Consider the following 64,340-nt stretch of genomic DNA (forward strand, 5'->3'; position numbering starts at 1 on the left):
CCCGTCGATCTCATGATCCACTCTTACCCCACTTGTGAACAGGACTCCTAGGTACTTGAACTCCTCCACTTGGGGCAGGGTCTCCTCCCCAACCCGGAGATGGCACTCCACCCTTTTCCGGGCGAGAACCATGGACTCGGACTTGGAGGTGCTGATTTTAATTCCGGTCGCTTCCCACTCGACTGCGAACCGATCCAGTGAGGGCTGAAGATCCCGGCCAGATGAAGCCATCAGGACCAAATCACCTCCCGAAAGCAGAGACCTAATCCCGCGGCCACCAAACCGGAACCCCTCAACTCCTTGACTGCGCCTACAAATTCTGTCCATAAATGTTATGAACAGAATCGGTGACAAAGGGCAGCCTGGGCGGGGTCCAACCCTCACTGGAAACGTGTCCGACTTACTGCCGCCAATGTGGACCAAGCTCTGGCACTGATCATACAGGGAGCGGACTGCCACAATAAGACAGTCCGATACTCCATACTCTCTGAGCACTCCACACAGGACTTCCAGAGGTACACGGATGAATGCCTTCTCCAAGTCCACAAAACACATGTAGACTGGTTGGGCAAACTCCCATGTACCCTCAAGAACCCTGACGAGACTATAGAGATGGTCCGTAGTTCCACGACCAGGACGAAAACCATACTGTTCCTCCTGAATCCGAGGTTCGACAATCCGGCGTAGCCTCCTCTCCAGTACACCTGAATAAACCTGAATGTGATCCCACGATAGTTGGAACACACCCTCCGGTCCCCTTTCTTAAAGAGAGGAACCACCACCGCGGTCTGCCATTCCAGAGGTACCACCCCTGATGTCCACGCGATGCTGCAGAGTCTTGTTGACCAAGACAGCCCCACAGCATCCAGATCCTTAAGGAACTCCGGGCGGGTCTCTTCCACCCCCGGGACCTTGCCACCGAGCAGCTTTTTAACTACCTCAGCAACTTCAGCCCCAGAAATAAGAGAGCCCACCACAGATTCCCCAGGCACCGCTTCCTCACAGGAAGACGTGTTGGTGGGATTGAGGATGTCTTCGAAGTATTCCTTGAACCTATCCACAACATCCGCAGTTGAGGTCAGTAGAACACCATCCTCAACATACACGGTGTTGACAGTGTACTGCTTCCCCTTCCTGAGGCGGCGGATGGTGGCCTAGAATAGCTTTGAAGCCGTCCGGAAGTCGTTTTCCATGGCTTCCCCGAACTCCCCTCATGTCCGAGTTTTTGCCTCCGCGACCGCTGAAGCTGCACACCGCTTGGCCTGTCGGTACCCGTCCACTGCCTCCGGAGCCCTATGAGCCAAAAGAACCCGATAGGACTCCTTCTTCAGCTTGACGGCATCCCTCACCGCTGGTGTCCACCAACGGGTTCTAAGATTACTGCCACCGACAGGCACCAACTACCTTGCGGCCACAGCTGCAATCAGCCGTCTTGACAATAGAGGTGCGGAACATGATCCACTCGGACTCAATGTCCAGCAAATTTCTCGTGACATGTTCAAAGTTCTTCCGGAGGTGGGAATTGAAACTTTCTCTGACAGGAGACTCTGCCAGACGTTCTCAGCAAACCCTCACAATGCGTTTGGGCCTGCCAGGTCCGTCCAGCATCCTCCCCCACCCTCGCAACCAACTCACCACCAGGTGGTGATCGGTAAAAAGCTCCGCCCCTCTCTTCCCCCTGAGTGTCCAAAACATGAGGCCGCAAATCTGATGACACAACTACAAAGTCGATCATGGAACTGCGGCCTAGGGTGTCCTGGTGCCAAGTGCACATATGGACACCCTTATGTTTGAACATGGTGTTTGTTATGGACAAACTGTGACAAGCACAAAAAGTCCAATAACAAAACATCACTTTGGTTCAGATCCGGGTGGCCATTCTTCCCAATCACGCCTCTCCAGGTTTCACTGTCGTTGCCAACATGAGTGTTAAAGTGCCCCAGCAGAAAAAGGGAATCCCCGGAGGAAGCACTCTCTATCCAGTACTCCCTCGACTGTACCCAAAAAGGGTGGGTACTCAGAACTGTTATTTGGTGCGTAAGCACAAACAACAGTCAGGACCTGTCCCCCCACCCGAAGGCGGAGGGAGGCTACCCTTTCGTCCACTGGGTTGAACTCCAACGTGCAGGCTTTTAGCCGGGGGGCAGCAAAAATTGCTACCCCAGCCCGTTGCTTCTCACCGCCGGCAACGCCAGAGTGGAAGAGAGTCCAGCCCCTTTTGAGAGAAGTGGTTCCAGGTGGAATTGTTCTACTTCGCGCACTAGCTCAGGGTCCTTACCCCCCAGTGTTGGTGACGTTCCACGTTCCAAGAGCTAGCATCTGTAGCCGTGGATCGGACCGCCAAGTGCCCTGTCTTTGGCTGACGCCCAGCTCACATCGACCCGACCTCTATGGCCCCTGCTATGGGTGGTGAGCCCATTGGAGGGGGGACCCACGTTTCCCAATGGGAACAGGCCCGGCCACCAGGCGCTCGCCATCGTGCCCCACCTCCGGGCCTGGCTCTAGAAGGGGGCCCCGGTGAACCGTGTCCGGGCGAAGGAAATCTGGATCTTCATTGGTTTTCTTCATAGAAGTCTTCCAGCCGCTCTTTGTCTGATCCCTCACCTAGGACCTGTTTGCCTTGGGAGACCCTACCGGTACAACATAGCTCCTAGGATCATTGAGACACGCAAACTCCTCTACCACAATAAGGTGGCAGCTCAGAGAGGAGTGATATAGAAACATTATGTACAATTACGTACCATGAACAATACTATTCAAATAGTAAGTCTTAAGACAATAACAAAAACAACCATCACAGCGATGGAACGAAAAATAACCCTGTTCATGATGAAAAAAAGGTTTCAAATTAAACTCTTCAATGAAACTTTAATCAACTGATCAATCAATCAATCAATCAATGTTTATTTATATAGCCCCAAATCACAAATGTCTCAAAGGACTGCACAAATCATTACGACTACAACATCCTCGGAAGAACCCACAAAGATCAAAGATCTAAGTTGATCTGATCAATTGTTTACATGTTTACCGACAAATATTACAAATGCAAACTAATTTTAAATGCCCCAAAATTCACAATTCCATATGTCAACCACACAATTGTTGTCAATTATAGTCATATTCATATTATATGGCACTTATTGGTAATGCTGATAATATGTATATATATATATATATATATATATATATATATATATATATATATATATATATATATATATATATATATATATATCTTAATTGGATTAACCAGAGAATAGTGCTCGATACCGTGGTAAAGCGCAATATGTATGTGTGGGAAAAATCATAAGACTACTTCATCCCGACAGAACTGTTTCATGAGGGGTTCCATCAATCTCCTGACGATTGAGAGAACCCCTCATGAAACAGTTCTGTAGAGATGAAGTAGATTTTTCCCACACACATATATATATATATATATATATATGTATATATATATATATATTAACGCTTTAGCCAGGTCTTTACCCCGCCAATAAATCTGCTAATCCACGCTTTTGGGTCAGAATGACGAGGCAGGACACAACTTTAATTTAGGGACTGAAAAATAATAGTAAATAAGACACACTGTAACACAGTGGTCCCCAACCTTTTTGTATCCGCGGACCGGTCAACGCTTAATAATTTGTGCCGCGGCCCGGGGAGGGGGGAATCCTTTTTTTTTTTTTCTTCTTCTTTTTTTTTTCTTTGTCATGAAAAAGGGAGGTTTTTGTGGTTGGTGCACTAATTGTAAGTGTATATTGTGTTTTTTATGTTGATTTTATAAAAATAAAAATAAAAATATTTTTTATTTTTTTAAATACAAATGAATAAAAAATTCTTCTGCGGGCCGGTACCAATTGGGCCACGGCCCGGTGGTTGGGGACAACTGCTGTAACACACATAAGACATAAATAATACTGAATGTAGTATTTAACTGAGGCCACAAATATATATTTTACACTTAACAAACTTTAAAAAAAAATCTGCAACAGAGTTAAGCGAGATGTGAGGAGGGACGACTGTACTGACATTTCAAAAACTGGTGTGTTTTGCACCAGTGTTAAACATAATATAAACAGTGCCAAGTTCAAGTGTGGAAATCCACCTTATTCTTGTCGTGTGTCCCAGCTTTTCACTCCCCCAACCCCCGCCAGCATGTCAGACCGTCTCCTCGGGCTACGCTATCATTAAGCAGATGAAAAGCCCTTTGCTCCATGTTACTCCCGCTCCCGATGCACATGTGGTCGGCAAGGGAATGAAATGCACAAAGTCACAAATAAGCAAAGTGACCTATGGGAACCATGTGTGAGTTTGTGTTCTTTCTGGGGCCCGCTTTTTGGATGCAGGGTCAGAGGAGGCTGTGGCTTTAATAAAGGAGCATGTCTGGTACAGCCTGGGATGCAAGTCTGACTGCCTGGGGACATACGACCTGATGGGGTCCAGATGACAGCCACCAGACTGGACCGCTTGCTCCAAAGCCTGCAGATGCTGTACTGCCTTCTCTCAGGGTTTAGCCCCAGATTTGAGGCATAAGCTGCCATATTAAACTTACATTCCCCTTTCATTTAAATGTGTTTTTTTTTTTTTACAAGCACAGGAGAACGTGTTAGCTCAATTTCAGAGGGGATACCATGCACAAACATTCAACCCAAAAAGGTATTTTCTTCGCTTTCTGTCATTAAATAAAGTTAAAGTTAAAGTACCAATGATTGTCACACACACACTAGGTGTGGTGAAATGTGTCCTCTGCATTTGACCCATTCCTTTGTTCACCCCCTGGGAAGTGAGGGGAGCAGTGGGCAGCAGCAGTGCCGCGCCCCGGGAATCATTTATGGTGACTTAACCCCCAATTCCAACCCTTGATGCTGAGTGCCAAGCAGGGAGGCAATGGGTCTGATTTTTTTCATAGTCTTTGGTATGACTCGACCGGGGTTTGAACTCACAACCTACCAATCTCAGGGCGGACACTCGTAAAGGGGAACATTATCACAATTTCAGAAGGGTTAAAACCAATAAAAATCAGTTCCCGGTGGCTTATTTTATTTTTCAAATTTTTTTTCAAAATGTTACCCGTCATGGAATATCCCGAAAAAAAGCTTTAAAGTGCCTGATTTTCGCTATCTGTAAATCCACCCGTCCATTTTCCTGTGACGTCACATAGTGATGCCAATACAAACACTATGGCGGATAGAACAGCAAAATATAGCGACATTAGCTCTGATTCAGACTCGGATTTCAGCGGCTTAAGCGATTCAACAGATTACGCATGTATTGAAACGGATGGTTGGAGTGTGGAGGCAGATAGCGAAAACGAAATTGAAGAAGAAACTGAAGCTATTGAGCAAATAGCTATTGAAGCTATTCGGCGATCGCCTTCTAACCAACGATTGCATATTTTGACCACTGGAGCAACTTAAATCTGTCAATTGGTAAGTGTTTGTTTGGCATTAAATGTGGGTGGAGGGAAAGGCTGGATGCAAATATAGCTACAAATATACATAAAACTAGCCTAAATAACATGTTAGCATCGATTATCTGGCAGTCATACCGTGACCAAATATGTCTGATTAGCACAGAAGTCAATAACATCAACAAAACTCATCTTTGTGATTTCGTTGACTTTATCGTTGGAAATGCATCTGCTTTGAGTGTCGCAGGCTATCCACACATTCTTGCCATTTCTGCCATGTTAACATCAATTAGCATGCCGTGCTAATCGATGCACACTCCTCGTAAGACAACTTGAATCCGTTCCTGATCGTGTTGTTACACCCTCCGACAACACACCGACGAGGCATGATGTCTCCATGGTACGGAAAATAAGAGAGCTGATTTGACTTGTGTGTGTAATGTGGTGGAGAAAATGGCGGATTGCTTCCAATTGTAACATCACGGGTGAAAGGTCATCGCTCCGACAGCGAACAATCGAAAGGCGTTTCAATCGCCAAATTCACCCTTTTAGAGTTCGGAAATCGGTTAAAAAAACATATGGTCTTTTTCCTGCAACATCAAGGTATATATTGACGCTTACATAGGTCTGGTGATAATGTTCCCCTTTAACCACTAGGCCACTGTGTAGGTCAAAATGTAAATATTTAATGTTTGTGTTGTGCGTTGGAGTGTCTGGTAATATGAGGTTGCTGTTTCCTGCCTTACGATGATAAATAGTTGTTTGTCACGTTATCAGCACCGTGTCCTGGACAGGCTTACGTCAGGGTGCTCTGCTAAGTGTCAGCTTCCACAGGCCAGAAGAATTTACTTACAGGTCACCAAGTAGATCAACTCATCTGTGCTGGACCATAGACCCATGGACCTGGACTTAGTATGTTTATTTACAGTGGGGCCAAAAAGTATTTAGTCAGCCACCGATTGTGCAAGTTCTCCCACTTAAAATGATGACAGAGGTCTGTAATTTTCATCATAGGTACACTTCAACTGTGAGAGACAGAATGTGAAAAAAAAATCCAGAAATTCACGTTGTAGGAATTTTAAAGAATTTATTTATAAATTATGGTGGAAAATACCATTCAACCATTCAAAGTTCTCACTGATGGAAGGAGGTTTTGGCTCAAAATCTCACGATACATGGCCTCATTTATTCTTTCCTTAACACGGATTAACACGGATTAATCGTCCTGTCCCCTTAGCAGAAAAACAGCCCCAAAGCATGATGTTTCCACCCCCATGCTTCACAGTAGGTGTGGTGTTCTTGGGATGCAACTCAGTATTCTTCTTCCTCCAAACACAACGAATTGAGTTTATACCAAAAAGTTATATTTTGGTTTCATTTGACCATATAACATTCTCCCAATCCTCTGCTGTATCATCCATGTATCAATTTTGGTATATACTCAACTCATCTTAGGCTTCATATTGCGCCAAACATTTTCAATGGGAGACAGGTCTGGATTACAGGTTGGCCTGTCTAGTACCCGCACTCTTTTACTATGAAGCCACGCTATTGTAACACATGGCTTGGCATTGTCTTGCTGAAATAAGCAGGGAGGCTATGATAACGTTGCTTGGATGGCAACATATGTTGCTCTAAAACCTGTATGTACCTTTCAGCATTAATGTACCTTTCAGTATTACAGATGTGTAAGTTACACCCCCATACCATCACAGATGCTAGCTTTTGAACTTTGCGCCTTTAACAATCTGGATGGTTCTTTTCCTCTTTGGTCCAGAGGACACAACGACCACAGTTTCCCAAAAACAATTCAAAATGTGAACTCGTCAGACCACATAACACTTTTCCTATTTGCATTTCTGGGTGTTGTTGATAAATGGCTTTCGCTTTGCATTGTAGAGTTTTAACTTGCACTTACAGATGTAGCGTCCAACTGTAGCTACAGTGGTTTTCTGAAGTATTCCAGAGCCCATGTGATGATATCCTTTACACACTGATGTCAGTTTTTTTATGTAGTACTGCCTGAGGGATCCAAAGTCACGGCCTTGTCGCTTACGTGCAGTGATTCCTCCAGATTCTCTGAACCTTTTGATATTACGGACCGTAGATGGTGAAATCCTTAATTTCCTTGCAGTAGCCCGTGGAGAAATGTTGTTCTTAAACTGTTGGACGATTTGCTCACGTATTTGTTCACAAAGTGGTGACCCTCGCCCCATCCTTGTTTGTGAATGACTGAGCATTTTATGGAAGCTGCTTTTATACCCAATCATGGCACCCACCTGTTCCCAGTTAGCTTGTTCCCCTGTGAGATGTTCCAAATAAGCGTTTGATGAGCATTCCTCAACTTTCTCAGTCATTTGCCACTTGTGCCAGCTTTTTTGAAACATTCTGCAGGCATCCAATTCCAAATGAGCTGATATTTGCAAAAAATTACGTTTTCCAGTTTGAACGTTAAGTATCTTATCTTTGCAGTCTATTCAATTGAATATAGGTTGAAAAGGATTTGCTAATCATTGTATTCTGTTTATATTTCCGATTTACACAACTTACCAACTTCACTGGTTTTGGGTTTTGTACATGTGACTAATGGGGTATTGTCTGCAGAATTTTGAGGACAAACATTAATTCATTTCATTTTGGAATAAGGCTGTAACATAAAAAAATGTGTGAAAAGTGAAGCACTGTGAAAACTTTCCCGATGCACTGTATATTACTATTGACAGAAGAATGCTACTGTAGAAAAAACAATTATTAATGGAATAGCATTGATCAGTTTATTTTACACAGACACAGATTATATTCACCAACAGTAAGGTACCTCTTTCTCATGTCCGGCATCTATTCTTAAATAGATTTGTTTAATTTAGCATTAGCCATTAGAGCTCATGTAACTCAACTGAATAAAAATGGTTTTAGGACACATGTTAGTGGTAATTTGAAACAAATCTTATATTGATTGTTCTCTAAATCAAGGATGTTTAAACATTTTGACCTCGGGGGCCAACTTTTTCACTATAGAAGGACATGTGGCCCCTCCAATTATTAACAATGAATTAGTATTCTTACTCTCATATTCAATCATTAAATCTAATCTATACAGCAAAAAGTCAGTGTTCAAAAACAAAAAACAAAAAAATACAAAAATGAGAGGTATTTTATTTAAATTAAGCAAAATTATCTGCCAATAGAACAAGAAAATTTGGCTTGTCAAGACTTTCCAAAAGAAATAAAATTAGCTAACCTTAATGAACCCAAAAATACCTTAAAATAAGTGTATTCTCACTAATAACAAGTGCATTATTATATGAGTACGTATTTTCTATTGTTTCATTAAAATAAAACAGCACATTCCATTTGGATGTCATCTGTTTTAATATTAGACACAATTGTGTCAAAGTCATGATTTTTTTTTATGCTTGAAATCAATCAATCAATGATTATTTATACAAGCCTAAATCCCTAGTGTCTCAAAGGGCTGCACAAACCACAACACAAACCACAACGACATCCTCGGTAGAGCCCACATAAGGGCAAGGAAAACTCACACCCAGTGGGACGTCGTTGACATTGATGACTATGAGAAACCTTGGCGAGGAACGCATATGTGGGCAACCCAAATAAGAAATTATTACTTTAAAAAAGTAGTTTTATACTTGTGAGTGTTGATGAAACAGCTTTACAACTGTTGATATTCTAGTTTCAAGCATTTTTTACTCAATATAGGTCATCAAATCTCAGCTACAAGCTGTAATATCTTACTGAGATCATTTGGGACCAAAACCATTAAAACAAGTAAAACACTCTAACATAAAATCTGCTTAGTGAGAATAATTATCTTATCAGACAGAAAATAAGCAAATATCACCCTTAATTAAGATATTTCATCTTACTTAGATTTCAGTTTTTGCAATGTACATACAGTTTATAACTGTGAAAAAAATAAAGTATGTGTTAATCACAAAGATTTGTATTCATTTACCAAATGAGGTTTAGGTCTGGCTTATTAGAAAAATAATTCTATATAACTAATTCTGTATAACTAATAAATAACTGATGAAAAATAAATGTGCATACAATTATGTAGAACTAAATAAACTAAGTAGATAATGCATATGTTTTTTTAACTAATTCAAGTAAAAATGTAAATAAATCTTCACCACTGCAGTTATGATTTGAGCACTTATAAAACCTTTCTACAACTACTGTAGTTTCAAACTTGTTCTGTTTGTTTGAGATTGTCATTACGTCTACAAGTGTTGGAAAAGTGTATTACGTACCGCTGCGGACCACAGCAGAAAAACAGATATTTTTGGTTGTCCTTTAGGAGGCGCTCGCGGCCCAACCATGGTTGAGAAAAATTGTTTTAAACTGTGCCGCCAGGTACTAGAAGCTGTTAGCCTACATGCATACTTGCCAACCCTCCCGGATTTTCCGGGAGACTCCTGAAATTCAGCGCCTCTCCCGAAAACCTCCAGGGAATAATTTTCTCCTGAAAATCTCCCGAAATTCAGGCGGAGCTGGAGGCTACGCCCCCTCCAGCTCCAGACCTGACTTAATGTTGTGACCCTCTTAAACAGGACAATACTGCCATCTACTGTACATAGAATAGAATGTAAATATATTCTACATTTAAGTGCAGTCAAGGAACATACATATGCATTAGGGAGTCTGATCTGAAGCCCACAGTAAAGAGACGTAACTTCATCACGTCGCCTGGTTATTGACTCCAACCCAATATATTACACCGTCGACGAGCAAAATAAAGAAATACGCATGTAAGTTCCATAACGATTGGAAACAAGAATTTCAGTTTATCCAGGAGAGTTCGAAGGGGAAGGGGTATGTTGCCTGTAAATTTTGTAGAACAGACTTCTCCATTGAACACGGTGGACGAACGGATATCTGCAGCCATGAACGGTCAGCGAAGCACAAAGCGTCCGCAGCGCAGCATCGTTCACAACCAAGTATTATGGCCCACCTCGCAAAATGGAGACCCGATGGTGTATCTTATGCTGAGAGAAGGATGGCTATGCTATAGCTGGAAGCAACATACCGTTCTCATTTGCGGATGTCTACAACAAATCCGTGAAGGATGCTCCCTGATTCAGAGATCGATCACCAATACGCAAATGGTAGAACAAAGGTTACTCAAATAGTGAAAGGTAAGTGTTGTGGTTGTTTTTTAGTAACCAGCAAGCACAGTACAGTTAGTAGAACAACTGTGTTTTTATTCCTGTGTATTTGACAGGTGCCGTCAGAAATTCAACTATTTATTTTATTTATATATATAATAAAATAAATATATATAGCTAGAATTCACTGAAAGTCAAGTATTTCATACATACATACATACACACACATATACGGCAGTCTTTGAGGGTCAAAACAGTGTTTAGTAATACAATTACAGTAGTGTAACTGCATTGAAACAGTTGAACTTGTATTAGAGTTAGCACTTTGTCACGTTAACATTGTTAGCATTTACTACTAAACACTACTGACTACTTGTGTTACATGAATACGTGTGTTAGCGTATAATAGTTGACAGGTACACTATAATGCAGGGGTCACCAATGCGGTGCCCGCGGGCACCAGGTAGCCCGTAAGGACCAGATGAGTCGCCCGATGGCCTGTTCTAAAAATAGCTCAAATAGCAGCACTTACCAGTGAGCTGCCTCTATTTTTTTAAATTGTATTTATTTACTGGCAAGCTGGTCTCGCTTTGCTCGACATTTTTTAATTCTAAGAGAGACAAAACTCAAATAGAATTTGAAAATCCAAGAAAATATTTTAAAGACTTGGTCTTCACTTGTTTAAATAAATTAATTTTTTTTTTTTTTACTTTGCTTCTCATAACTTTCAGAAAGACAATTTTAGAGAAAAAATACAACCTTAAAAATGATCTTAGGATTTTTAAACAAATATATATTTTTACCTTTTAAATTCCTTCCTCTTCTTTCCTGACAATTTAAATCAATGTTCAAGTTTTTTTTTTTTTTATTGTAAAGAATAATAAATACATTTTAATTTAATTCTTCATTTTAGCTTCTGTTTTTTCGAAGAAGAATATTTGTGAAATATTTCTTCAAATTTATTATGATTAAAATAAAATAAAAATATTCTGGCAAATCTAGAGAATCTTTCGAATCAAATTTAAATCTTATTTCAAAGTCTTTTGAATTTCTTTTAAAAATTTTATTCTGGAAAATCTAGAAGAAATAATGATTTGTCTTTGTTAGAAATATAGCGTGGTCCAATTTGTTAAATATTGTAAAAAAAAAAAAGTGCAGATTGGATTTTAACCTATTTAAAACATGTCATCAAAATTTTAAATTTAATCTTATTTAAGAAAAATTACTAATGATGTTCCATAAATTATTTTTTTAATTTTTTCAAAAAGATTCAAATTAGTTAGTTTGTCTCTTTTTTTTTTTTTTTTTCGGTTGAATTTTGAATTTTAAAGAGTCCAATTTGAAGATAAACTATGTTTCAAATTTTTTTTTTTTTTCCTGTTTTCTCCTCTTTAAACTGTTCAATTAAGTGTTTTTTTCATCATTTATTCTCTACAAAAACCCTTCTGTAAATGGAAAAAAAATGTACGACGGAATGACAGACAGAAATACACATTTTTTTAATATATATTTATAGATTTATTTATTAAAGGTAAATTGAGCAAATTGGCTATTCCTGGCAATTTATTTAAGTGTGTAACAAACTGGTTGGTAGCCCTTTGCATTAATCAGTACCCAAGAAGTAGCTCTTGGTTTCAAAAAGGTTGGTGACCCCTGCTATAATGGATTAGTTTAAGATTTAAGTACAGTAGTTTACTTATGCAAAGCATAACAATAATAGTGTGCTTGCTAAAAAAAACATCAGTCTTCAAGATAACATTTTTTTACATTCTTGAACTGATGCAAAAATGTGTTTTTTTTTTTTTTTAGTTTTCAATACACCTTTATCATGCTGTAATATGTTTCAATACTGAAATATATTTTTTCACCTTCTGCAATGAGATGGCGACTTGTCCAGGGTGTACACCACCTTCTGCCCGAGTACAGCTAAGATAGGGTCCAGCACCCCACGCGACCCGGAAAGGGACAAGCGGTAGGAAATGGATGGATGGAATTTGTCACCTTATGTTGAATTCTATAAAGACAGCTTTAGCAAACACTTTACCACTCAATTTTGAAATGTACTGTAATTAGTATTTGGTACACTGTATGAATGTGTGTAAGCTAACTCTTCTACGGCCCATTACTCAAACAGTCAGAGGAAGCAACACTCTGACATAACATGACAAGAGATGTGTTAAACAATGCAGCAGGATGGGTTCACCGTGACAACACGCAAACACACTCACTGATTGGAAGAGTTGATGCTCCACGTTGACCCGGTAATGTGTTACTACTTCCATTAGTGCTGACCAACTCTTGGTGTCTGACTTGAATAACAGCAAGTGCATGATGCTTGTTATAATCCGTCTCTGGTTATCTGGCACAGAGGAAACCTGGGGAAAATGTTGGCCGGATGAACTTGATCCCTGAACCTGAGCTTTGTTACACATCCTGCATCAGCATTGGGCATGGTGAGTTGTCCATGTCGGAATGACCCGTCAAGGATATTATGTCATAAATGGTAAGCACAAACATTGTATACATTTATTGATAGAGAATATATGTACAAGATCATACAAAAACAGCAGCCATCTGGTTTTGGGTGACCTGAGAGGGATGACCCGCAACGCCTCTTTTTCTTAATTGGTGACTTTCACACCTGGGGAGCATCACAGATTCAACTACAGAGTTCTGCAGTTCTCTTAAAGTGACTGTTTGCGATCCTCACATGGCTGCCTTACATAGCGCTGACTTTCGAAAGTGCTGTGGATTGTGAGCGTCATATTTCTCAGAACATAAACTACGGCCCACTAAACACACACGCATTAATTATGTTTGTTCTCATGATAGCGATTTGGCAAAGTCCAGCTACTCACACCAACCATCATTTAATGTACCATATTTTTCGGACGATCAGTCGCACTTAAAATCCTTAAATTTTCTCAAAAATCAAAAGTGTGCATTATATAACCTGGTGCCCCTAATGTACGGCATAATTCTGGTTGTGCTTACCGACTTCGAAGCAATTTTATTTGGTACATGGTGTAATGATAAGTGTTACCAGTAGATGGCAGTTTTACATAAGAGATACGTGTGGCGTCAGTAAGCAATACCAAAACTTAAAATTTTCCATTTATAATATCGAACCTTACACACGACTGTCAAAACTCTTTCAAAATGTTTTAGTGCGACTTCAGTATGTTATGAAGCCACACCGCTTGATGGATTGTCAACGCATTAACCACACGAGTATTATTATGGTGTGTGTAAAAGAACCGCAAAATGGCACCCATTAGCAGACATATTACCTGGCGTTTTGTTTCGCCATATTATACAAAACCTTCTGGTACCAGCTGATGTGTATTTGGGATCTGCATAAGTCCTGAAAATGTGCGCAATCTTCTTACAGTATGTGGCATTCATCTTTCGTTGTTGCCATTTCTAATATAAAGTAGCGTAAAGTTCTTACTTATGTCTGTCAGTAGACTGGCTATCAAAGCCCTAAAAACAGTACTGGTTTTACATATTTCACCCACGGAATTTTAGTGATTAAAAGGTTCCGGTTGGACACATTTCCGACGTTGATGTTGCATTATTGAGCCACGGATGAGAAGATCCATTTTGACGCTTCGTTATTGTTTTAAGTAAAGTCTGAACGTCATTTATACAGTTAGCTCCATCTTTTGACACTTCTTCGACTCGCCTACTTGCACGCTACACGGCTACAACAAAGATGGCACAAAGAAAACGCTGTCGAAGGTGAGCCACGTAGGTAAGACCGCCCAAAAAGCGGCACATCCTGAAGAGACGCTTAGAAAGCTACCACCAACACATGTTATGTCATACTTGCCAACCCTCCCGGATTTTCCGGGAGACTCCCGAAATTCAGCGCCCCTCCCGAAAACCACCCGGAAGAAATTTTCTCCTGAAAATCTCACGAAATTCAGCTGGAGCTGGAGGCCACGCCCCCTCCAGCTCAAACATGCACAGTTCGAAGCTTGAAAGGGAGGATGGCGGGCGGATCTGATGGCATTTAAAGTAATTTTTAAAAATGACTGCTAATCCTCCTCCTTTTTGACTGGACGACCGTGGAGAATTAAAGTAGGAACACTCCGGAGGCAGAAGTTCATTAAGAGGGGCGGACTCACCGGCTCTCAGCCATGTTTCCGTCACACAGAGGAAGTCAAGTCCGCGGGAAGTGAAGAAATCTTTCAGGATAAACGTTTTTTTTGTCAAAGATCTTGCGTTTACAAGACCAAACCTGGCGGGGGCCAGCACGTCCAAGGGCGCAGCTAATCTAGGTGGGGCCCAACACACAGCCCGCAGGTGGCGGGAGAGAGGAGCCACGAGGCGGGAAAGGAAGGCAGGAATCCGGCCAGGTGAAAAAGCTGACTGGGACGTCGAAAAACCAACGTTGAAGTTCATCATATCAGTGGGAAAGGGGCAAAGATCCAACAATGTTTGGCGGTCATACTCAAGCAGTGAGCTGACAGAGACGAAAATAGACGCAAACAACACAAAAACGAACAGAGCTGGCAGCGAGAGACGGCAGGGCAAGGCACATACTGGCGCCATCTTCTGGAAACACGGAAGTGACGTTACTCAAATAGTGAAAGGTAAGTGTTGTTGGGGTTTTTTTTGTAACCAGCAAGCACAGTACAGTTAGTAGAACAACTATGTTTTTATTACTGTGCATTTGACAGCTACCGTCTGAAGTTCAGTTATTTCTTTTATTTATATACATATAATAAAATAAATATATATAGCTAGAATTCACTGAAAGTTAAGTATTTCATACATATATACCTGTATATATATATATATATATATATATATACCTGTATATATATATATATATATATATATATACCTGTATATATATATATATATATATATATATATATATATGTATATATATATATATATATATATATATACATACATATATATATATATATATATATATATACATATATATATATATATATATATTATATATATGTATATATATATGAATTACTCGAGTTGGTGAATTCGCTGTAAATATACTCTCCTCTTAACAACGCCCCCCACCCCAACCACGCCCCCAAACCACGCCTCCGCTCCAACCCCCGACCACGCCCCCCACCTCCCGAAATCGGAGGTCTCAAGGTTGGCAAGTATGTATTATATAGACCACAAGATAGTGTTTTAGATTTAGAAAACAATCATAGTATGACCCATTAACCATCCATCCATCCATTCATCCATTTTATAGCGCTTGTCTCTTACGGGCTGTCATCAGAAAGGCCAACACAAATAGACCCCTTTAATGCGCCTTATATTCCGGTCCGCCTTTTGTATGAAAATAAACCTGAATAGACCCGCTCATTGGCAGTACGCCTTTTAATTCGTTGCGCCCTATGGTCCGAAAAATATGGTATAGCGTATCAAAATGACAACATGACTGCAAAATGTTAATTGCTTCAAAACTCCAGGTATAGCGGTAGCCAACACTCATTAACACCAGTCTTCTTCTAGGGCCGACAAACAACTTTTATTCCATATAATTGTGAAAAAAATATAGACTTTTTTAATGTTTTCTTTTAAACCATTAATGGTAACATAAGCTAGCCGTGGGGTTCTTGTTGTGTTTTGGGGTTTGAAAAAAGTAACTTCAAACAAATTGCAAACAGTCACTTCAAGAGTAGTTGTTGAAACTTTCCCTCTGATTGATGTAAACACACAGTCCCAGCGCAATATTTGAAAACACAATGAGAACAAAGACTACCACTCTAATGCTATAGTATAAAAAGACAGATACAAATATGACTTTTTTACATGCTCTGCTTTTGTCATTTTAAAATACACATTCAGCACCAGTACCAGTTAAGGCAATGCACCTTTGACGCACCAAAACATTTAAATGAATAAAATACGTGTACATCATCCAGTTTATGAGTAAGTAAAATTTGTGCTTGCGGTTTTGCTATGGCATTTTAAAGTGGTTACCACTGCACCCCTTGTAGTGTACAGTTTGCACCCTGCTGAGGAATCAGTCTAACATTAGTGCTAATATAATATAGTGTTCTCAGTGAAATACAGTAGAACCTCTAAAGTCAAATGGGTCTGCAGTTAATACATATGGGCAAGATTTTCAACAGTTGGCAAATATTTCAGAGTCAAAACTGTCAACATTGTTACGCTAGATACCAACTCAGAAACCACCTAAAGCCAGCCAGTTAAAACAAGTGACTTGGGATCCAACAATAGAAGATCAGACTGACCCGCAAGTAATTTCTGTTTACATTTGTAAAATGTTTCGGTTTTTTCTTTTTTGCAGAAGACCTTAAAGACCTACTGAAATGAGATGTTCTTATTTAAACAGGGATAGCAGGTCTATTCTATGTGTCATACTTGATCATTTCGCGATATTACCATATTTTTGCTGAAAGGATTTAGTAGAGAACATCGACGATAAAATTTGCAACTTTTGGTGCTGATAAAACAGCCTCGCCTTTACTGGAAGTCGCAGATGATGACGTCACAAGGATGGGGGTTCCTCACGTCCTCACATTGTTTTTAATGGGAGCCTCCAGCAAAAGAGCTATTTGGACCAAGAAAACTACAATTTCCCCATTAATTTGAGCGAGGATGAAAGATTCGTGGATGATGATATTGATAGCGAAGGACTAGAAAAAAGAAATAAAGAAAAAAAAAGAAAGTTGAAAAAAAAAAGGCGATTGCATTCAGATGTTTTTGGACACGGTTATCCGCCCGTCTTTCTATTGTGTTGCTAGTGTTTTAGTGAGAATAAATAGTACCTGATAGTCGGACGGGTTTGTCCACGGGTGTCTTGAGGCCAGTGTCTGAGGGAAGTCGACGGCAGATACAAGGACGACGCAAACTTCACCGATCTCCGGTAAGAGGCAACTTTTTAACACAATTTTCTCATCGAAACCTGCCAGTTGACAAGTGGTCGGGAACCATGTTCGCTTGACCGCTCTGATCCATAGTAAAGCTTCACCTCCGGGAATTTTAAACAAGAAATCACCGTGTGTTTGTGTGGCTAAAGGCTAAAGCTTCCCAACTCCATCTTTCTACTTTGACTTCTCCATTATTAACTGAACAAATTGCAAAAGATTCAGGAACACAGATGTCCAGAATACTGTTTAATTGCGCGATAAGCCGCAAATAGAGCTGCGCTAATATTTCCTGGTAGTCCGTGACGTCACGCGCACGCGTCTTCATTCCACGACGTATTTAACAAGAAACTCAGCTGGAAATTTAAAATTGCAATTCAGTGAACTAAACCGGCCGTATTGGCATGTGTTGCAATGTTAATATTTCATCATTGATATATAAACTATCAGACTGCGTGGTCGGTAGTAGTGGCAGTAGAGCAATGCATGTTTCTCGCAGTATAGACATTTATTTTATTTTACTCCTTTAGTAACTGTTCTACTTCTGACCAGGTGAATAAGTCCTGTGCATTTTTGTTGACATTAATGTGTCTTTAACGTGTCTCACTGTTACTAGTAAGAAATACGCTTGTTATATAGACAACCTTTGTTATTAGTTTTGCTCTGTTAAAAAGACAATGAGTTGGGAGGACAATCCAATACTTCTGGTCCTTTGCTTTAAAAAAATGTGGTCCCCTCAACCATTGTGTTGAACTCCCTTGACCAAACAGTTACTTTCATAACTGTGCTTTCTGTCACGTAAACAACAATGGCTGCGAAGAAAAAATTTAATGATGGCAAGGATTTGCCAAATGTTTACACTTTAAAACATTTTCTGTGCAAATACTGAAGGTAGCCTCCTCCGGCACAGATAAATTTCACGATATGAGAAAGATTGCAAATCCAAAAAATGGGAAGTCGACCAGCATCACCGACTTTAGAGGTTCTACTGTCGGTCAAATATTTCCTGTTCCGCGTTGACAAATAACAGTAGCTGGGAGGTGCAGTGAGAGGATAGACCCGTCTATGACCTACAGGTGACACAACACTGTCGTTGCACCGACCTGAAAGTGCAACGACCTAGCAGCTTCAGCTTGTCGCAGAAGCGAGAGGACATTGTGTTCTTTCTGCAAACTGGACCTGTTAAAGAGGGAATATAGCTAATTCAAGGCCAACTGAAAGCAAGATCTTTGTAACCAACCTGTGGTAGTGCGGCATTCCTGCATATTACACTTCCTGAACACTTCTGGTTTGGACATATTCTCACAGAGGCTGTCTGACACCACACTAGAATCCCCAGCCCTCACGCAGTTGACGTCACGCAGCTGCTGACCTCCTCCGCAGCTTACAGAGCACTGTGGAGTCATAACATACACTTTTGCAGCCTCCTTTTTATGATGGAAAACGCACATTATATACAGTATGATTGTCTGTCTCAGACCTGCTCCCATTCTTCTGTCATCCAAAGGGTACAGGACTTCAGGCTGCATGTTTCGGTGCTATTTGGCCTCAGTGTGGCGCCGCAACCATGAGGCACTGGACAGTACACCAGCCGTTCCCTCATACCCACACCACAGCTCCCGGTGCACTGAGTTGGAGAAGTAATTAATTAACTGTATTTGTGTACACATTTGCCATTACACAGGACATACTGGTGCCCAGGGTGACACGCTCCAGTCTACACAGGCCTTCAAGGGGCAGATCAAAGCACTGACAGGTTTGCTCGACACCGCCTGACAATGGAAGGGTCGAAGAGGACGGTGACTCTGGGAATCAACGCACTGGACATCCCGGTACCGCTTACCCACTACCGCACAATGATCAGGACACTGTGGACAACATTGATCATAAACTGTATATTGATAGATTGGTGTTTGTTAGTATTTTAAGGACTAGAGGATGTTACCTTGCTCCAGCTGCCACTTTGCCACGTGGCACATGGCTGTAGATGGCAGGTGCGGGCAGGCTCAGGTTTTTTTGTGATTTCACAATCCTTGTCTTTCTGGGAGCTACAAGTGACTGTCCTCCATATTGCACCAATCCCGCATGTTGTTGAACACTGGAGTGGGACAGACAAAAACAAAGGGTTTCATCCACCATTTATTATTTATCCATTTAGTTTTACCGTTTGTTCTGTGCATTGGAAAGCTTGAGCTCATCCTGCATAGTACAGTACATACGGCTTGACTCAACTCACAACTGCACAATGAGAAACTGTGAGAGCTAAACTATATTAAATGTATTATTCAGAATGAGATATATCATATGGAATTGGAAAATTCAATCCAAGTGGAGACTGAAGGCATCAGGATAAATCAGGGGTCTCAGACACGCGGCCCGTGAGATGTTATTTTGCGGCCCCCACCTTAATATGAAAGTTTAATGTTAGTGCGGCCCGCAAGTTTTTTATGAATGGCGCTCGACAGCGTTGTGTTATTTGGGTCCAAAATGGCTCTTTCAACATTCTGGGTTGCCTACCCCTGCATTAGTGGAAAAGCGGCAAATGAGTGAAAGTGAAAGATAAGTTGCCATGGAGACGAGGGTTTTTCTTACGTGCCTGGCTGCAGTCACACCTCAACACCTGTCTGTTAGTAATAACAGTCCCCGAGAACCTGGACCAATTCAAATCGTTCTGTTGTTTTTTTATAGTGTAATTTGCATTGCCTCACACGATGAACACTACATATATTTTTATATGACGCCGGATAACACTGCGGAAGCCGTCACTTTTTTGCGCTCGCTATTCCGGTACTTTCGGCTCTTATCCGCCAACCGCTGTGTTGCTGTAGGGAGGAAAAGCGGAACGACACACATTGAGGAATTAACATTATTCCCCGTGCGTCGGCTAAATACTAATATATTAATATATTTACGGCTTCACGGTGGCAGAGGGGTTAGTGCGTCTGCCTCACAATACGAAGGTCCTGCAGTCCTGGGTTCAAATCCAGGCTCGGGATCTTTCTGTGTGGAGTTTGCATGTTCTCCCCGTGAATGCGTGGGTTCCCTCCGGGTACTCCGGCTTCCTCCCACCTCCAAAGACATGCACCTGGGGATAGGTTGATTGGCAACACTAAATTGGCCCTAGTGTGTGAATGTGAGTGTGAATGTTGTCTGTCTATCTGTGTTGGCCCTGCGATGAGGTGGCGACTTGTCCAGGGTGTACCCTGCCTTCCGCCCGATTGTAGCTGAGATAGGCGCCAGCGCCCCCCGCGACCTCGAAAGGGAATAAGCGGTAGAAAATGGATGGATGGATGGATAATATATTTACTTATTTGCACAGAGAAAGTTGCGGTGCATAAGGGATACAATTTGAAACGTCATTATACAACTAGAATTTACTTTTTTTTTTTAAGAAATAATTTCTCGCGGCCCAGCCTCACCCAGACTCTGCATCTAGTGGCCCCCAGGTAAATTGAGTTTGAGACCCCTGGGATAAATGGTCCACTACAGCAAAGCAAAGACCGAGGAGTACAGTATAATATTGCAGCGTCCAGACTAGCTAAGTGAAGTGTGAAGTGAATTATATTTATATAGCGCTTTTTCTCTAGTGACTCAAAGCGCTTTACATAGTGAAACCCACTATCTAATTTTTACATTGGCATTGGGAGAAGGTGGGTAAAGTGTCTTGCTCAAGGACACAACGGCAGTGACTAGGATGACGGAAGCGGGGATCGAACCTGCAACTTTCAAGTTGCTGGCACGGCCGCTCTACCAACCGAGCTATACCGCCCCGCACAACAACTGGGTAAAATAATGCCAGCAAGTGTGGAACGCCGAAGAACCAGAAATAATAGTATTAAGAGTAATTTTCACATCTAATTGACATTATTGAATGTGTGAGGACAAATCATACACAATATCACAGCTAAACATACAATTTGAACAATTTGAATACAACAAGCATTTCCCTTTTGATCAAACATTAATAATAGAGTACCAATAAAGTACCACAACAAAATTTTACAGTTTTCCAGACCTTCACTATTAAAAGGGCTGTTTGCAAACTTTACACAAATGCATGAAGGGTGCTAAATTTCTAATGTATTGTAAGCACTGTGTGCCGTCCACTTACGGCTTTTAGGATGTAATAGTGTGCAGCATATACGTGCATACGTAACACGTGCACGCGCAGTAGCTTTGTGTGTTGTCAGCCAATGATAGTGACTTTGTTAGCTAATGTTACATATCCCATTTTGCAGTCATGTTGTTGTTATGGTACTGTATGATATACAAATTGTTTGTTGCTTCTATTGGACTACAGTGGGGCAAAAAATTATTGAGTCAGCCACCGATTGTGCAAGTTCTCCCACTTAAAATGATGACAGAGGTCTGTAATTTTCATCATAGGTACACTTCAACTGTGAAAGACAGAATGTGAAGAAAAAAATCCAGGAAATCACATTGTAGGAATTTTAAATAATTTATTTGTAAATTATGGTGGAAAATAAGTATTTGGTCAACCATTCAAAGCTGTCACTGATGGAAGGAGGTTGTGGCTCAAAATCTCACGATACATTGCCCCATTCATTCTTTCCTTTACACGGATCAATCGTCCTTTCCCCTTAGCAGAAAAACAGCCCCAAAGCATGATGTTTCCACCCCCATGCTTCACAGTAGGTCTGGTGTTCTTGGGATGCAACTCAGTATTCTTCTTCCTTCAAACACGACGAGTTGAGTTTATACCAAAATGGATACATGGATGATACAGCAGAGGATTGGGAGAATGTCATGTGGTCAGATGAAACCGAAATAGAACTTTTTGCTATAAACTCAACTCGGGCTGTTTTTCTGCTAAGGGGACAGGACGATTGATCCGTGTTAAGGAAAGAATGAATGGGGCCATGTATCGTGAGATTTTGAGCCAAAACCTCCTTCCATCAATGAGAGCTTTGAATGGTTGACCAAATACTTATTTTCCACCATAATTTACTAATAAATTCTTTAAAATTCCTACAATTTGAATTCCTGGATTTTTTTTTTCACATTCTGTCTCTCACAGTTGAAGTGTACCTATGATGAAAATTACAGACCTCTGTCATCATTTTAAGTGGGAGAACTTGCACAATCGTTGGCTGACTAAATAGTGTTTTGCCCCACTGTACATTTGTGTCCGTGCACATGCTCTTTGCACATACATATTGGCAAGACAGGATGAGTGAAACAGCCTGACCACCATTCAAATTCATCGGGCTGACATGTTTTTTTTATTCAATTGAATTAGCAATTGTGAAAAATCGATATATTTAGAAAATGATGTATGTTCTGGTCAACCACTAACGGTAATAAAAGTTTGCCGTTGGTGTTCTTGTTTTTTTTTTTGGTATGGAAAATTTAACTATGAGCAAGTTGCAAACAGCCCCTTTAACTATCTTCAATTATTATTATGCTTTCATGCAAACTACACTCAAGTAATTATGTGGGGATTTTATGAATTACCATTGTAGTAAGTTGAAGTTGTTGGTAGGATCCTCAAATTTGCTTAGCGTCTTGCTGCGTACTTTTGAGGAATTTAAATCTAAAAACCCTACCCATGTAATATGCTGACCTCAGCTTACTACAGTATGATAATTCATTATAATAATATCAATGGAGTGTGGTCAGCGTTAGAAAATAACAAAAAATGTTTTTAAATGCTTGGAAAAAACTGGCATTGCACTTTCTTGGTATAATATATGATGGCCCTAAATGTCTGCACCCACCTCACTCCAGTTTCCAACGACCCAGAACACTTCCATACTGACTAGCCGTCCCGGGTCCTGGGAGGGGCTGCTTCTGGGATTTGAATCTGTCTGATTCTGGCTGTCAGAGTGGTTGCCTTTGGAACGGGTTGGGGTTTGTTTGGCAGAGTTGCTTTTCTTGGTAGTCACTGTGGGCTTCTTCACTTTAATAACCTTAATGGTAATCTGGGGTAATGGTGCAGTATTGGAATTGAATGGAGCTTGTGTTGTGTTGAGACGGGTTTTGGGTGGAACCGAATGCAACTTCAACATGGGAGTAGTTAGAGGAACCTTGTGCATCTGGGGGCTGTATGTAGAGATGCGTGGGTTGCTGTCATGAGTGATCTTGGTAGTGACATGTGAGGTGAAGAGGGAGGATGTGGTGGCTTGTGTGGTTGTGTGCATGCAAGGACCACTTGTTTGTAAAGTGGGTGTGGTGTTTATATGCGACACTGGTGTGGTTGACTTAAGAGGACCTTTGACCCAAGTAGTACCAACGTCCAGATCGATAATTCCCTCCTCCTCCCGTGTCCTATCATCTGTGATGTAGTCATAACCAGGACTGTTCATCATCACGTTTGGTGTGCTTCCCTCCTCAACATCCACTCTTTCCTCTGTTTCTGTATAATCCATACTCTGATTTTTCTCAACAACATTAAAGTCATAATGATCGGTTGATGGGATCTTAGAGGTTGTGGCCGTAACTGCTATGGCTGAGGTCCTTGTGAGTGGGGGAGAACCCTCAGTAGGGTGGCTCTTGGGGAGGTAAATGCGGCGGTATTTAGGAGGAGGCCCAGGACGTCGTTGAAGCCTTGAATTTGGGCAGCTCTGCAGAGCGCACAGAGACCGGGTTCGTGGTTTGGTTGCAAGGTTGCACTGCTTTTTGGGCGCCAGCATACATTTCACGGTGCGGGAGCGAACTCCTCCTCCACATGTCACTGGACACTGGGAAGAAGGCCGATTATTATATGATGAGAAAATTATGCTACATGATTCTGAAGAGGACTTACATCTTCCCAGATTCCAACATCCCAATCCTGTCCACAAGGCACATCTCTGTTGCACGGCACAACAGGTTTAGGTTTGAGGAGGTGCTTGCACTCCACTGGATGGAGCACCCTTTCCTCACCCAAAACCGTACGGACACAAAGAACCGTACGCTTCCGCAAGCTGTCCGGACCACAGGTGGCCGTGCACTGCTGCCAGCGACCCACCCACCACCTTAATACAAAGGGAGAAGTGAGACAGAACGGCCAAAAGATTGATGAAAAATAAAACTCTTATCAAGAAGATTTGAACCTGGCAGGACAATCTGTGGTCTTGCACCTTCGGTGTCTATCTTCTGGACGACTCTCTGGGTCACAGAGAGATTCGTCTACAACGCCCAAATCCAACTCGAAGCAACGTGCAGGCTGGTGCTGCTGACCTAAGACAGACAGAAAAAAGGTCAAGCTCTTAAGTCTGTAAAACTATGCACACAATCATCTTGTGATTATGGATCATATTATAGATCATGAGATAGTTTTATAAATAAAACCATCTCAGTAAAGCAGAACAAAACCAAACAGGAGCACAAACGCAGCGTATACCTCCACTAAGTCCTAGCAGTATCTCATGGCTAGGGTACATGCTTGAATCTTAAATGATATGCACCATAGATTGCGAAAAAAGGTAGAAGATCATGATCATGGTATACTATCTGGGATCAGAAAGAATCATTACCCTGAAATGTATATCAAAAAAGTGCTTTTTCCATGGTGATGCTGCAAAATACAAAGTAATATAGAAACTGGATGTTGCTCTGTGGATCGCAATGACGGTTATAGCTAATCCTACACTTGCACTGCAATCACAGTGGTAGATATCTGATTCATAGTTCAAAAGAATACATTTGAGCCACTTTAACCAAATAGTGTAAATCCAGCCTTTGTGCAAATGCTGAGAAATGTGATTGCTAAGTCAAAATGTTATAAAAATATACAAAATATTGTAACTAAATAAATTGGTAATTATATCGCTAGTTAATACATTGCAGCATATTACATTACTGTATGAACTGAATAAAAGACGCCCCTTCTAACTTAAAAAAAAAAAGCAAAGCAAAATTAGGTACAAAATTAATCTTAATCTTTTGAATATCAGTGAAATACCAAGTGATGGATTTAAAAAAAGCAATGAAAAATATGTCATATTAACTGCTTGACACTTGTTTGATGAGCCTCTGGTATTCGCTAACTTTCTAACAACATTTAAGACACTTTGCAGTGGTTTTCTTTGTTGCCAGTCACTGTTGTGTGTGAAGTAAATTATATTTATATAGCGCTTTTCTCTAGTGACTCAAAGTGCTTTACATAGTGAAACCCAATATCTAAGTTATATTTAAACCAGTGTGGGTGGCACTGGGAGCAGGTGTGTAAAGTGTCTTGCCCAAGGACACAACGGCAGTGACTAGGATGGCGGAAGCGGGAATCGAACCTGCAACCCTCAAGTTGCTGGCACGGCCACTCTACCAACCGAGCTATACCGCCCTGTGAGTGACAGGAGGAAATGCTCTGACTTGCTTTGGGATAAGTCTTTTGGTGCCACTTGTTTGCGTGTACTGTATAATACATCTACATAAACCAAAGATAAAATAGTTTTTTTTCAGCCTTTTTTTTTTAAGAAAAAATATTCACCTATATTTGGGTCAATACGGCAATACCCAGATAGAATACAAAAGTATGCCCTCCATAGAACCTGACATTAAAACAATGTAATCTGACGGCAATGCTTATTCTGGTAATGTCAACATTATTTTAGGTGTACAGTAACATTCATGTGAAAATTATTTTAACTTTTGAGCATTCACACAATTCAATCCTTAACTGATGAGGTAAAATTCCTAATTTGTAGCACAAGAAAGCACAATTGAAAGGCGGAATGTCTGAAAGGGTCCCTATTATTAAAAAAAAAAAAAAAAACTTACCTATTTATACCTATTTTTGTGTATCTTGGATGCCCATAAGTGCCAAAAATGTAAAAAATCTAACCACCGACACATGTCAGAGATATTTATAGAACAATGTTATTTTCTTCCAAACTAAATGTTGTATAGACCAGTGGTTCTCAAATGGGTGTACACGTACCCCTAGGGGTACTTGAAGGTATGCCAAGGGGTACGTGAGATTTTTTTTTAAATAGCAGCAATTCAAAAGTCCTTTATAAATATATGTATTGAATAATACTTCAACAAAATATGAATGTAAGTTCATAAACTGTGAAAAGAAATGCAACAATGCAATCAGTGTTGACAGCTAGATTTTTTGTGGACATGTTCCATAAATATTGATTTTAAATATTTATTTTTTTGTGAAGAAATGTTTAGAATTAAGTTGATGAATCCAGATGGATCTCTATTACAATCCCCAAAGAGGGCACTTTAAGTTGATGATTACTTCTATGTGTAGAAATCTTTATTTATCATTGATTCACTTGTTTATTTTTCAACAAATTTTTAGTTATTTTTATATCTTTTTTTCCAAATAGTTCAATAAAGACCACTACAAATGAGCAATATTTTGCACTGTTATACAATTTAATAAATCAGAAATGACATGGTGCTGTATTTTACTTCTTTATGTCTTTTTTGTCAACCAAAAATGCTTTGCTCTGATTAGGGGGTAATTGAATTAATTAAAATGTTCACAGGGGGTACATCAATGAAAAAATGTTTAGAACCACTGGTATAGACCACAAGGAAGTGTTTTACATGTAAGAAATCATCCCTTTAAACATCAAACACATGACTCACCTAGTCCACAGGTAGTGCTGCAGTCCGTCCATGCACCGTGTCTCCACCAGTGCATGGGTTTGACAACATCATTTCCTGTTTCTTTGGTTTTTTTAACAATGTACTCGTACTTAACGCCTGGGTTCTTCTCCTGAAACAACAACTAGACAACAGCATGGATTATCATGCAAAGGGTCATCGTGCCTATGATGGACTTAGGCCCATTCTTTATTACAAAGTATTACTATAATGTTGACATCCTTCAAGCAAGGAATCCTTAGGTGGGCATACCTGGAGCATGACTGGCTCTCTGGTGGGTCCACGTGCGGTGAGGTTCTCCATGTTCCCACTACGTTCATAGTAGAAGGTGGTCCCACCAGCCTGGTACTCCCCATTCCATTGGATGATGTAGTTGCCGTTAAGAAAGTACTCCTCAGAGCCCTGTCTTCTCAGAGCCAGGAAGTTACCTGCCTCCTCGGTTTCCTTTACCAGGATGTCCCGCGCCCCCTCTGGTATCACCCCCACATCCACATACCCTGTCAAAATCAGGAAGTGGCGTCGGAGTCATGGCAAGGTAATACAGTATATGGACCACCATGGGTTCTGGTGCACGCACGTTCAGACGACTACAGCTTCACTTTGATCTTTAATAGAGGGTGGGCTCTGTCTGCTGGATTGGTTGGCATGTGTGTGTTCGGTGTGGGGGGCACTGCCCTGTCCCTGCTTTTATTTTGTGTGGATGGGAGGGGAGATGGCGAAGAAACAAGCAACAGTGAGTGGAGTCTGTGGAGTTTAACGATGTTTGTGGGAAGGTGTGTGTGTGTCTTTTTATTTTTGTGCAGCAGGGGAGTTGCGGGGTGGGGGGGATGTTACACTTATGTCTAGGCCTTTTGAAGTGTTACACATTTGGGATCATTATCTACGAAGGATGCTGTGGCGAGCAATAGAGGGAGACAACCTGGGTAAGAGTGAAGTGAAGTGAATTATATTTATATAGCGCTTTTTCTCTAGTGACTCAAAGCGCTTTACACAGTGAAACCCAATATCTAAGTTACATTTAAACCAGTGTGGGTGGTACTGGGAGCAGGTGGGTAAAGTGTCTTGCCCAAGGACACAACGGCAGTGACTAGGATGGCGGAAGCGGGGATCGAACCTGCAACCCTCAAGTTGCTGGCACGGCCGCTCTACCAACCGAGCTATACAGCTTTATTGTTTTTGGCTTTTTATGGTTTAAACTGCATTTGCTCAATGTTTATCAATCAATCAGTCCATGTATTTCTATTTGAAACATGTTAAAACTTGACAAGCAAACATTTTTGCTCAAGCGGTCAACAACCCAAAAGGAGTGGGAAGAAGCAGAGCTTCTCTGGTCCCACCCATGTGCCCAAGCAGCATTCAAAAAAGAAAACAGAAAAGCCACAGAAGCAAGGAAAAACTCCTCTGTAGGAGGAAACCTTGGATAGAACCCAGGCTCTTTTGGTTGGCCGTCTGTCTCAACCAGTTGGTTAGAGAGAGAGACAGTAGAGGGACAGAGGGTAGCGAGAAATAAGAAATAGCAATGTTCAAAAGGAATAGTGAAGTTAATTATTTAGCACTTTTTCCCTAGTGACTCAAAGCGCTTCACATAGTGAAACCCAATATGTAATTTTTTTTACATTTAAACCAGTCTGGGTGGCACTGGGAGCAGGTGGGTAAAGTGTCTTGCCCAAGGACACGATGGCAGTAATTACGATGGTGTAAGCGGGGATCGAACCTGGAAACCTCAAGTTGCTGGCATGGCCGCTCTACCAACCAAGCTATACCGCCCCAATAGGATAAAGCTGAGCCTATTTGATTGTACCCCTATGATTTGTGTCCCATCATGAGTATCTGATCGTGATATCATACATTTTACTTCAAATTTTCTTTTGTATACTTTCTGAACACCATCTGCTTTTACTATTTCTTGCTCATATCAGTACATTGTTTGAGTTCTTTACTTAATCCATTCCATAGTTTAATCTCACATATAAATGCTTTCAAAGTTGTGCATGTATATAAATGTTTTAGGTTCCTTCTATTCCTAAGATTGTATTCCCCTTCTCTTGTTGAGAAGTACTGTTGCATATTTCTGGGCAGCCCTATGTTATTGGCTTTGTACATGATTTACCGTGTAGTTAAAATTAGGAGGTCAGCCATTACAGCAAACCTCCAGACCCTATTAATGTGTGTATTGCAGCATGAGGGAGATATGTATGTTAGTGGGGACTAATAATGCGATTAAAATTGGGGGACATCAAGGCCATAAAATTGAGGGATGGAGGATCAGGGGAGAAGTCAGGAGGACCAGAGCCCCATAGAGGCAACTTCATCCCCCAGCCATATCTCCCCGCAGGACAATTTCTCAAAGTTTTGTGTGTGTGTGTGTGTGTGTGCTATAAGTAGGAGGAGCAGACTGTGTGAAGTGAAGGATATCAATATAGCGCTTTTTTCGAGACACTCAAAGCGCTTTACATAGTGAAACCCCTTCTACACATTCTTTAAGCTACATTTAAAACAGTGTGGGTGGCACTGGGAGGAGATAGGTCAAGTGTCTTGTCCAAAGACACAACAGCTGTGACTAGGATGTTGGAAGTGAGAATCGAACCTGGAACCCTCAAGTTGCTGGAACGGCTGCTCTACCAACCGTGTGTGTGTGTATGCTTGCAAGGGGAAGCGCAACAGCGACCAGTTTGATATTAACTGTCAAAAAAATCTACTTACCCCATTTCCATATGAGTTGGGAAATTGTGTTAGATGTAAATATAAACGGAATACAATGATTTGCAAATCATTTTCAACCCATATTCAGTTGAATATGCTACAAAGACAACATATTTGATGTTCAAACTGATAAACATTTTTTTTTTTGCAAATAATCATTAACTTTAGAATTTGTTGCCAGCAACACGTGACAAAGAAGTAGGGAAAGGTGGCAAAAATACTGATGAAGTTGAGGAATGCTCATCAAACACTTATTTGGAACATCCCACAGGTGTGCAGACTAATTGAGAACAGGTGGGTGCCATGATTCAGTATCAAAACAGCTTCCCAAAAAAATGCTTAGTCTTTCACAAGAAAGGATGGGGCGAGGTACACCCCTTTGTCCACAAGTGCGTGAGCAAATAGTCAAACAGTTTAACAACAACGTTTCTCAAAGTGCAATTGCAAGAAATTTAGGGATTTCAACTGCTACGGTCCATAATATCATCAAAAGGTTGAGAGAATCTGGAGAAACCACTCCACGTAAGCGGCATGGCCGGAAACCAACATTGAATGACCGTGACCTTCGATCCCTCAGACGGCACTGTATCAAAAACCAACATCAATCTCTAAAGGATATCACCACATGGGCTGAGGAACACTCATAAAAAATATCAATATCACAGAGATTCCTGAGCCATTTTGAGAGTCAATGAAGAGGCCAATCACATGATCCATGAAGTTTCCTTCAACAACCTACTACTCACAACATATTTTATCAGAGCCTACAGCGACTACTTTGGGACTAATTATGATCCAGAACCTTATATTTTTTAGCCTGAATACAAGGAGGATGAGCAACAAGTTTTAGAAGCCAAGTGCTAAACGGATGCAGCTTGAGTGAAACACTTGATACAGCTGAATTGCTAAGTGCTACACATACATCCATCCATCCATTTTTGACCGCTTATTCCCTTTCGGGGTCGCAGGGGGCGCTGGCGCCTATCTCAGCTACAATTGACTAACCATAATACACCATAATAAAAACAAACACTTACTGTACAAGGTCTGCTCTCACTGGGGTAACGACCGACGGCACAATCACATAATCCTGTTTAGATGAAGAAGTAGTCACAATCTTCACGAAGAGAACACGGGTGCCGCAACAAGCGTGTTTTTGTGTTTTTCGCCATCTCGGGGGAAGTCAAAGTCAACCAGCCTCTCAGTACATAGCCACATTCATCTACTACTAGGTGAGAGGCATGATTTATAATCTAGCGTGTCAGTGTGTCAAAAATATAGCAACATAAACTAGCGGTTAGCTCACTGCCATCAATGCGCTGCTAAAATAAGCCATCTGGGTTGGTGCTTATGATAACAATATCACTAATACAGTACTTGGTTAATATTCAGGTCACAACATGTAAATGGACTATTGTTGGTGGTTGTTGAATGGTTATTTAGAGGGTTTTATGAGCGCATTGAGTACCCTCGATCCATTGACTCAATTATTAGCTTTTTATTTATGATTTTGAATGTTTAAAAAAAGAAAAATAAATGATAAATGGGTTGTACTTGTATAGCGCTTTTCTACCTTCAAGGTACTCAAAGTACTTTGACACTTCCACATTCACCCATTCACACACACATTCACACACTGATGGAGGGAGCTGCCATGCAAGGCGCTAACCAGCAACCACCAGGAGCAAGGGTGACGTGTCTTGCTCAAGAACATAAATGGACGTGACGAGGTTGGTACTAGGTGAAGATTGAACCAGGGACCCTCGGGTTGCGCACGACCACTCTTCCACTGCGCTACGCCGTCCCCAAAAACAAACATGTTATTGCCTTACATAGGGATTGTGAACGATACACAGCACTTCTCTTTCCAATGTTTGCGTATTTTCAGTATCACAAATCTGTGCAGTATGAGTCTCCCATGTGATGTCAACTGATCCCAACTCTCCAGAGATTGCCGAATATTTTGTGAGCGGAATATTCAAAATGGTCGTTTGAAGTAATGGTGTTTGGTGGATGTTCGATGGTATTTTCGCATATTCTGCAGATTGCAAATATAATTGGAGTTCAACGGATACATAAAACGCAATTCATAATATAAAGTCAACTCGTTTTTTCATTATACTAATATTTTAAACACTGCAAGGTTTTATTGTATGATGGCGACAGCTTGACCCTGGAACTGATTAATTTCACGATTAGTATTCTGGAACTGACAGTTTTTAAAATCGGAGGTTTCGCTGTAGTTTACACTTTAACTTGCTCAAATATAATTTCCGGTCAACTCACCGAAGCCGTCTCCCTTGTCAAACGACCTGTAGACAGTCTCACAGCTTTTGCCATCACCCAAACACACGCCACAACGATCTTCCACAGCATTGGAGTCGATGCCATAATCACAGCCCACCTCCTTAAGACAGAAAAATACAACCATAAACACATTAGAGACTCACACATGTGTTACTTAAATCAGAAGTGTCCGAAGATAAGGAGTTTATAAAAGTATTTTTATAAAATCAAATGATATATGAATGGATTATCGCGGACCCTGACTATACAAGATGTAAAACTTACTCGGGTGTTACCATTTAGTGGTCAATTGTACAGAATATGTATTGTACTGTGTAAACTGTACCGATTCATATACAGTATGTATTCTCTTACCTCACAATGTGCTGATAAAAAACTTTTGGGGCCTTTTTGATTTTTCAGTTAACCCTTAGTGGAAAAGGTTTGGACACCCCTGATTTATGATTTAAGATGTTTCATTGGTATATCCCCTCTCCCTCTCTGAGTCTCTTACCCAGCCACACTACCTTGCACACTCCGTTGACACAGATGTTCCTTGAGTTGTTGTTCATGAAGCACGGTGTTCCGTCCGTCACAGTGTCGAGCATCTTCTCCGAAAAATACTCATTGACAGGTCGGCAGTGGAGCTCACAGGGATTTACTGCAATAAAACGGTGGCCGTATTTTTTTGTAAATGCTTCCCCCTACTGGAAGACATAAAAGCTCCTAAATGGGCTAAGGGGATGTGTGGCAACACTTACAGGGGTTCGCCACAGGAATCCATTTGTAGAGCTCGTTGTGGTAGGGCACAGTGTCAAACTCACTACACAGCATTTCTCTAAAAGTCGGATTATTCGTCCGGCAGGGTTTAGTGTTACAGGTCCGATAACGCTTCCTCTCGCCCGTACAGTACTTCCCTCCGAACTCCGGTCTGTGGAGGACAGCCAAAGTATTTTGTAGAAGGCAGAACTATAAAACGAATGCTGCAAAGAGTAAAATGAGCTCTTACTTGGGGTCGTTACATTCTCTCTCAGCTGACTGAACTCCAGTGCCACAAGTCCTTGAGCAATAAGACCAAGTACTCCATTGTCCCCAGCCTCCATTCACCGTCTCAGGCAGTTTGCCCACAATGACACACTCTCCAGAGATACACCACTGAGGCAAAACCAAATTAAGTCTTTTACAGCCACAGCACGATACAGAAGCATCCTGTAAGGTCCACTTTTAGGGTTTGGCACCCAATCTACCTTCTCTGGTCCACAGCGCGTGCCATCAATAGGTGCGTCCAGTTTTGAGCGACAAGTGCCATTCACAGAGCACCAAAGAATCTGGCAAACATTCTAAATAATGACACAAATATCCAGATATGAGACTATTATCATGCTTTCTCTTGAACTTGCTGAGTAATACTCACATCCACCTCCGTGCAAAAGGTGGCATTCTGACCATACTGGAGCTGACATTGATGGTGCGTGGTGTAGCGAACACCGAGGCGTGCCAGTGGGGTTGTCAGGTCTCTTTTGGAAGGACGATCATCCAGGCAGAAACCCCATCCACGACTGAAAGACATAGAAAGATAATAAGATGGTAAACAAGAGACATTTTTGACTATTCTATTTATTTGTATGGCAGACTTCAGAGAGTCCCAGCAGCTTGAGAAAAAATAGGAAAAGCTGGTAAAACTTAAACAAATATTATTACTTTGCATACTTGATCTTTTAATGCAAACTTCTCAACAATAATTGGTCTCTCTTAAAATCTGGAAATAATTAGTTGGATACAAAGCAACTTAAGTAATGTGTATTGGGTTGTAAACGTAAATGTCAAAGCCTTATTATAGAGTGAAAAATATATAAATTATTTTAATCCAGCAAAACAGTAATAAAGTTACCATTATTGTGCTGTGATACTAAATGTCCAATAGACGTATACTGAGCTCCTAGATATTAATATTGTATGTAACAGAATTTCCGGTTTTGTGTTTTTATTTTGTTACATCTGTTTCCTGTTTGGATTATAATGTTACCTTTAAGTAAGAGAGAGCAAGGGAGCACACTTATGTCTATAATTTTGTCATTAGGAATTGAGGTTTTGTTTAGCTGAACTAGGGCTTAAGCTAGTCACCGGAGATTTGACACAATTTCATTTTGTATTTAATTTTTATTATTAAAACATAGTATCATAGCACACGCTACATACTGTAGTACAGTTGGTAGTGGCATGCACCTTCAGGTGCACCCTGCCTTTAAACCAAAAGAAGAAGAAGGAGCTAGTCGATGGTTTATTAATTTTCCTGTGACTCTTGTTCTATGTGTTGTCTTTCTTTGTTCCATGCTTTCCATTGCATCTCCAATAGCTGTTTTCCTTGTATCATTCCCCTTTTGGAGTGCATTCCTGTTTCCTCCTCCCATGGTGAGTTTTATGTTAGCCCAAGCTGCTTTGTTATTTTGGTACAAAATGTTGGTCTCTCACCATGTTCTTCCTGGGTTAATGCTCCACAAAATGGGTTATGAAACCTGACACTGTTTGGACAAAGATGATAACCACTAACAGTCCGCAATGAGTCGACGTTTGGCTTCAGATATCGTAAACCTGGTGGGACAGTTTTTTTTCAAATCCAAAAACTTTAAAATGAGACAACCAAAGGACCACAAAAGCTCGAATGTGGACTCACTCAAGGAAGCGTGTGATGTACTCCTTGGAGCAAGATGACCAAGTGAGAGGTGAACTGTCATACATCAGCTGTCTTGACATGATGAAGGGGTGCCTCCCTCCCAGCTCACAGTCGTTCCCCTGGCCGTCGTGATAAATTCCAAAGCTGTGCTCATACACATTCAACAATAAGAAGATCTGCTCTCTTACAAGAATAGCTTTCATTCTCTCATAGTGTATTGTATGTTGCTATTAACAAATTCTGAAGAATCTCGGGAAAGATAGTTGCAAATGAAGCCCCCACATTAGGACGTACAGCTTACAAACCATTTTGACACTGACCTGTGACCCATTTCATGGGCAATGGTGAAGGCGACGGGTAAGCCTGAATCCTCGTTAATGTTGCAGCTACGGTGCGGTTGGCACATCCCCGAAAGGTGAGACAGGCCTAAGGTCTCACATGGTTGGTTCATCCCCGCACAGATGTCCTTCCTGATACGATCAAGGCATATTGAAGCATAAGATGTAGTTGGAGTGAACACACTGCAATTCCTGTCTAAAAACTGACAACACAAGTACGTACCCCTCACAGAGAATGTGTTTAAATTGAGTCCGGAGTGTGAATATTTAGTGTGAGCACAAGAGGCGGGAATATTTGGGCACCTTATGATTTGATTCCGATTCTTGGGATGAGGATTCGATTGAAAATCAAGCTTAAATTGAAGACAATTCTCGTAATATTTTTTTAGATAGATACATCATAATAAAAACTTTTCAAAACATTAAAATTTTAACAAAAGCTCCTCCTGGCTGCTGACATACTGTACACGCAGTGTTGGCCAAAAATATATTTTTTAAATGTATTTTTAAAATGTTATCTACAAACAATCACAGAATGTTAATAAGTCTAAAAAAAGGAAAAAGAACAACCCCAACCCAGTCCCAGCTTTACAATAATTAGGATAAAACAATTACAAAGCAATTAAGAATATATACAATAATTAAATAGAATACTATAAAAATAAAATAGAACAATGTATTAACATTAGGGCTGGGCGATATGGCTTTTTTTTAATATCTCGATATTTTTAGGCCATGTCACAATATATATCGCGATATTTTGCCTTATCCTTGAATGAACACTTGATACATATAATCACACTAGTATGATGATTCTATGTGTCTAGTTTAAAACATTCTTCTTCATACTACATTAATATATGCTCATTTTAAACTTTCATGCAGAGAGAGAAATCATAACTAAGTCAATTGACCAAAACTGTATTCATTAAACAGCTATTAAGCAGTGGGACAAACATTCATGTCATTTCAAAACAGAAAGTGCAAGATTGTCAGAGACATTTTAAAACAAGTTATTTGTGCACTTTTGTGCATGATGTCACCAAGATGACATATCAAAACAACACTAAATTAAAGTGCACTTTTTGTACAGAACGCCACTACAATAGTTTCAAACAAATAAAATGCACTTTTGTGCATGATGTCACACATGCTATTTCAATAAGCATCAAATAAAAATAAGCTGCATAATAGAAAATCATATCCTTTGCTATGTGGTAAGTTCCTGAGGACGTTATCTCCTTCTGTTGTTGACAATTTTTTTCATACTGTGTTGATGTGGAAATGGTTGCCTCTGCATTTTGTTGGTGTGGCACCGAACGGAGATGTTGATATGTAGAGCAAGCACTCTTCATTCTCTAGCGGGTGACTTTTCAAATGATGCTACTTTTTGTAGCAACGCTTTTGCCCCACACTTTACAAATTACGGTTGTCTGTTCGACATATTCCTGCTTGAAGCCAAACCACCACCAGACGATTGAGCCCCTGCTGTTTTTCTAGGGAATTAATTCTTCTTCCTTCATTTGTCAACAGATTCGCACCTTCTTTCTCTCGTATTACCACTAGCACCGCTGCGTTAGCACCACAGCTAATGTTACCTCTCTGCTCCGCGAGGGCGTGTGACGTTGTGCGCGCGTCATTATGTAACGTATGTAAGAAGGTGCGTTTGTTTAAGTCTCTGTGAGTTGGAGGGACAACAAAGAGTGAGAAATGCCTGTAGTGTAATGAAGCAACTGCGTGAGAATGTATACTCGAATCATCCATCCATCCATCCATTTTCTACCGCTTATTCCCTTTCGAGGTCACGGGGGGCGCTGGCGCCTATCTCAGCTACAATCGGGCGAAAGGCAGGGTACACCCTGGACAAGTCGCCACCTCATCGCAGGGCCAACACAGATAGACAGACAACATTCACACTCACATTCACACACTAGGGCCAATTTAGTGTTGCCAATCAACCTATCCCCAGGTGCATGTCTTTGGAAGTGGGAGGAAGCCGGAGTACCCGGAGGGAACCCACGCATTCACGGGGAGGACATGCAAACTCCACACAGAAAGATCCCGAGCATGGATTTGAACCCAGGACTGCAGGAACTTCGTATTGTGAGGCAGACGCACTAACCCCTCTTCCACCGTGAAGCTACTCGAATCACGATATCGTAATTTTCTATTCCGCACAGAGACAAACCCACGATATATCGTAGTATATCGATATATCGTCCAGCCCTAATTAACATTATCAATAATAACAATAATAATATTAATAGTTGTTAAATGTTTTAATAAAAAAAAGGATCCTTAAAAAAATTACAACAAAAAAATACTTAATTTTTTTAATCGATTCACGAAATGATGAATCGATTTAGAATCTTAATAGGTAGGAATCGCAGTGCACGTTAGACACCATGGGCTCCTCCACCTTTCTTACACTTGAGGATGGCCCAGAGGTGCTTAATTTGGTTCAGGTCTAGAAGAGACATACGTCATCATCTTCATCTTCTTCGCGTGTCATCTTTGAAGGCTTATCATGCTGGTAAGCTACCTGTTGGAATTCATGATTCCTGTCTATTCACGCATCCCCGGAATATGATGTTACCACCGCCACCAGCACCACCACTGTGCTTTAATGCGTTACTTACTTGTGTTACCAGCTAATGAAACAAGTCTGTGTGTTAGGTCATGTTTAATGGAAAGAAGAACACATATTGTATACTCTATATACAATTGTATAAGCAAGTGTGCCTGTGTGTGCGTGGATTACTTACCTGGTGACCAACACAGCCACGTCATGATGGGCAGGATGCGTGTCACTCTGTGGATTTAAGTTCTTTTGCCAGGCACAGAAGCTGGACAAAGTGGTGTCTGCATGGTGAACGATCTTCAGTCCTTTCTGGGACAGCCAGCAGAGTTAAAAAAGGCCATAATACCAAAAATCAATGACAGTTAAGCTCAAATATAATGTGTCTGTCAAATCATTCCATTATTTTGTTTTCTGTACATTTACAACACTTCCTTGTGATCTACATGACATGTAATTGTGGTGCTTTGGTCCAAATGTTGCAGAAATTATGTTTACGTACCACCTTAAAGGCGCTTTTTGGACTGCCTTGAGAATGTGCTGTTTTGTGGGAGGTCTTATTTAAGTGCTGTACTCCAGGCTAAGCCCCTTTCGACTGAATCTCCACCGTGTCAACCATGTTGTAATTTTTAGTGCTTCCATATCGAGTCTATACTGACAGATATACAGTGGGGCAAAAAAGTATTTAGTCAGCCACCGATTGTGCAAGTTCTCCCACTTAAAATGATAACAGAGGTCTGTCATTTTCATCATAGGTACACTTCAACTGTGAGAGACAGAATGTGAAGAAAAAAAATCCAGGAATTCACATTGTAGGAATTTTAAAGAATTTATTTGTAAATTATGGTGGAAAATAAGTATTTGATCAACCATTCAAAGCTCTCACTGATGGAAGGAGGTTTAGGCTCAAAATCTCACGATACATGGCCTCATTCATTCTTCCCTTAACATGGATCAATCGTCCTGTCCCTTTAGCAGAAAAACAGCCCCAAAGCATGATGTTTCCACCCCCATGCTTCACAGTAGGTATGGTGTTCTTGGGATGCAACTCAGTATTCTTCTTCCTCCAAACATGACGAGTTGAGTTTATACCAAAATGGATACGTGGATGATACAGCAGAGGATTGGGAGAATGTCATGTGGTCAAATGAAACCAAAATAGAACTTTTTGGTATAATCTCAACTCGTCGTGTTTGGAGGAAGAAGAATACTGAGTTGCATCCCAAGAACACCACACCTACTGTGAAGCATGGGGGTGGAAACATCATGTTTTGGGGCTGTTTTTCTGCTAAGGGGACAGGACGATTGATCCGTGTTAAGGAAAGAATGAATGGGGCCATGTATCGTGATATTTTGAGCCAAAACCTCCTTCCATCAGCTTTGAATGGTTGACCAAATACTTATTTTCCACCATAATGTACAAATAAATTCTTTAACATTCCTACAATGTGAATTCCTGGATCTTTTTTTTCACATTCTGTCTCTCACAGTTGAAGTGTACCTATGATGAAAATTACAGACCTCTGACATCATTTTAAGAGGGAGAACTTGCACAATCGGTGGCTGACTAAATACTTTTTTGCCCCATTGTTTGTTAAAACTATACGCTACTTTTTATTACAAATAGCATGAGCATATACGAACCAGTCTGCCCCACAACAAGAGGATTGAGAAAAATAAGGAATTTAGCAACTACAACTAAAGAAAAATGTCGGACTCACGCAAAGCTCTGCGAGTAAAACCATATAAGGAGATATCCGCTGACGTAACTAAGGTAAAATAGTCACTCAAGTCTCAAATTCGAAACGACTCGTTTGGAGCAAGTTTGCAAGAAAGCAAGATTGTTTTATGAATATCTTCGCCATGCTGCCAAGTTCACATTTTCAGGACATGTGGGGTTCCCAAATACACAAATACAGGTACTATCAGGTAAAAAAAAAAGTAGGTTTTGCATAGTAGGACTCATTTAATGCAAAAAAATAACATAAATGTTTATTTACCTCTTCTTGTAGTAAAATCAGTCGAACCAAGATGACGTGGATGGCGTTTCCAATGCTGGCGTCATGGAAGATACCTGCCACCTTTCCAATATAAAATTATTTGAGTTAACAACGAGTGGGATATGAATGTGACAGAAGTCCTGCCTCACCATGTTCATAATGGTGAAGATGTAGGACTCCACATTGTCGCTGCCATGATATTCAATGAGTTTGGAATCCGCCACTACCATGGTTTCCACCCAACGCTCCCTGCTGACGGAGCGCTGGGAGCGGGACTTCATGGGACCGTGTACCCGCTCCCATTCCTCCCGCTCTCTATCCACTTGTACATATTTGGCATCTGATGGACAAAAATATCAAATTAAATGAAATTTTAATTTACTTAATTTCATTAAGTCGTTAACGAAACAAAAGGTCACACGCACAGTGGAAGCCCAAGGAGGAACACATTAAGGTTTGGTGAAGATCTGGATATAGGAGTAGTCACATTATTTCATCAATGAAACAGTTCACTTACCAGATCATAATGGTACTATCTGTCTTCAAGCCATCCTCTATGAACTAAGATATAGCTTGCCAATTAAAGTTAAAGTTAAAGTACCAATGATTGTCACACACACACTAGGTGTGGTGAAATTTGTCCTCTGCATTTGACCCATCCCCTTGATCACCCCCTGGGAGGTGAGGGGGGTAGTGGGCAGCAGGCTGTAATCAACTAACTGAATAATTTCAATTCATTATCAAATTAAAGGTAAATTGTACTATTGCAAAACAATTGGATACAAATATACACACTTTAAACCTTGTCATGAAACTAAGACTATTTTCTTGAAAATATAAAATTTTTGTCTTTAAAAATGCCCAATTTTTGATGTGCAACTTTTCTTTTAAAAACATTGTACTTGGTTTCTAAAATATGCATTTTTTTTAAAAATGTGGATCTTTTTTGTCATAAAAATGTATTTTATTCTAAAATACACATTTTTTGGGGGGGGGCAACTTGTTTCCTTAAAAAATACAGACAATTTCCTTTTCAGGCAAAAACATTTTTTAGAAATACATTTCTTTAAAAACAAATTAATTCTTTTTAAAGGCCTACTGAAACCCACTACTACCCACCATGCAGTCTAATAGTTTATACATCAATGATGAAATATTAACATTGCAACACATGCCAATACGGCCTTTTTAGTTTACTAAATTACAATTTTTAATTTCCTGGGAGTTTCATCTTGAAAACGTCGTGTAATGATGACGTATACGCAAGACGTCACGGGTTTGAAGGAAATATGAGCGCTGCACACACAATTACAGCTAAAAGACGTCTGCTTTAATGGCATAATTACACAGTATTTTGGAGATCTGTGTTGCTGAATCTTTTGCAATTTGTTAAATTAATATTGGAAGTAGATAGATGGAGTTGGGAAGCTTTAGCCTTTAGCCACACAAATTCCTGGAGGTGAACCTTTCCTATGGATCAGAGCGCGGTCAAGCCAACATGGATCCCTACCAAATGTCAACCAGCAGGTTTCGGTGAGAAAATTGTGGTTAAAAAGTCAGTTCTTACCGGAGAAAAGCTGAGCTTGTGCCGTCCATAACTGCCGTCGACTCCCCTGAGACACTGGGCGTCAAGACACCCGTGGAGACACCCTTCCGACTATCAGGTACTATTTAACTCACTAAAACACTAGCAACACAATAGAAAGATAAGGGATTTCCCAGAATTATCCTAGTAAATGTCTCTAAAAACATCGGAATCCGTCCCAAAGCAATTGCGTTTTTTTTTTTAACTTATTTTTTTTTTCTAGTCCGTCGCTATCAATATCCTCAAACACAAATCTTTGATCCTCGCGCAAATTAATGGGGAAATTGTCGTTTTCTCGGTCCGAATAGCACTTTTTGTTGGAGGCTCCCATTAAAAATAATGTGAATATGTGAGGAGCCCCCACACGTGTGACGTCATCGTCTGCGACTTCCGGTAGAGGCAGGGCTTACAACCGAAAGTTGCGAACTTTATCGTGGATGTTCTCTACTAAATCCTTTCAGCAAAAATATGGCAATATCGCGAAATGATCAAGTATGACACATAGAACGGACCTGCTATCCCCGTTTAAATAAGAAAATCTCATTTCAGTAGGCCTTTAAATGCCATGTTTCATGAAATGACACGTTTTTTTTCAAGTTATTCAAAGAAAAAAAAAATACTTAATTTTCCCAAAAATATACAACATTATTTTCATAGGATTATGACTTTATCACTTCATTTTATACTAATCAGACACACAAACAACTTCTGGGATCGAAATAAATGAACTAAACTTAAAAAATACACACCTTGAACTCCACATGAACTGCGTGCATGTCTGCCCTCCGGACTGCGTTTCTCCCGGTGTGTTGCCGTGGTAACTCTTGGGAGGATGATGTGGGGCTCTGGAGACCCTGGAAGGTCACTAGGAGATTTGGGGAGTGGCTCAATAAAGAAGTGTCCCTCAGGCAGGGAGAAGAAGCCTCTCTGTTGAAAAAAAGAGTACTTTATCAAATATGGGTAGAACTGATATAATATTTTTACAACAAGTAATAATCGTCTAAGATTGTGGTACTCATATTAAACTTAGACACTGGCTTGAACTACCTGCAGATTTCGGCCGTGTTAGAATTGTCAATATTCGTCTAATGAGCTTATAACATCCTTCCATTTCTCCCTTTCTCCTTTCCCCCCTGCAGGCACCTCCTGTCTACAGTCATAGCAGCAATAAAGGGACTTCTTGCCAAGTATTCTCTACAAGTTCTTACTGGTGAAGCACACAAAAGTACGTAGACACACGCCTTCAAACACAAACACGGACAATTATTCAGGCACACAAAAGATGTTCTGGCTAGTTTTCTTTAGGGTTGACTATATAGACAACTTGGTGTTATGAATGTTCCACCGCTGATCGTGGTTCAGGGTCATCTTTATTAACTTGATTTTGAGTACATATGTGTGCCTTACTGTGTATCTGTGCGTGTGTGTGACGTTTCAAAGTCCAAACAAGCCTGGACTGCTCGGGGTTGAACTTCTCCCTCTATTTATGAAAGATGACTGACTAGTGTTCTACACAGAAACACTCAAGAAGCCAATCAAAAATAATGGTTTTATTGACACTTTCAAGGATGATTGTGGTGCAATGTGGCATTATACGGAAAAATGTGTCCAATAGTTTTCCCCTCGGTAATTAAACAAGGTGGTTAATCCGAGCCAAAAGCAGTTGCGAGAAATGAGGCCATGTGTTTGACTGTAGTCTTGGTTTCATCTGTTCTGCTGTTAGGACTTTTACACACTTTAGATTTAAAGGTCAGTTTTATAGATAGATATTACTTTATTGATTCCTTCAGGAGAGTTCCTTCAGGAAAATTAAATAAGCATGGGGGGAAATCTGTGAAACATTTTATTCAACTTTTTGCATAGGATATCATGTTTCCTTTCGGGGGGGGGGGGGACATTGTTAATCCACTTGCTATACTTTGCAAAGAAGATTAGTGGGAGGCAGCTCTTTCAACTCATTTATAAGTGGGATTTGATATGAGAAAGCAAGCACTTAGATAGGCTACTACAGTACTGCACATTGTTTTGCTGCTGTTTGAAAAAATATATGCTGCTTAAACTAACATGATGTCTAAATATACTTTTTCTTTGACTAACATTTAAGGTTGGGAACGGGGTACGCCAGGGGGGAATTATCTCCCCTGCCCTCTTCAATCTGTATATGAATGACCTATCTGTCCAGCTCAATACCTGTAGAACAGGATGTGTACTTGGTAATACTGTGGTTAATCATCTGATGTATGCGGATGATTTAGCCATCCTGGCATTCAACAGCTGCTGAATGAATATATGTACAGATTATTGTTTAAAATATGATGTGAAATATAATGCAAAGAAAAGTGTCATCATTATATGTAGAACTAGAGAAGACAAGTATCTCTCTTTACCTTCATTCTATCTGTCAGGACAGGTGCTGAGTGTGTGTCATAAAACTAAGTATCTGGGGCACATCATTACTGATCTATTGGGTGATGATGATAACCTATACAGACAGCGGTATATGCTATATGCCCAAGCCAACATGCTGAGAAAGAAATTTTCTTATTGTACAAATGATGTAAAGATCAACTTATTCAGAGCCTATTGCACTCCATTGTATACTGCACCCCTGTGGGTAAAGTATAAGCAGAAAAGCTTTCAGAAGCTGCAGGTTGCTTATAATGATTGTATGTCGCTTCGCCTGGGAATTCCAAGAAGCGCCAGTGCAAGCCAGATGTTTGTTAGGGTTGGGGTGCCCGCTTTCTCAGCGTTGCTACGCAACCCTATGTATAAGTTTATGTGTAGGGCATCTGAGTCTGAAAATGACATAATCACTGTGTTAACGAACCCTGGCTGCAGTTCTGTTAGATACTCATCTGGACTGTGGAACCAATGGCACACATGTTTGTATGTTAGAAACTGAGATTTGGGCTTTATGTTTCTTTTTATTGTTTTGTTTTTTAATATTTTTTTGGGGTTTTTAATGTTTTGTATTGTGTTTTTTTATATGTTTAATGGATCTTAAGGTCTTAAGATTGATGATGATGATAATATAATTGACTTAATCTATACTGTACTGTAGAAATTTATCCCATTATGTGTGACACCTTTTTTATTGATCAGTCTTGAGTGATGGTGTGACAACTAGAAAATCATTTTTACATAATTCAAAATGCACCTGGGGATAGGTTGATTGGCAACACTAAAATTGGCCCTTGTGTGTGAATGTGAGTGTGAATGTTGTCTGTCTATCTGTGTTGGCCCTGCGATGAGGTGGCGACTTGTCCAGGGTGTATCCTGCCTTCCGCCCGATTGTAGCTGAGATAGGCGCCAGCGCCCCCCGCGACCCCAAAAGGGAATAAGCGGTAGAAAATGGATGGATGGATGGAAAACTTTGTTTTTTTTAATTGCAGAAAAAGACAAAATAAATCTTTGCTGTAAATATTTGGCATTTCATGAGACCATTTAACAGTGACTAAGTGGTAGAAAATGTATGAATGGATGGATGGAGTTAGCTTTTTGTATTTGTGATGACAGTAATGGCGTAGAAGAAAAATGCAATAAACCCCAGAGATGTGACTATTGGGGAAACATTCATAATCACAATCTATAGCGAAGCCTTGGGTTTCTTTTTTTTTTTTTTTATGTATGCATTTTTTATCTGAGGAATTGTAGAGTACTTTTATGAATTCTCCACTTCTGTTAAAGGCCAGTGTTGTATTGAATAAATAAAATGCTGCCTGGGCATCTGTGTGTAAATGGAATAAAACAGACAACATGTTTACTTGACCCTCTCCCTGGGAAACTGATCAAGGAGCTCTTTGTATTATTAGGTCCATCAGTGCTAAATATTATAAACTTATCACTCTCCTCGGGCACTGTTCCCCTCGCATTCAAAAAAGCGGTTATTCATCCTCTTCTTAAAAGACCTAACCTCGATCCTGACCTCATGGTAAACTACCGACCGGTGTCTCACCTTCCCTTTATTTCAAAAATCCTCGAAAAAATTGTTGCGGGGCAGTTAAATGAACACTTAGCGTCTAACAATCTATGTGAAACCTTTCAATCCGGTTTCAGGGCAAATCACTCCACGGAGACAGCCCTCGCAAAAATGACTAATGATCTATTGCTAACGATGGATTCTGATGCGTCATCTATGTTGCTGCTCCTCGATCTTAGCACTGCTTTCGATACCGTCAATCATAATATTTTATAAGAACGTATCAAAACACGAATTGGTATGTCAGACTTAGCCCTGTCTTGGTTTAACTCTTATCTTACTGATAGGATGCAGTGTGTCTCCCATAACAATGTGACCTCGGACTACGTTAAGGTAACGTGTGGAGTTCCCCAGGGTTCGGTCCTTGGCCCTGCACTCTTCAGCATCTACATGCTGCCGCTAGGTGACATCATACGCAAATACGGTATTAGCTTTCACTGCTATGCTGATGACACCCAACTCTACATGCCCCTAAAGCTGACCAACACGCCAGATTGTAGTCAGTTGGAGGCGTGTCTTAATGAAATTAATCAATGGATGTCCGCTAACTTTTTGCAACTCAACGCCGAAAAAACGGAAATGCTGATTATCGGTCCTGCTAGACACCGAACTCTATTTAATAATACAACTCTTACATTTGACAACCAAACAATTAAACAGGGCGACACGGTAAAAAATCTGGGTGTTATCTTCGACCCAACTCTCTCCTTTGAGGCACACATTAAAAGCGTTACTAAAACGGCCTTCTTTCATCTCCGTAATATCGCTAAAATTCGCTCCATTCTGTCCACTAAAGACGTTTGTTACGTCTCGCCTCGACTACTGTAACGTATTATTTTCGGGTCTCCCCATGTCTAGCATTAAAAGATTACAGTTGGTACAAAATGCGGCTGCTAGACTTTTGACAAGAACAAGAAAGTTTGATCACATTATGCCTGTACTGGCTCACCTGCACTGGCTTCCTGTGCACTTAAGATGTGACTTTAAGGTTTTACTACTTACGTATAAAATACTACACGGTCTAGCTCCATCCTATCTTGCCGATTGTATTGTACCATATGTCCCGGCAAGAAATCTGCGTTCAAAGGACTCCGGCTTATTAGTGATTCCCAAAGCCCAAAAAAAGTCTGCGGGCTATAGAGCGTTTTCCGTTCGGGCTCCAGTACTCTGAATGCCCTCCCGGTAACAGTTCGAGATGCCACTTCAGTAGAAGCATTTAAGTCTCACCTTAAAACTCATTTGTATACTCTAGCCTTTAAATAGACTCCCTTTTTAGACCAGTTGATCTGCCGTTTCTTTTCTTTTTCTTCTATGTCCCACTCTCCCTTGTGGAGGGGGTCCGGTCCGATCCGGTGGCCATGTACTGCTTGCCTGTGTATCGGCTGGGGACATCTCTGCGCTGCTGATCCGCCTCCACTTGGGATGGTTTCCTGCTGGCTCCGCTGTGAACGGGACTCTCGCTGCTGTGTTGGATCCGCTTTGGACTGGACTCTCGCGACTGTGTTGGATCCATTGTGGATTGAACTTTCACAGTATCATGTTAGACCCGCTCGACATCCATTGCTTTCCTCCTCTCCAAGGTTCTCATAGTCATCATTGTCACCGACGTCCCACTGGGTCATTTTTGTCACCGATGTCCCACTGGGTGTGAGTTTTCTTTGCCCTTATGTGGGCCTACCGAGGATGTCGTGGTGGTTTGTGCAGCCCTTTGAGACACTAGTGATTTAGGGCTATATAAGTAAACATTGATTGATTGACTTACTGTAGCTTCCCCTTAGCAGACACCAGTTTGTAATTGTTCAAGAGCAAACTGAATCAACAGCGCATCTGATGGTTTTGACAATTTTGCCTTCATTTCCTAAAGATACATATTATAAAAAATCAACAATGGCTAAAAAAAATTTTTTTCAAGCACCGAATGTACGTAACGATTGAGATAACTGCAGTTAAGGACGACAGCGCCTATACTCGGTTTGATCCTTTATGTAAATCAGCCTTGCGGTCATTTGTCCAGCACATGCAAAGCTGTTCAGCACAATATGGTTAATTCAACTATAAGCCGACAATAATAAGAAGAAATAAAAGTACACTGCAAAGTCAAAGTAAAGAATGGATGTACTGTTATGATCCTCCGCCCGGATCATATGTTATTTTGGTTTTTGAGTCCTATTGTGTTTTCTGTTTGTTTTTTGGACTCTTCCGATCCCTAGTTTAGCTCTTCCTTATTTATCTGGTTACCATGGTTTCGCATTTGTTCCACCTGCTCTTGTTTTTGACGCGCACCTGTGGTAATTTATCACTTCCCTATTTAAGCCTGCCTTCTCCCTTTGTTCAGTCTTCATCCTTTGTTTGTGGTAAGCAACATTCACGAGGCGTCACTTTTGGACTCTGTTTTCTATGCTAAGTTTCTCCTTAGCTTCCCGTGCGCTCGGCACGTTACTTTGGACTCTTTGACTCAGTGCTAAGTATCAGCTTAGCTTCCCAGTGTTCGGAACGCTTTTCTTTCGTTGATTTTTTGTACCAGTTATCATTTTTTTTTATATTAAACCCAGCTCTTACCTGCTATTCCTGTCTTTCTGGTCTTCGTGCATCTTGGGGTGGACAACTTGCACATCATTATGTGCGCACCTCGTGACATGTACCTTAGTTTAACAGTGGTTAACTTATTTTTCATATTTGTGTGATATTTGTGTGACTGTGGAGAATGTTAGAATATTATTTAAAACACTCATGACTCTTGATTAGAAAGATTAAAACCATTATAATTGATGTTTTGCAAAGAAAGTTTTAAACCAAATGGTCAAAGAGTGTTACAGAACATATGTTTGACCTTGAGTCTGCTGGATTGTTTTTCTGCCGTCTTCCCTAAAAACGGATAACACATCAGATATGGGGAAAAACTTGACTGTTGATTAGGAAATTGTTCTTTGGTTACAAGCTCTAATGGACTCATCCACAAGGCATGCATCTGAAAATTCCCCTGCCATGTGGGGTGGGGTCAGTATCCAGACGCTGTGTGCAGCACAAAACACAGCTGATTTCACGATGCTCACTCTCTCTGTGTGAACACATTCTCATGTCCGCAGATAAAGTTGGACTCATTCCCCTTCCAAGACACAACACACAATGCAGTGCATCCGGAAATTATTTACAACCCTTCACTTTTTCCACATTTTGTTGCGTTAAAGCCTTATTCCAAAATGGAATATAGACATGTTTTTCCTTAAAATTCAACACACAATAAGACAATGTGAAAATCACATGTACATAATATCCACAGCCTTTGCTCAATACTTTGTTGATGCACTTTTGGCAGCAATTACAGCCTCAAGTCTTTTTGAAAACAGTGCCACAAGCTGGGCACACGTATCTTTGGGAAGTTTCGCCCAGTCCTCTTAGCCAAGTCCTCTTCGCAGCACCTCTCAAACAGAAGCGTTTGTTTTTCAACTAAGATGTGTCTGAACATTGTTGTATTCATCTTTGTCTAGTCCGGAGGGTGATCAAGAAACCAAATGGTCACTCTGTCAGAGCAAGAACATTCATCTTTGGATAGAGGAGAACCTTCCAAAAGGACAACTGTCTCTGCCGCAATCCACTAATCAGGCCTGTATGGTATCGTGGCCAGACGGAAGCAGTTTCTGAGTAAAAACTTTGCCAAAATGCACCTGAAAGACTCTCAGACCATGACAAAAGAAATGGTTTGGTCTTATGGGACAACGATTGAACTGTTTGGCATGTATGCCAGGATTAATGTTTGGAAGAAACCAGGCACCACTTATCACCAGGCCAATAGCATCCCTACAGTGAAGCATGGTAGTGGCATCATAATGCTTTGGGGATGTTTTTCAGTGACGGGAACTGGGAGCCAATTAAGGATAGAGGGAAAGAAGGAGACTTCTGGTTAAGCATGGTCGGTGCAAGATGTGCGTAGCGGGGGCTCCATGAAAATTTGACCTTTTTTATATCTTATTGGCACTTTTACTAATTCCAGCCGTCAACACTACCATACTTTTTACTGACCTGTTGTATGTAGCTTATTTTTTGTGGATCGCGCCTGCGAATTCCGCGATGTCTGGCCGAAGGAAATCCGACAAGCCAGGATGTGCATCTCCGGATCCAGATACCACTCGGCCCTTTGTAAATGGATAAGTCAGAAAATGGACGAAATGCCAGCCGACATCTTTGACAGTTTTAAATCCGCTGTTCTTAGAGGAGATACTAACAAGCTAATTGAACTCCGCACTAGCGTTACCAAGCTAACTGCCACAGTGGATCTCCTCTCTATTAAAATGTGATGATCTGGAGGGTCCCTTGAGGTGGAATAATGTCCGAGTGGTGGGCCTCCCGAAGGGCTGTGAGGGCCCCTGTACGACTGAGTTCACTGCTCAGTTCTTGCAGGAGGTTCTGAAACTTGACGACAAGGCCATGTTGGACAGGACCCTACGCACCTTTCACGGCTACTTGTTGTACGAGTGAATTTATTTCAAGTTTGGAACCAGATTCTGAGAAGGGTGGGTGAAGCTTCTCTGCTATCCTATATGGGCAAGAGGATTTACATTTTCCTGACCTTCCCCCGGCTGTGGCTCAGAAGTGAACGGCCTTTGCTGCGGTGAAAAAGAGGCTACATTCATGTCCCAAAGTGAGTGGTCTACTCTTTCTGGTGACTTTGCGGATCACTTCCTCCAACGGCCAGACTCACAGTTGTCCCGAATTTGATCTAGCAGGCATGCTAGCAGGCCATTGCCATTTTGGAGCTAAAGGACTACAGATACCAGAAGGGTGAGATATCTTGCTTTTCTTATCAATAAAGTTCTACTTTATTTAGAGGGTATAGTTCCTGTGGTCTGTTGGGATGACTGCTAAGCATTTTTTGGTACTGTCTTGTTGACTATTTTACAGGTTGTACATCGGCCTTCTTCATATATATTTGCATAGGTTTTGATAGTAAGCTGTAATTAAAAAGCCTTTTTCATCTTATTCAAACATATACCTTAGTCCATCTTATTTGCTAACTCCATGTCACATTTTTGGTGCCAACTGCATTGTTTGTCAGTGTACAACAGGTGCAATGGTTGTTTTTTGTGAGGCAGGAATGCTTCTACCAGAGCTTCGGGGCGGGGGTATGGGGGCCACTGTTTGTTTTTTCTTTTACTTTTGCATCATTCAAGCTTATTTAGTTTTGTTTTACCACAGACTTGCATTTTTGTATACTGTATATTTGATGTTTGCATATTTTTGCTATGATCTAGCATGATCTAACAGCGACATCCGGCAGGTGTGGCATTATGTTTGCCAGTTTTAATTGCTAATAATCCTATAATAAGCAGTAATTTATTACATTATCTCCGTCATCTGGGCGCCCAGTTAATCTTCTTGCAAGAGACTCACCTTAAACCTTCTGATCACTTCAGGCTGAGTATAGGATGCATTGGGCAGACCTATCACTCATCTTTTTCAGGCAAATCGGGGGGAGTTGCTATTTTTCTACATGAATATTTTCCTTTCGTACACTCAAATAGTATGCCTATCCCAATGGGAGGTATTTTATTGTCACTGGCCAGATTTCCAACACCCACAGTAGCCCTTCTAAATGTCATGCATTTAAATTTTTCATGTCAATTATCTATTTTATGTCCTAGAGAGATTTGGCTCTGGTAATAATTTTATATCACGGATTAAGCTCCTGGGCAGCATTGTGTCTCAGGGTTTAGTACTTGTGCCTAACAATAAGAAAGATCCTGGGTTGGATACCCGGGCTCTGGGTTTTTTTGTGTGGAGTTCGCATGTTCATTTAGAATGTGGATTAATTTGAAGCACTAGTTTGTCCTACAGACTATTTCTAATCTTGCACCCATCACTGCTAACTATGTTTTCCCTCCCTCTCTTGCCTTTTAAAGATAGTCAGGTCTGGGGATAAACAACATTAAAGATGTGTACATTGACAACATTTTTGCCACTTTCCAGCAACTTGGTGATACATTTTCACTCCCTAATCAACACTTTTTTAGACATTTACAGATCCGCAGTTGTGTTCGTAATGCTTTTCCCGGGTTTCCAAACCAACAAACAGTTTTAGATGCTTTTTTGACACCACATCCGACATTAAAAGAATCAATGACACGTATTTACAATCAAATTTTTTATTTATGCCCTGAATCTCTGAATTCAATGAAGTCACTTTAGGAGCGTGACCCTATCTGAGGAAAGCTGGGCAGTGATTTTAAGTAGAGTTCCTAAGTCTCCTATTTGTGCTAGACACAACCTTATTCAACACAAGCTAATATATCGTACCTATTGTACCAAAGTTTGGCTGGCTAAAATGTATCACGGTATTGGTATCAGTATTAACTGATCAGTGTCAACAGTCTCCAGCTAACCATGCATATGTTTTGGCTTTTCTCATCCCTGTGCAGTTTTTTGACTGAAATGGTTATTACTTTGTCTTTAATAATTGGCAAAAAGATCGAACCGAATCCTCTAAGCGGACTATTTGGGGTAACCCCTCTGTCTTTTTCTCTGAGCAAATCCAAAAATAACTTGGTAGCATTTACTACTTTGTTGGCTAGAAGACGCCCTGCCATACCCGCTGGATTAGAGATATTGATTAAATTGGACTAAAGTAGGCTGACATTGAACGGTTGTCCTTCAAAGTTTCAGGAAGTGTGGGGTGGTTTCCTAAAATATGTAAAAGAGACTGATATCAAATTTTATCCCTGATTGAAAAGTATTTGAAAGGTGGGTAACTGATGAGCCTTCCGTCGCTTTTGTGTATTGCTGCACCGTGTTGAGGACATTCAGGAATGAAGCTTGTGGCTTCATGACAATAATTGCCTGTATTTATGGGACTAATGCATTTTTTTATTTGAATGTATAATGTTTGTGTGTTACTTTTTCAATAAACAAATGTTTAAAAAAAGATAAAGGATAAATGGAAAGATGAATGCAGCAATGCACAGAGACATCCTGGATGAAAACCAACAGTTCTTATCCAACCCGATGAAGCTTGAAAGATGCTGCAAAGAGGTAAGGGCAAAGAGGAATGCGAGAAACTTCCCAAAGATAGGTGCCCCAATCTTGTGGCGTGGTGTTCAAAATGACTTGAAGCTGTAATTGCTGCATCAACAAAATATTGAGCAAATGCTTTGAATACTTATGTACATATGATTTGTTTTTATATATCATTATTTATTTTTGTTTTTTTAAACAATTTAAAATTGTCATTATAGTGGATTCTGTGTAAAATTTTGAAGAGAAAATATATTTTATTTCATTTTGGAATAAGGCTGTGACATAACAAATTTTGGAAAAAGTGAAGTGCTGTGAATACTTTCTGGATGCACTGTACACTTGGCACTATCATAGCTTCATGTAATCTCCTATATATGTTTAACTTCCACGAGCAGAGCAGGGGGTGGAGTGCAGATAGTCCAGGAAGGAATGCTACCAGGAGGCCCATCAAACCTTCATCGCTATGCATGATTCATATAATCTGTAAAGCTAATGGAAGTCTGGGCTTGTGCCCAGTTTTATTTGCACTACGTGTGCTCCTGACCATTTGTTCCAAAATTGAATGCGCTTAAGTACTGCTAGCTTTAAATGTATTGTACGGTGAAATAAAGTTTTTACATATTGTATGGACACATTGCAGTTTATTCAGTACAAAATAAGAATGAAGGAAGAAATGTAGCTCTCAGTACGTATCATTTTGAAAAAAAAATCTGAAGAAACTTAGTAAAGTGCCTTGCTCTAAATTATGAATCAAGATTTATCAAACACCCTCTGGAGCCCTTCAACCTGAGAAAGGGTGTTTTGGTGCAAAGTGAAAGAACCACAGGTGTGGTTAACAAAGCACAGATCTTTGTTGTAAATACAGAGTCAATGTGGAACTGCTTTATGGCCATTTCCTGCTTCTGTGGATTGGTTTCGTTGAGCAACTACTGGATAAACTCTCCGCTGTTGCCAGTGTGTGACCTGAACTGCAGTTATTGGTGTGACATTGGTTGCTCGTTAGAGTACAATGACTACTTTTCCTCTTTCTCCCAACCAGACTGTTGATACTAATCCATTTGTGATGTGATCATTGGATGTCAGCCTGAGTAAATTCTTTCCTTAGAGGTCAAAAGCATTTGTCTACGTGTCAGAAGGCGGGCCTTTAATTGAGGTAAAGAAAAAGTGGTATAATAGGTCTGAACTTGTTTGTTCTCGTTTGGCGGTGTGCCTCAGGAAACGGCCATGATTCAGTGCAAAACACTTTCAAATGAAGTGAGAATTATCCTACATAATTGTACCAATTTCCCCCAAAAGTTGTGACGGATTTGTCAGACGTTTTATTCTTCATTCATTTTGTGTGAGCATTATGCCTCCTTTTTGAGGCTGCAGCTGGAAGAGGTTCCACCCTACATATGCCTATAAGGTGGACTCGCTAGGGTTTTTAAAAACAGTGCAGTCTTGTTGACCTAAAATTCTGGGTAATACTGTATATCAGAATAGGTTCTCTGAAAGAAAGGAAAAAATGACATTTTAATATATGAGGTCTCTATTATACTACTGCATAATATTTTTGTTATTTACTCCACAAGAAGCCAGTTGATGCATTTGAAGTTCATTATATGATCATGATTGGTGAGCATGTAGCAGCTTTAGCTACCTCTGCATGCACTTTAAAATGTCAGTCACGCTACTCTACTGTTTGTGTGGGACTCGTGCGTGTTACACTTGCCTTACTGTGGTTTACAATGAACTCATCAGCGGTATTAATGCTGACTGAGCAGATTTGTACTTTCCGTTATTATAACATTGGCTCTGTTTGTGGGGTTTTTTTCTTTTCCACTTTTCTATGCACTCCAAAACATGATTAAAGTTTAAAAAGGAACTTGACAGACTGGAAGGCAAGTTCAGCAGATACCAAGCTGCTTTGTACACTGCAAAAAAGAACTGTTTGAATATAAGATAAAAAATACTAGATTTAAGAAAATTAATACTAAAAACTGGTGAAATAAACTAGCTGCATGGACAGATAAACTTACTTAATAAGAAATCCTAAATTAGGTTTTTATACAATGGAGATAGGTTGATTGGCAACACTAAATTGGCCCGAGTGAGTGTGTCTGTTGTCTGTTTATCTGTGTTGAGGTGATGACTTGTCCAGGGTGTACAAGTCCCAAGCCCCCGCGACCCCGCAAGAGACAAGCGGTAGAAAATGGATGGATGGATGGACCTGGCGACTTGTCCAGGGTGTACGCGGCCTTCCATCAGAGTGAAGTTGAAATAGGCTGCAACCCAGCCACCCCCAACCCCATCCACTACTATCCCCACCTCCGTGACCCCGGGAGGGACAAGTAGTAGAAAATAGATGGATGGAAGTATAATAATAGAAGTTTTAAGCTACAAATAAATATCTTATTCTGAAAACAAGCATTATCAAAGGCCTACTGAAATTAGATTGTCTTATTTAAACGGGCATAGCAGGTCCATTCTATGTGTCATACTTGATCATTTTGCGATATTGCCATATTTTTGCTGAAAGGATTTAGTAGAGAACATCCACGATAAAGTTCGCAACTTTTGGTCCTAAGAGAAAAGCCCTGCCTCTACCGGAAGTCGCAGACGATGACGTCACCCGTGTGATGGATGCTCACATATTCACATTGTTTTTAATGGGAGCCTCCAACAAAAAGTGCTATTCGGACCGAGAAAACGACAATTTCCCCATTAAATGGAGCGAGGATGAAAGATTTGTGTTTGAGGATATTGATAGCGACGGACTAGGAAAAAAAAAAAAACGCCATTGCATTGGGACGGATTCCTTTGTTTTTAGACATTTACTAGGTTAATTCTGGGAAATCCCTTATCTTTCTATTGTGTTGCTAGTGTTTTAGTGAGTTTAATAGTACCTTATTGTCAGAAGGGTGTCTCCACGGGGTGTCTTGGCGCGCAGTGTCTCAGGGAAGTCGACGGCAGCTATGGATGGCACAAGCTCAGCTTTTCTCCGTAAAGAACTGACTTTTTAACCACAATTTTCTCACCAAACCTGCTGGTTGACATTTGGTAGGGATCCATGTTGGCTTGACCGCGCTCAGGAATTTTAAACAAGGAATCAACGTGTGTTTGTGTGGCTAAAGGCTAAAGCTTCCCAACTCCATCTTTCTATTGTGACTTCTCCAATGTTAATTGAACAAATTGCAAAAGATTCAGCAACACAGACGTAAAAAATACTGTATAATTATGCCGTTAAAGCAGACGACTTTTAGCTGTGTGTGTGCAGCGCTCATACTTCCTAAAAACCTGTGACGTCTTGCGTACATGTCATCATTACACGACGTTTGGAAGACAAAACTCCTGGGAAATTTAAAATTTTGATTTAGTAAACTAAACAGGCTGTTTTGGCATGTGATGCAATGTTAATATTTCATCATTGATATAAAAACCATCAGACTGCGTGGTGGGTTGTAGTGGGTTTCAGTAGGCCTTTAAACTTGTAATTATTATATTAAGCAATGTCGCGATGTTGCAGAATCTTTAAATAAGATTTTTTATGAGTGGGGTACCAAAATATCGTATTTGAATATTTATTTTCTCAATTTTAACATTTTTTAAACTAGAATAGAAAAATATAATTAGTCATACTAAGACTAAGATGAGTCAATCATTGATATTCAGTAAATAGCTCTATAAACGAGGAACATTTTCTAGAAATAAAATGGTAGATGTTAAATCTCCAAAGACACGCACCTGGGGATAGGTTGATTGGCAACACTAAATTGGCCCTAGTGTGTGAATGTGAGTGCGAAAGTTGTCTGTCTATTTGTGTTGGCCCTGCGATGAGGTGACGACTTGACCAGGCAGTACGCCGCCTTCTGCCCGAATACAGCTGAGATAGGCTTCAGCACCCACCGCGACCCTGCAAGTGGCAAATAATTGGCAGTGTATTGTCTTTGTTTGGGTATGGTTTCTTGATCATCTTTTAGAACATGTTTAACTTGTACTCTTTACATTTTGAGATGTCAGCCTGCCTAACCAATAGAGCTGAGGGTCCACTGTACCGGCAATTAGTTCAGTAACAGGTAGAAGCTGTTTAAGTGATAGTGATTGACTAAAGGGTCTCATCGCAGCAGCCGTCAGCAAGTCTGCGGAGCGGCCACTCTGCAAATAGTGTCAGGAACTCTTTGAAGGGAAAACCAAAACAGACAGGATACTGTCATATTTAGACAGTTGTAGCCTAACTGATGACAGTATCATCAGGCCAAAAATAGCATCGCAAGCAGTTGATCATTTTAAAATTTTCCTATATGAAAAGCTATAAATAATACCACGTTTTCGGCATGACAACAGGATTTCTTACCAGTCCATTACATGTACTGATGGCAGCAGTTCCTTTCACCCCTGAATCCACCACAGTGCCAAGCAGATGGCAGGACATCCCAGCAGAGGAATGATCACTCTCAGTCCTTTTGGTGCCTCCGTTACGCCGCTCCAGGATATAGTCGCTCGAAACGAGCCGATTGTTTGCGGTCAAATTGAACAATAAAGTGCGACCCGTGTAGTTTAGTTTGTAGTAAACCTGAGACTTGGAGGCGAAGGGTTCTCGGTTGTGCCTGACTTGCCCATGCTTGTAATTGTGAGATAGAGTGTGGGACAGGAAGTCTCCATCAGCGTTGGTTCTCACTGGGTGGGTGATGGACTCTGGCTGAGGAACATGACCTGGAGAATTGAATGCAGTACAGTTGGAATGGGACTATATGGTAAATGAACTACAGTACAGTGTAGTGAGTGCAGTGGCTTATTCATATGATCTAGATAAGGGCTATTCAATTCAACATTTTTCCTATTACTATTATTCCTACGTTTTACTATTCCCGAAAACTAGCATTATCTGCTTGGACATTTTATTTGTGTCTATTTATTTTGTGAGCGTTACTGAATTCAAAAGAAAAAAAATTGTGCGTGCTTCTGTTTTTAAACACTTACTGCCAAAAAACTAGTTAATATGACAGCGCTCTATTGTTTTTAGGAATCTGCTGCAAACATATTAGGGTCTTTCAAGTATTTCTAACTGAACACGCAGGCCGCCAGGCTTACAGTTGATTACCCTGATTTAGGGTATGGAAGTACTCTCTTTTAACATCTGATGTCTAGTACCTTTTACTAACTAGCCAGAAGGAGAAACTAGGGGATTTTCGTATTCAGTAACGCTAACAAAATGAATAGACACAAATCCAATTTACAAAGCATGGAATGCTAGTTGCCAATGTGGATGTGCCGATCATTGTTGGCCAATTTTTGTCAAAATGCATGTGATGTATATATATATATATATATATATATATATATATAGGTATATGTGTATGTAAATATATATATATTTACATGCAGTATATATATACATATATACTGTATGCATGTTTTTATATATATATATATATGTTTATATATACTGTATGCATATATATATGTGTGTGTGCGTATATATACACAAATATATATATATATATACATATATATATATATACTGTGTGTGTATATATATATATATATATATATATATATATATATATATATATACTGTATAGATAGTTATATATACACATGTATGTATACATATACTGTATAGATATATATATATATTTGTATACATATATGCATACAGTGTATATATAAACACATATACAGTATATTTACATCCACATATACATGTACACATGTATATGTGGATTCATGTGTGTGTACATACATATACATATATACATATATATATATATATATATATATATATATATATATATATATATATATATACATACATATATATATATATATATATACGCACAAATTTACAAACACACACACAAATTAGTTTCACTCAATGTGGCCCCCGAGTCGAAAGGTTTGGTGACCACTGTTCTACAGTTTAGTCAATTTAAGTCCCCTGTCTACAATTTACAAACTACAATAGTAGTGCTATCTATGTTAGGATAATCCATTTCTACCACCTGTCCCTTTCGGGGTCCCGGGGGGCATGGGGCCTATCCCAGCTGCACTTGAGCGAAAGGCAAGGTACTCCCTGGACAAGTACTGTTCAGGTTTAAGATAAGTTCATTTGAATATTGCAATGAATCTGTTCTCCTGTCCCTGTCGCTCAATGAGCGTATTCATCTTTTGAAGTCATGCATTACATTTAGGTATGCAGAGAAATGAATGAGGCGCACACTGACCTTGTCCTGCAAAGTGAGGGAAGTCCAGCCCTTCATGGCTGGCTGCCAGGGTGAAAACAGAATGTAGTAGCAGCTGAAGAGGAACCGTGCACTCCTGCAACCATCGCATATTTCATGGAAGCCAACTGAAAGTTCTGCAAAAAGAGTGGTGTCAGGAGCGACTGCTTGCATGAAGCGACACTGGGTACTTGGTCATGACACGGACAGGCTCAGCCAGGAGGAATGTGTCCTGCTACATCAGGGGAACGGAGAAAAGGCTGCAGATCAGAGGCACATCATTATGCTGCAGGGAAGGAGTAAGCTGCGGCTCTGAGGCACTGAGGGGAGGAAGGAGGGAGGAGTGTTGTTCTTGTAGCCGGTGTCTGCTTTCCTCCCAGGAGCAATGTAGAGGGAGAAGAAGCAAGAGGCTTCATTGGTTCACACTGTACACGGACAGACGATGAACTGTGCCTCAACTTGCCACTGACAGCTCCGCATCATCAGACTTCTTTAGCACTGCCTACCTGCCCACCCATGAACCTTACTGTTTGTGGTTCACTTTACTGAAACTCCCCATATCACATTATTTCGAGAGGATTTGGGAGATCTCATACAAGTCTGCGCTATTTCGCTGTACGCCGTTGCCAAAACACTGCGCATCAAACGGCGGTGGGGATCGTTGAACAGCGGTTGGCAGAAATGTTCCGTGGCGGCGTTGTTTAGCACTGGTTACGCATCCAGTGAAAATCTGGGGTGAGAATGAGGGAGGACAGGTAATAATACCAAAAACACAGGAACATGAAACATGAATCGTACCTGTCGTGAGGGATCCTGACACAGACTCCCTTGTTAAATAAAAGCGTCTATTGAGTTATAATTTATAATTTAGTCTGGAAATCAACTATTTGGAATTTAGGAGGATTGCAGCTGGTTATTTTTTAATAACAATGCAGATTTGGTTGCACATAAAGATGGTTGGATAATGGGAAGCCGGTTTTGTTATAAATTCAAAATAAAATACCAAAGGACATTGAGAGAAAAAAATATTTAAAGTTTATCTTGTGACTTCATGGCCTCTTCCTGGTTGTCTATAAAGACAACAGTAACAACAACAACAGATCCAGATTAAACTTATGCAATAAACTTTACAACCATACAAAACATTAAATATCATTATCAAGAAATCTCACTTTGAAAATCAAATAATGGTCCGTTTGAATTTTTCCAAGAGTTATTAAAGTAACAGCGCTTGTTACTATTTATATATATTTTACCCCTCTAACTTTGCTTGTCAAAGGGACCAAAGTATAAGAAACAGCTCTAGTATGATGCACAATACTGCAAAATACAGCGACAGCGCCATTCAAAACTCAGCTTGGAAGTTATCTTATTTAATTCTGCCCTCTTTTCATGCCCACATACATGACTCAAATGCTCCTCCTGTTACACTCATGTACAGCAGACCGTGAAATGTCTAAACCTAGAAAAATAATCATGACTTTTGATTATTTTGTTCATCTTAGGTGGGACAGAGGCAGCTTTCATATTTTTTTTCTCCCACACGGAGCTTGTGGCTGCATACCTTATTAAGACATCTGTGTTGTACTAGTGAGTAACACGTCTTAGCGGTTTGGGCCATTTCATCAGAATTTGTCACATGCAGGCACGAATTAGGTCAGCACTTCTTGGGTTCAGTGTGCATACACTCACAGGACATTAGGTAAGCGCTACGAGTGTGTGTTTCGTCTCAAGAAACATTTGAAAGCAAACACGAGAGCTTGTAGAACTTTTACACTCAAGATTTACTTTACTTGCTATACAAATACAATCTTTGTTGTATCAATCTTATTGAAAAATAAACAGTATTGCACATTTGTACATGACCTTTATAAAAAGAATAATTTTGCCCTTTACTACCCTCTGCTGACTAGAAGAACCACCGCAGGTTCAAGGTATTCCTGTCATCGGATTTCTGGAGTTTTATCCATCCATCCATTCTCAATGTGATATGCAAATTGTGATTATGCCAAAACTAACTTTTAACTTTGGGAGAATCAGCAGAAAAATTCAATGCTAGCATGCAAATAGCCAACATGCTTATTGTTAGCATGCCCAATAGCTACTCAAAATTACCATCCATCCATCCATATTCTACCGCTTGTCCCTTACAGGGTCGCAGGGGGTGCTGGAGGATATACTCTTGTTTTAAATAGACTATTCAAGTTTTTGTGACAGGGCTTGGTTAAATATCTTAACTGCTGCATCATTTACCACCTTGTTTACCTGTATCTCATCTTTTTTGTAAGGGGCGCTGGAAGCCGGCAGACCTGTCAGCGATCCTGTTCTGTCTACCTTTAATGTTTGTCTGATCTTGAATGGGATTGTGCTGGAAATTTTAATTTTCCTGAAGGAATAAATAAAGTATTATCTAATCGAATCTCTAATCTAATTCTTCTTCTTCTTCTTCTTCACTCTTTTCCAAAGTTGAGTCAAGGTCAGGTTTTGAGACCTAAAGAGTTCCCCTACTTTTGTGAACAAAAAACATATTGGTTGATGTTTTGTTTGTGTTTTTGTTTTATTAATTGAGTCAAAATACCTTTGCAGTGTGTGTGGATGTGGGAGGTGAAGATGGAGAGATTTTTTCAAGTAGTTATAAGTATTTGGACCATGTAAGTGGAGGGTGAGGACAAACCCCCTCTGGCCTTTAGTGCACTCACTGCCCTGTTTGGACAAGAGGTGGACTGGAAGGTCTGAAATTTTGTTTAGACATGTTCATGTCAGTGCTTTTGGAACTGTGGTATCTCACTTAAGGTGAGTACACCACTCAAATTCATATTTTAGGAAGCATTTTTACCGTACATTTGAAAGGACTATACTACAGAAATTAAGTATACATATAAACCATTGGGACATCGACACATTTTTAATCCTTTTGTCTCTAAACACCATCACAACGATAAAGTCAATCAATCAATCAATCAATCAAAGTTTATTTGTATAACCCTTAATCACAAATGTCTCAAAGGGCTGCACAAACCACAACATTAAGGTCCCACATCAGGGCAAGAAAAAAACTCAACCCAATGGGAACAACGAGAAACCTTGGAAAGGACAAATAGGACCAATTAACGATCATTAAAGTTAAAGTTTAAGTACCATTAATAGTTACACACATACTAGGTGTGGTGAAATTACCCTCTGCATTTGACCCATCCCCTTGTTCCACCACTTGGGAGGTTAGGGGAGCAATGAGCAGCAGTGGTAGCCGCGCTCAGGAATCATTTTGGTGATTCAACCCCCACTTCCAACCCTTGATGCTGAGCGCCAAGCAGGGAGGTAGTGGCTTCCATTTTTATGTGCCAGGTATGTATTGTCCAGACCGATGCAGAAAGTCTAACACTATTTCTAAACTTTATTGCCGACCTTAACACACCAACAGCCACACTCCTAATCCTGATCGCCGCAGCACAAACCACTGTAGCCTCAATGACAACACAGAACTTCCTCAATATGCACCAGTGACAACTGCAGCAAGCAAGGCTGCGTTCACGAAACCCCAAAATGATGAGCCTCCAACATTACCAGCAGGCAAGTTGTTTGTTGCTGCAATGATTATGACAATTTATTGTGTATTATAGTTCTTAAATAATTTAAAAAATTTATTGCTTTATTATAATCTAATTTATGTGATTGACATTTTTAAATCACTAGTCTGTTTAACTTACAGTGGGGCAAAAAAGTATTTAGCCAGCCACCAATTGTGCAAGTTCTCCCACTTAAAATGATGACATAGGTCTGTAATTTTCATCATAGGTACACTTCAACTGTGAGAGACAGAATGTGGAAAAAACCCCAAGAATTCACATTGTAGGAAGTTTAAAGAATTTATTTGTAAATTATGGTGGAAAATAAGTATTTGGTCAACCATTCAAAGCTCTCACTGAGTGGCTGGGGAGAGGGAAGTCTGGGCTTCCCTGCTTAGGCTGCTGCCCCCACGACCTGACCTCGGATACGTGGAATAAGATGGAAGGATAAATGGAGGGATAAATGGAATATTAAATGCTTTATAATTCCACCAGAGTTTTGCAGGGGCACGCACATCCGTGTGCTTTAGGCACTTAACTTTCCCCTTAGTGTGCGCTGATTTTAGAAATAATGGACACTTCACTGCACATGTAATATATCACCATGTTGCTGAACAAAATGTGTTATACTTTCACAAGTGTTCAGGGCTCCGCGTAAGTGCAGTAAAGATAATGCACATGGCATTGTTAGCTAGTATATCAAAATAAACTTAATAATACTGTTGATTGCATCATAATAATCCCTTCAATTCCCCTAAAAAAAACGGATTAACTCGATGGACTATAAAGACAATATAACATATCGATACATCCATAAACGTGGATGCATATGCAAAATTTCAATATATTTATCTGTACAGTAATCTATTTATATATGCATCTTATTTTGTAAATGCAAACACTCTGCACCTTATTGCTCTTTTATCCTGCACTACAATGAGCTAATGCAACAAAATGTTGTTCTTATCTGTACTGTAAAGTTCAAATAGATAATAGAGATGTAATGCCACTAAGTCAGCTGTGGTTACGTTTCCAGGCAACATGTGTGCATGACAGCCCTTGTATGCATTTGTGTGTAGACAGAGACAATTTTGAAAGTACACTTGTGTGGACGTTTTTGTAACTTGTCTGTGTTCGTGCACATGTCACATTCACACACGAGGGTTAATTGTGTTGCAATCAACCTAGAAATTTCTTTCAATCTGTGGCAAATGTTTTGCAAAGTGTTTTTTTTTTTCAGATATATTTCATTGATTTACAAAATATACAATATCCTCCAAACACTTTAATATCCTCTCAGATGACTCAGCTGGCTATATTTCACCTTCTACGAAAGGCTGGGATATTGGATATACAAGCCCCAGAGAACATCTTCAAGTATGTTTGTCTTTAAAGTGAACATTTTACAAAGTTTAACACCTAATTGTGACAAATATTATATTATTTTTAACATGCTATCACTGTGAAGGATGGGTCTATTTTATGTATTATAGGTTATCTGAAGCAGATGAAAAAGCAATAAGTTTGACAGTCAACACTTACATACTGTTTTTTGTTGCGTTAACTTTAGCACTTTATGTAGACCTGTTGTTTTATTTAATAAAACAGACTGCATCAGTTCAAGTCTGTCAAAAACAATAATTTTATTTACACTATTTCTGTTACACATATATTTTTATTAAAATGTAAATGGACCTGTGACAATTCTAACCTACATTTAACACACTTCCTTGTGGTCAAGATCAGGGGTCCCTAAGGCTTTGGTCACCAGGGACCGGTTTAATGGAGGCATTATTTTCACAGACCGGCATTCCACATGTGACAGATAAATACAACCAAAATAAGTGCATGAGAAATACAACTCACCATGACACTGAATTTGTGGGAGCCCTGGGCTTGTTTCTTTCCGATGAGACAGTCCTACGTGCAATGGTACTATACCATTAACCTGCTGGGGACTGCAGATGGAGATAAGTTTTGGCTAAAACCTGGCACATTTCCATTTTAGATATTCATTGAAGGGCATTGTCCCATGTACAAAGATATGACAAATATGAAAAATGGTGACTTTCTATACAAAATTTAACTATACATCTATGAACAAGCTTAGTGGTGTGTCAAGTGGGACAGGGTAAAAATTAAAGTCAGAGAAAATGCTGCCGTTTATATAAAAAATGTATGTTTCTTTATCGCAAATTCTTCAAGGATCAGTTCTGCATGGTCTCAGGACTGGTGGGTTCAGACAACTGGTCTAGATACTATGTATTAGATATGGTTTTGTGTAAATGTGGTGTAAATTTTGCTAAAATGCATAGTGTTAAATATATATCTTGAAGACAAACATTTCAGTGACGGTCGATACTAATTTCATAAAACTATACTGGCAGTCAGACATAAGGTACACAACTCAACCGGGATCAATACAGA

The 64,340-nt window shown here is 40.3% G+C and overlaps 1 protein-coding gene across 1 annotated transcript; it reads right to left on the bottom strand.

The window, feature by feature from the left end:
- Positions 1-17,921: 17,921 nt before the first annotated feature.
- Positions 17,922-58,807, bottom strand: adamts12 (ADAM metallopeptidase with thrombospondin type 1 motif, 12). Its single transcript, XM_061898077.1, has 24 exons — positions 58,351-58,807; positions 56,481-56,839; positions 41,910-42,087; positions 39,725-39,915; positions 39,576-39,656; positions 37,763-37,887; positions 34,980-35,129; positions 34,660-34,803; positions 33,400-33,544; positions 33,233-33,325; positions 32,995-33,140; positions 32,747-32,916; positions 32,513-32,646; positions 31,986-32,106; positions 27,249-27,493; positions 26,979-27,120; positions 24,488-24,614; positions 24,199-24,409; positions 23,171-24,133; positions 19,378-19,530; positions 19,124-19,300; positions 18,913-19,059; positions 18,673-18,826; positions 17,922-18,611 (listed from the first exon to the last, which is right to left on the bottom strand). The coding sequence occupies exons 1-24, from the start codon at positions 58,457-58,459 to the stop codon at positions 18,496-18,498; spliced, it is 4,581 nt and encodes a 1,526-aa protein (XP_061754061.1). The 5' UTR covers positions 58,460-58,807; the 3' UTR covers positions 17,922-18,495.
- Between the last annotated feature and the right edge of the window lie 5,533 nt (positions 58,808-64,340).

The sequence above is a fragment of the Nerophis ophidion genome, linkage group LG01 (assembly GCF_033978795.1).
Source record: "Nerophis ophidion isolate RoL-2023_Sa linkage group LG01, RoL_Noph_v1.0, whole genome shotgun sequence".
NCBI classification, from domain to species: domain Eukaryota; kingdom Metazoa; phylum Chordata; class Actinopteri; order Syngnathiformes; family Syngnathidae; genus Nerophis; species Nerophis ophidion.

Excerpts from the sequence above, each read along its gene's own strand:
- adamts12 (XM_061898077.1), bottom strand. The coding sequence starts at position 58,459 with ATGCGATGGTTGCAGGAGTGCACGGTTCCTCTTCAGCTGCTACTACAT. Across the intron at positions 33,326-33,399 it reads CCTTTTGCACGGAGGTGGAT|AATGTTTGCCAGATTCTTTG; the intron begins GTGAGTATTACT and ends GTCATTATTTAG. Across the intron at positions 32,107-32,512 it reads GTGTCAACGGAGTGTGCAAG|GAGGTGGGCTGTGATTATGG; the intron begins GTAGTGTGGCTG and ends TTCTGTCTTAAG.